The following is a 70,058-nucleotide window of genomic DNA, read 5'->3' as shown; positions in this document are numbered from 1 at the left end:
GATGCATCTCATCCTTGGTTTTCCTGAGTAAGCACTGGTGAGAATGTTGCTTGCAGATTGTCTCCTGTAATGATTGTCATGAGGTGTCACGTTGTTTTTCAGGTCAGGATTTTCTAGCTTGAAATCACATCATTAGGAAACCTCCGCAAGATGTTCTGCTCACAGTTAACCGAAGGTATGATCACCAACAGGTCCTAATTTGGTTTTATTTTCCAGGGTGAAGTCTACCTCTGATGAACGCCTCCTACGCCGCCCAAAAGCCCAGGTCACGTTACCTCTGGCTGTGAAAGAAACGGAGCCACTCCAGAAGCTTTACAATCTCCTGGAAGCCAAGGAGTTTAAGACACGGATGGAAGGAGTGGCACTCCTCCTAGACCTGTGTAAAACCAGCCCCCAGCTCGTCTCCACTAACACTGTCCAAGTATGTAGGGTGTCTTCATTGTTCCTTTCCTTTAGCTCCTTTCCCAAGCCTGTAGCAGGAAAGTTAATTCAGTGTGTCTTGGCACTACATCCTGGCTGTGTGGGACAGGCTGGTGCCTCTTACCCTGAAATATTTAATTCAGCTCCACGCTTCAGGACAAGTTATTTCAGTCCAGATATATTTGTCTGGCAGGTGCCTATTGATGTTGTTCATCAAATGAGGACAGAGTTTTCTGCTGGTGTAACTTCTGCTGTCTCCTACTCCCAGTTGGGTTAAGTGAAGGGAATGCAGCCACTGAAAGCGTGGCAATTATTCTCTAGACAAAAAAATGGGTTTGGATGGGGAAGAGAAGTATCAGGCTGGGCAGGTTTAAACCAATTTTTTTCAAAGGATACTTCTGTAAACTCCGACTTGTCTTGCACAGGCACAACTCTGGCTACTCGTTTCCATCGGCATCCCTATTCCTCTTGGTAAAGACGGTGCTCACCCTTCTTGGGGGGGTCGTTTTTTTCTCTTTGGAAAAGGAGGGAAATAGCTAGGGACAGATCTCTTCCTTCTCCTCCCAGGAGCTGCTTTTTCCCTTTGTCCAGAAAATGGTGCCTGATAATGTGGCTGTCAAGGGACTGAACCTGCTCTAATTAGAGCGGTACAGCACATTAAATTTCAGAAGTCTACCTGCTAGGTAGACAATTGGTCTGGATCCTGGAAGAGTTGATCCGAGCCCTGCACTTCTCCAGACACAGGTTCTGAGACAGACGGAACAAAACCTGGATCTCCTCCAGCCATAGTTTTGGCAAAATCATAACTGCCCTCAGAACTTGAGACAACTGTGTAGAAAAACGGGCATTGTAAATATCTGGTTCCATACTTGGAAAGCAAAGATACTGTTTTGCATCAATAAATGGGATTAATTTAATGATTTAGATGTGGAGAGAAACACCATAGGAACTATTCTGTCCCCGCCCAAACCTCTTCAAAATATATGAAAATCTTTCAACCAGCATGAGGTTGCGCAACCATTCCAGTGAGTGGCCCACAGGAAAATTGTGCAAGCAAGTGCTGACCTGACAGGAAGGATCACTTTCATCTTTTACATTGCTGAGTGCTCATTTCTACATCCCTTCCTCAAACAAGGACATTTTAATCCAGCTTTCATGTTGTTTGTTCTCTTCACAGATTTTTGATTATTTTGTCCCGAGACTTGGTGATACGCACAAGAAAGTGAAGCAGAGGGCGCTGGACGTGCTGGCTGAAATCATAGGCGTCCTGAAAGATGCCTTAAACCCGGTGATCATCTGTTTGGTTGAAGGAATAACAAACAACCTAAACTCAAAGGACCACGGGGTATATGCCGCAGCTGTGAAAGCGCTGGAAGCATCCATGGCTCACTTAGGTAAGGCTGAGCCCTGGCATGGACTCTCCTCAACTGTGTCTCTGCCTCTGCAAGTCAAGAGAACGCTGAGTGCCTTGACAGCTGTTGTTGTCTGTGGAAACCTCCAGCTGACATCCACCGGAAGCTGTGCAGGTGCAGTCCTTACGCACCAGTCCCCCAACAGGCCTGAATGTGCATCGGCATTTCCCAAAAGTCCCAGGAGCCCTTGGCTCTGTGCTGCTTGTCTGAAGAGGAAGTGCTGGACTACAGCTTTGCTGGAATTCAGGGCCAAAGGGATTTTTGGAGTTTGCCTGGTCCCCATTTGACTTCCCAAATGAATACCTTTGCTGTTGGCATGAAGGGACACCGGCGCATCAGAACCTCTGCAGAGCAGCCTCCTGGGAGGCTCCACATTATAGGCATTAGCTTCATTAGGACAGCAGGATCAGTTCTTTACTGCATGCTTGCATGAAGATCATTTGGGACCTCCTTTTTGTATCTCATGCAGGAAAGGAGCTCTTAATAATACCCTGCTACTGAAACCCACACTGGGGTGTAGCTCTGTAGTGGTTCCCAATGAAGCAGATTGCCTGCTTTGTCACTGCCAGCCCTGGTGACCCTGTGAGGGACCACAGTTCATCCCACACACGTTCTGTCTCCAGGAAAAGCTTGCCTTGGCTTATTAGAGTGGTAGGACTGGAGGCTTGCAGGATAATGCAGGCAACAGCGTCTAAACTCAAACAAGACCCCCAAAACCGCAACAGATAGGCACAAGGAAAACTAAAATACATACGACGGTCAAGTATTGGGAAATCAGTTCATTTTCCAGTCTCTCTGCCAAGATCTGATTTCACAGATGTTACCGAAACCCACAGGATACTGAGGCACTGAGCAGTAATAGCTCTTGTATGAGTAACTTGGTGTCTTGTCCCTAGATCCACACAGGTAACCTGCAATTTAAAAACAGCTTATCCTTCAGGTGGGAATGGATGTGTGAATTTTGGAGCCTTCTCACCCTTTTCCATAGGGGAGGGAGAAGATCACTTCTGCAAAGCTCTGGGATGCAAAACCTTTTCACTGCTGACGTGTGATTGAACTCTTGAGGTCCCTGATGTGAAATGTTTTACATAGCTCCTGGTACAGCAGACAACTTTGGATTTATAAATGTGAAAGGAGAGCTTTTCTTTTGGAATTTAAAATCCTCCCAAGTAGGCTGGAAGGAAAGAAGAAAAGGATTCAAAAATCGGCAGGAATTTCCTTTCTTTTACAAAATGTAGTTGCCCCTGCCCTTTCCCTCCCCACTGTCCTTTGTCTTATGACCTCAGAAGAGAGAGCAGAAATGTGTGTTTCCCTTGTAGATAAAGTATCACTGATGAAAGAGTTCAGCCACCGAAGGAGTGAACTGAAGGGCCAAGCTCTGCTGGATGTCACGGAGCATCTCTCAGGTATGGCCTCCCCTTCTAAGCCAAGAGGTCTTCCGAGGCAGAATTTACAGGGAATGCCAGTGAATAGACAGGTCCAAATCAGGAGGTGCTGAGCTTGTCCCTCCTGCCCAATACCCATGGAAGGTGTATTGGGCAGGTTTTCCCTGGCTGCTGCAGAGGTGTGCAGCATCTGAGATGGGGGCGGCGCTCGGCCTCGGGGCTGAGCTCTCACTGGGGCATCTCAGAAGCCGCCTCCAGGAAAGGGAGGGGCTAAAAATTCCCAAGCTGGCTCCTCTCTTGGAAGCTCCGGGACAGCTCTGATCCTTTAGGGAAAATGGTGGCAAATGCTGTTTCAGGGGATCCATTTGTTTTGTCCTCACAGAATTCTTGCTTTGCTCTTGGAAAGTTTTGAGGTGGAAGCCTGCAGTGCCTGGGGGTCACAGCTTAGGTCAAAACTCAGCCCACACGAGCCTAACGAGGCCCGGATTTTGTGCAAGGCAGCCTTTGGGGGCAGAGGGGCAGAAGCAGAGTGCTGAGGCTCCCTGCCTGTGCTGTCAAAGTGCCATTGGACTGAGCATTTCAGGGTGTGCAGTCAGGGTCTTCCTATGTCAGCGCTGCCCAAAATGCTCCAAATGCAGCTGATAATTGATTGCTCAGAGGAGCTTGCTATGTCAGCAATAGCCAAGGGATGGAAAAATGATAATCTCAATATATGCTAGAGAAGACAGTGTATAGCCTTGCTTTATTTATAGCCTTGCTTTAGCTGGGGCTAAATCCACTGCTAATTATGCCAGCATCTTTAAATGCAAGGTTTAATACACTTTGTGTCTTCATTCTGAATCTCAAAAGGGCACCTTCAGCGATTGGAGTGTCAAAGGCCCTTTACAGAGCATTTGAATAAAGTAGATCTCCAGGAATAGGGAATTTAGTTTTGCAGCTATTTTAATCTCTTCTTCAAATAAAGGAATTCAACTGGAATTAGGACTTCTCTAGAAAGAGCAGATGCTCTCTCTGAGATTTAGTGGCAATCTCTCTGAGATTTCTCTGCGCAAGTTGCGTAGTGACCGATGTCTTTAATTGCATGTAAGCTCAAATGAACTCCCATTTTAAAATGGGTACTGTAAGCCTTTTCCTGCTTAGCAGAATTGGTTTTAGGTACTTTCAGGAGCTGTTTAAATGTTGATGACTGCTGGTGGATTAACAGCATAGAGAAAATGAAGTCTCTTCCACCACAGAATAATCAATGGCGACTACATAACATTTTGCCTGGTCAGAAAATAAGAATGGTCCCCAGACCATATCAGGTTTTGATCTCTCAGCCAAATCTGCCATGCAAGGAGCCTGTTGGTAGTAAATTTTTGTCTGTGTTTGATACAGTTCAGAAAATGAGCAGAGAGCAGGCTTTGGAGACAGCGGGAGAGAACACTTGTGTTTTGGTTACATTTCTGTCCCCTGTGTAGCATTCTTCTCTCTCTATTCCCCTATTTCAGCGCACATTGTAAGAAAAAATGCCATTAACATTGTGAGGGGAAATGCCATTAAAATTTGGAGATGCTCCAATGCCATGGCAATGGGGTCTGGCTAATTACCTAAGACAGCCTGAGGTTTGAAACAGCTGTTTGTTAGAAGCCACAAAAGCCTTCTGCCAAAGACACCGGCTAGTCACTGATGTTTCAAATCCAGCTGTCAAACAGCACCCATCTCTGGTGGGCTGGAGTTTCCAAGTGTGTTCTAATACTGCCCTTTGCCGTGTGCCACCAAGCAAAGGGAAGAGCCAGATGAGACTTTTGGCACTTGACATCAAAGGTCACAACAATGGAATCATCCCTTTTATTAGAAATCTCTCAACTGCCTCTCTATGGTGCATTTCAAAATCTTTGGCGTGGGTTTCGACAACTTCTAAATGGAAATAAACGGCAATTTGACATTTCAGTCACTGTTCATGCAGAAATAAATTGTGGAATGATTTAGTAAAGGTGTGAAGTCTGCCACAGGTACAAGGCTCTGTTTGGAGAAATTAGTCCTGAGAGCTTGGTGGTTCTGTTTCGGGGATGTTCAGCTGCTTTGCCCATTTCTGGATCATGAGGCTCTCACTGTTATTTCACTGATCTTAGCCAGAGAGACTCCCAAAATCACAAGTAGAGGTAGATCCTTGTTTGCATTAAGGCTGGTGGTTAAGAAGTTTGTGTCTCTCTTCCGGCAGCGCTTGTGGGATGGGTTTATCCCAGGAGCCCCGAAGTCGTCCAGCGCTACGCCCTGCCCGTGCTCTGGTCCTTCCTGGGGAACAAGGCGCTGCCTGTCCGAAGCGCCAATGTCTGCACTGTGGTCACCAAGCTTGCCTGCGCCCTCTACAAGGTGATGGGCGCCAAGCTGAGGAAGCATGCTGCCAGCCAGCCTCCGCACGTGCAGGAAAACCTCTCCAACATTTTGGGCTGGTGGAGTGTTGATGACCTGTAGAAAGATGACAAAGTGCTGCGTTGGACACCTCCGGATGTGACTTCTTAGCTGTGCCAAAAATGACAGAATGCAAAGGAAGGGTGTGCACCTGCCCCCGCTCTCTCCACCCCCCTTCCTAGTCGTGGCATGGGGTGCCTGAAGCAACTTCCGATTGAGGACAAGGTGAAGGCTGAGCATGGCTCAGCCTCACAAAGAGGTAAGGCGGGAGCTGGGCCGCTCTCTGGCGGGAGGAAGGCTCTTGTGCCAGCCTAGAGAGCCTGGGCACATTGCCAGGGAACAGTTCTGCCCTGCATGTGCCCCCTGCAATGAGCTGTGCAGCTCCCAGTGCCCCGTGTAGCTGTAGGGCTGCTCAGCTGTGGGGCCGGGAGAGGAGCAGGAGGGTGCGTGTGCAGCTGAGCCATTCCTGGAAAGCACAGGGCTCTGGGCTCCCTGCTGTCCCAGGGCAGCCCAGAGGCCAGGCTGTTCCTGTGCTGGCTCTCTGGAAGTGGGTCAGGGTGTCCCCCTGGTCTGCCTCAAGTGGCTGCTGGCAGGAGCGTGTTTCCCTGTGCAGCTCTTTAGAAGTTTCCAGGTGGTCTGTCCCATTAAATACGTAGCTTCAGATGCTTTAGGTTTGCATTGCGGCCTCTCTTATATTTTGTGTCTCCACTTTGCAGGCGTGACTGGCTACAGTCTTATCAAGAAGTTTTCCTTGGACATTTCCTATGTTCCCTAACCGTCAAAGCCCTTGCCTCCTGTCCAGAAGAGCTCTCTTTCCTCGAGCTCAGGAAGAGGGTTCTGCCTGTCTGAAGAATGTTTGAAGATTTGGATTTTTACATTAGGCTTTGTAGTTACAGATGTACATATGTTCTGATATGTAGATGTAGGTTTGAATAAATGTGTTGTAATTTTATCTTTTAAAATTTGAAAATAGATTTTCAACAGTATATCTTTTACTTTGAGGGGTTTTTTTTCGGTTTTAAATAAAATAATTAAAAAAAAAAACAAGCCGAGAATGTGAGACCTGCTGGCCTAGAGGTTGTCAGAGTGCAGCTGACTCAACAAGCCACTGTCTCACGGTATTCTTTCCTCACAGGGCCTCTCCTCTTCCTCTTTTGCCATGTTTTCTTCATGTCATTTGTGCTGCTGTTTGTTAGTTAGCATTCCAATGGGGCCACCTATTACCATGTTTGGGGGACAATGGACCCAGAAGATCCTGTGTAGTCTACATTTTTCTGCCTCAATGTATTCTGTGCTCACAAAAGGCCTGAGCAAAGCAACAAAGAGAATGTGCCCAAATCCCAAAGCTTTGCTCCTTTGCAATCTCAGACAGATCTGGCTCAGAGGTGTCTTCAATCACAATTCCATAGGTAAGAAGAGGACGTGTATTTCACTGGCAAAAGAGGCACTGCTTTGGAAAAGGCATCTGTATGTATATTTACCCAGGACAGCAGTCCAACAGCGTTGTTTGCGACTTGTTTGCAGAAGGATGAGCGAACTGTGAGGTTATTGAACAGGTGACAAGGGTTCCTCAAATCTGTACTGCAGCCTGGGTGCCATTCAGCCCAGAGTTATGGGATAATGGCGTAGTACATCCCACACACATTCTGCCTCCAAGAAAAGCTTGGCTTGGCTTAATCGAATGAAATAAATAGAAGAGCAATGAAATGCACATTTAAACTCGTCACTTTAGAGTGATTCTCCTGCTTTCCAATGTCAGCCCTGTAGCTCATGCTCCCAAGGCTTGTTATGAACGAGTGTCTGAGATTGCTTAAAAATTCACTGTCAAGGTTATCAGTAAAACCAGATTGAATATGTCCTAGGTTACAGTGTAAGATGCAACCAACAGTATGTATTCTATTGTCACCTTCACAAGCTGTTAAAAGAGATGGGGCTGTGTTTGTTATCTCCTACCATGACTCATCCTTGCTAAATCCCTCTGGAGGCTATCTCTGTTTAATGGGCAAGCAATGACCCACTGCATGACTCATAGAATTACATCAGCCCCTTGGGAGATGCTCCACCCAGGGGGAGGAGCCAAGCATTCCCACCTGGATATAATCAGGTAGGATTGAAGCACAAGCAGTTCTTCCCTCCTGGGTTCCCAGAGGATAAGAGTTACTACTGGACCTTCAGCTGAAGACCAGAGCCTTCAACAGGATCACTGCTTCAATAGGACCACTTCATCTGGGCTGCTACCACCACCCTGATTAACAGGGTGTCAGGTTGTATCCTGACTCTGTCAGTGTTCTTGTACTATTGCAATTATTTTCATTTTCCTATTAAATTACAGTTCTGTCTTGTGATTTCTCACTGGTTTGTTTTCAAACTAGTGCAGAATATGAAGTAACAGCTCAACAAAATTTGTTGGCAACATTCACACTATTACTTACTAGTCCTTTAAGGCACAACAAGGGAAAAAAGCAACAAACAAAATGCAGTCAATCAAACCAGACATGAACTGAGAACGCTGTGTGTGTGTGTTTGTGTGTGTGTGTGTGTTTAGACGGGTTTGACAAAGGGAGAGAAAGGACAAGGATGAAAAGGAATGTGGCCTAAAAGCTTAACAGCACTCAAGCTTAACAGTAGTTAAACTGGAGCCGTGAGGAGTGGGGGGATTGGCCCAGGATCCATTGTTGATCGACGATCCTGTGAGTACAGGAAACTTGAGCTCGCTGGCTCTGAGAGGCCCCACTGGAGGTTGCCAGTGGCAGCTGCTGTGGTCCAGGAGAGCTTCGAGGGCTTCCTTTTGGGCCGCTGTTGATGGGCCACAAGACAGTGGGCTTCAGTCATAAAATGCTTCCTCATGGCCGCACTTTGGGTCAGCAGCCTGTCTTTGGAAGTGCGAGAAGAAGGATGTTATGGCATTCAGGCAAGAAAAGTAGTTTCCAAGACTGTTCATAGAAAACCCCAGGATCTGGTTAGACAGCACAAGTTCCTGGGAGCACTCAGTGTTTTGGGCAAGCCCAAGAGGAGCTTAGTCCAGGGGCTGTTCATCAAGGCTGAGGCCTAACAAGCATTTCTGAGATCACAGTGTGGCCTGATAAGGCCAGGGAAGATTCACCACCCCAGCGTGAAGCATGAAGTTTTGATGTAAAAAGCCATGGCCCAGTGGAACCCCGGGGCACTTTCCTCAGGCCTGCGGGAGAATCCTACTGCAGATCCTTGTGCCACTGATTCCATCTCTCCCCACTTTTCTCAGTTCTTGGTGGCAAGGTCACTTAGGTTAGACACACAGCTCACAAGAAGTGCTCCTGTATTTCTCTATACAATGAATTAAAGTGAGATGACACATCTCAAATCTGCATTTTCTTTCTGGCAATCTGACTGATTGGAGGAATTTCTGGAGCAGGAAGCTTGCTTCCTCAAATATTTACTGTGCATGGTAGTGAGCACAAAGAAAAGATTTAATGTTAAAAGCTTTGCCCAGGCAATGCTCCTTTGACAAGTTCCCTCCTTAGCTCTCCTTGGGAAGATCTGAAAGGTTCAATGACCCCAGCAAAAGCTCCTGCAATGGCTGCCCGCCAGCAGAGCAGGGCTGTCAGCTGTGAACCAAGTGTTGCCACAGGCAGCAGCTTAGCCAGGGCAGCAAATCAGGAGCTAGGAAGGAGCTGATCTGAAGGCCAAACCTCCTTAGCTCCTTCCAAGAGCACTGCAACAATTCCTCATTCCAAGGAGGTGCAGTGCTGGACACCAGAGCTCTGTGTGAGGACTGGACACAAGTTTGCTCCCACGGAGTGCCGTGATGGTTTCTGCAGGAGCTGTGGGCTCCTGTGCCTGCCGGACACCATGAGGAGAGAAGGAGCCGAGTACACTGACACACCTTTGCCTTGAGCATAGCCCGGCCTTGACCAAACACACTGAAAGGTTCCCCCTTGGCCCATGTCTCGAAACGCCAGGTCAGCTGTTTGATGACTCCAGGTGGTTTGGTGTAAAAAAATTTCCCTCAGAAATACTAGTGTCTTGGGGTGACTTTATGATGTGTATTCCTTATCGCTGCCCTATGCCCAGAAATTAATTTTTGTGCCTTTTTATGCCTTTAAACTGAGCCTGAGAAGGGGAAGGAAAAACTGAGCAAAACTTTTTCAAAGCAGTTTGCAGCTTGTTCAAGGTCACACAGAGATAGCGACTTTTTTTCCAGCTGTGGCAGGGGAGGGAGGAGGCACCCGGCTCGCGGCTGCCCGGTCAGTTTTTGGCCAGTTGTTCAGTTTCTTTTTCTCCAGAGAGAGACTGAGAGTTGAACATTTTTTCCTTCCCTGGAATTTCAGATTTTCTCTCTTTTCTACTGGACTGCTTCAATATCAGTGCACGTCGAGAGGACTTTCCATCGAGCACAGAGGGCCTGGCCCTGGGCCAAGTCCCAGCTCCGAGGAGACCAAAGGGAGAGCTCTTAACACTTTCCCAGGTTTTTTCTCCACAGCGAGAGATTTTTATTATTTAGCATTATTTTCCTTTTCCCGTGTGTTTGTTAAAGAAATAATTTTTATCTCTTTCCCTTTCCTTTGAGGAAAATTTATTTTTTCCTGAAGCTGGTGGGGGAGGGGTGGTGACCTGCCTTCTCTCAGGGGATATATTTCAAAATTTGGCCAAACCGGTACAACTAGGTTTGTCTTCCTCCGTGCCTTCCTCTCAGCAGCCTTGGGGATGTTCCTATGTGAAGCCATCTGTCTCAGTTTGAGAAAACTTAGGGCAGTCTGGAATAAGTTGTCTCCTCTAAACTGTTCCAACAATCCCTTTCCAGCAATAGGAAATGAATACTAATAGATGAAAGTGGAAAAAACCCAACACTTTATTAACAAACAGAATGCCCACAAGGCAAGGAAAAATAAGTAAGTAACTTGTAGATATCAAACTGCCAGACCTCACCGTCCTCCCACTGGAACAAAGACCCAAAATGCCAGAGGAAAACCCGCCCATGACACGCGTTACAAGATGGCGCCGGCTTCTCTCTCGGGAAAAACAGGAGCTATCACGGAGTAGTTCTAGCAGCAGATGAAAGCTCGGTGGCTCGCCCAGCGTCGACTTCCCCCCCACGGCAGAGCTCCGCAGAACGGTCATGGCAGGTGAAGTGGCTGGGCTGGTGCCCCTCGGTGTCTTTTCTCCCCAGTGTGGCTCAGCTCACAGACTCTTGGGCTGGGAGCGGGACCACTCCACTTCTGCAGGCACGATGTCCCCGGTCTTGGACAAACAGTTTTCTCCTAGGAGAGCCCTGCATAGTGTTCCACACATCTTTCATAAAGGCCCAAACCAACTCCAGACACTGTACCTACAGCAGGTTTCCATAAAGGACTGCAGAAGTCCAGGACAGCTGCAAGTGAGTGTTGGAAGGGTTTTATCCTGGTCCTGACAACAGAAATCTTAATAATCTGAAGGAATTTCATTCAGATGTAGTATAGGATCGGAGTTTTTTCTATGGATATGTTTCACGATGACTAACAAGCCGGTACAAGGCTGCCATGTGAAAGCATGAGCATGTCCTCCAAAGTGACCAGATTAATTGTCCATTTTATTATTCTTCTGGTTTTTTCCCCTCTAATAAGCCAAGGCAAGCTTTTCCTGGAGACAGAACATGTGTGGGATGAACTGTGGTCCCTCGCAGGGTCACAGGGCTGGCAGTGACAAAGCAGGCAATCTGCTTCATTGGGAACCACTACAGAGCTACACCCCAGTGTGGGTTTCAGTAGCAGGGTATTATTAAGAGCTCCTTTCCTGCATGAGATACAAAAAGGAGGTCCCTAATGATCATCTTGCAGCCATGCAGTAAAGAAGTGATCCTGCTGCCCTAATTAAGCTTTGGCTGTGGGAATTACACTCTTCCCACTCACCTTTTCACACAGACACTTCAGGTTTTGCCCCACACTTTTGCAATACTGGCAGTCGCTGTTTCCTATTGACTGTTCTTCCCCAGAGAGTGACGGTATAGCTGCAGCTTGGAAACAAAATGCCCTGAGATCTGGGTATCTTGAAGGAGCATGAAATGCTAATTAAATGTTCATCTTGGTACCCAGATCTGCACTTACCAGTATTCTGAGGCACCAGCAGGAGGATCATGCGTCATTCCCGTTTGTTGGTGTTCCTGTTTCTGATGTGCAAGAGCAATGACTTAGCGGAGAGACAAAAATGCCCCTATTCAAACAGTGGGTGTGCAAGTAGACATGAAGTTTCACTGTCTTTTCTAGGATATTTTAGAAAGATCTAAGAGAATATTGCAGGAGGGAGCAGATGCCTAATTTTGTCTCCAGAGGAATCCCCAAAGGACACATCACTCTGCTGGTGATGGCAGGAAACCCCATAAGCTCACAGACTAGTTTTCCCTGACACATGCCAGCCTTCCCAGGCTTTACTAAGCTGGGATTTAAACCACAGCTAAGCAAACACACGCAGCCAAGTGACACAGAGTTTTTCCTCCAGAAATTGGAAGGAAAACCTGAGGAATTGGCAGCTAGCCCCTCAGAAACATGAGGAGCAAAAGCCAGTCTTCTACCTGAGAGCTGCCTGGGCAGGGGCAATTCTTCCGATTGCATCAGCGTGGCCGTGGCTAGAAAGGGCAGCGAGGAGAGGAATTCAGCGTCTCCTGGCAGCCCCTGAAATCCCAGCTCTCACTTGCGTGCACCGGGGATTCTGCTTCAGACTCTGAACTTGCGCAGCCGCTCCTTGGGCGCTGTTTGCCCCCAGGCACAGCGGTGGGTGCTGCAGCAGCTGTCCCGCACACAGGGCTCTGGAGCCTCCCCAAGGCTGCCAAGGACTGGAGGAGGCCACGTGCCCGGGATCTGGTGCAGCACCGTGGGGTTGTGGGGGATGCTTTGGTCTCTTTGGGGGGGAGGTTGGGGAGCAGGGCAAATGGAATCAAGATGAGACAGGGATCAACCAGCGCCACGCCAGGCAGCGATTTTTCCTACCGGGGCTCCTCTGAGTTTAGCGAGCTAATGAGGCCTGCGGAGCAAACGAGACCCGGGAGCGAGGAGGGAAGGGCTGGCTGGGAAGGAGTCAGATAAAGCCCTTGCAGGCATTTCTCTTTCTCAGGGGCTCCTGGGGAGACAAAGGAGACAAGAAGGATGTCCCATCTCGTGACACTCCCTTTTTTCCTTCAGGAGCTGTACCGCAGTCACTGCCTACGAGAGTTTCCATCGTGATCCCTTTGATGCCAGGGAGCACAAAGAACTTGGAACCTTGCCGGAGTCCAGCCCTGCCTGTCTATCTTGGAGCAGAGGGGAAAGATGAAGAAGTATTTGGGCGGGGCTTGAGCCGAAATGGCATTTTGCCGCTTCTGATTTCCTCCCAGCTTTTGCAGCGGGGCGACCACTGCGTCCCTGCAAACCGCTCCCCTTTCCAAAGCACACGCGGGCCTGGCTGGCAGCTCCGGCTTCTCGAAGGGGCTGCTGCCGTTGGCAACAGGAGCTGTTGTTGAAATTTTCGCGTTGCTTAACCCCCCCTGCCAAAGGCCACCAAGTGGCTGAGGAAGGACACAAAAAGATTGCCCTGGAGGAAGGGGACCAAAAGCTTGGAAAAGGATGAAAGAAAGGCTCCGATGACAACGACAAGAACAAGATTTATTTTTGACAGCAAATTAACACCCGCCGCCCTCCAGCCCTCCCAGATTCGCAGGCCGAGCGGTGCTGCTTCCGTGCCTGAGGTGCTGGCACCCTGGGGAGAGAAACCAGAAAGCCGCGGTCAGCCGGACAGGGCTCCTGTCCCCCCTGTCCCAGCACGGCCTGTGCCCGGGCCAGGCTGCTGGCAGTGCCAATTCTCCGTTTCTAGAGGAGAGCAGCATGGCAGGCCACGTTCCACCGCCTCCACTTAAACACGGCAGAGCAGTCTCCTCAGCAGCTGCAAGAGCGGGATGCTCGTGTGCCCGCTGCCGTCTGCCGGAAGCCCTTCTGCCACCCGTTGCTGTGAAGCCGGGTACCCACCTCTGGAGACCTGCTGCCAGGAGAGGAGCCGATCCCGCACGAGGTCCTCGTCCGTCTTGAAGGCGATGGCCCCGCAGACCGCGGCCCCCCGGGGTAGCGCCGGCACCGGACGCACTCCACACACAGGGGGCCAGCGCTTCCCCATGCGGTCCGGGCACCCGGTGCAATCTTCCTGGAAAAAGCAAAGAACGATTGCATGAAAGTCAATTCAAAACAAGACCTGGAAGCAAGAAAAAGCGTCAAAGGTTATCACCGTATCACGGGCCTGGGGAGGGTCTGAGCACTCCATGCAAGCATTAAGGCTCTCCACGGCTGGGGAAAAACCCCACCTTTCCCACGCGTAAGCCCACCCCTTCCTCAAGGGCCCGCAAAGCAGACCAGCTGGGGCACGCCTTCGGAACCCGCCCCCCTCTGCTGCCCCCCGTCCCTACGGACGGATGCTTTTGCCAGGCTGGCTCCCCCCGCCCCAGCCCGGGCCAGGCTGGGTGGCAGAAGCTGTCAGCAAGGCCGGGCGCTGGCTCCCCCTGCACAGCATCCGTGCCCTGTCCCGCCAAAAAGCAACTTGGCGGCCGGCGGAAAAGTTAATATTCCCCGGCGCCGCCAAGCGGGGAAGCTCCGGCGCCTGGCCCGGCCGAGCCCTGCCTTGCCTGGAACCACGAGCATCCCCCCACCCCTCTGCCGGCTGTGGACTCATCTTGATTCCGTCGGGGCGCAGAGCGTGTCCTCCAGGAAGGGGTCGCAACCAAAGCCAACCGGCTTTGCCCCGCCAGCAGCCAGCTTGAGGACGGTGTTGTCCGGCTCCAGGTCGTGCTCCAGAAGAACACCCCGGCAGTGCCTCGGCTTGCGGGGACATCACGATGCCATTGAGCTGCAGGGGGATGTTTCCCCTTTTCCAGTCCGTGGCAACTTCACCGCACTGCCACGACTTCTCCAATAGGATGGGGAGCACTGAGCCGCTTCCTCCACAAGGCGCCGAGGACCAGCGGAAGCATCTCCTCGGCTGCGCTCTCTCCTCCGTGCCACGGCCGCAGGGAAACGCTCTGCCGTTTTCTTCGAGCGCCCCGAGACGCGTGCAGCTGGTGCTTGCTGGGCTCCTGGATCCTACTGTGCAGAGGGATGGATCTCTGCTGTCTCCTGGGCCAGGTGACGGTCCTGCAGCCAAGAATGCTCAAACAGGTCTTCCAAGGACGGCCTGTGCGCGGGGTCCATGGATAAACACCACCGGATGAGGTGCTGGCACTCTGGGGAGAGAAACGGGAAAACGCTGCTCAGCGGGACAAGGCTCCTGCCCCTGCTCTCCCAGATTCCACGGTGCCCAGGCCACACTAGGAGCGCTCGGAAGCTGCACCCCAACCTTCCCGTCGATCCTCCCTTTCGGACGAGAGCAGCCCAGAGGCACACGTGCCACCTCCTCCAGCTAACCCCAGCAGATCAGCCTCCTCCCTAGCTGCAAGAGCAGGACGCCTGTGTGCCACCTGCCCTCTGCCAACCACGTCCTTCCCCCCCTCCCCCCGTGCCGTGAAGGCGCATCCTCACCTTGAGACACCCGGGGCGGGAAGAAGAGCTGGCCCCGGATGATGTCCTCATCCGTGTTGAAAGGAAGGTGCCCACAGACCAGCTCATAGAGCAGGATGCCCAGGGACCAGATGGTGGCTGGCTGGCCATGGTAGCAGCCAAAGAGGATCCACTCCGGCGGGCTGTACTCCGGCGTGCCTACGGGACACGGGCGAAGCTCATCAGGCCCTGATGAGTGCTGCTCCCTCCCAGCCAGCTCCCGTTCCACAACAGGCAGCCCTCGCCCCGCCGGAAAGCAACTTGGCTGCAGCCGGCTGCAGAAGGATTTCCCCTCGCTCCCTCCCTCTTCCCCCTCTGTCAGCAAAGGGGGGAATCTCTGCTGCCCGGCTGGGCCCCGCCTTTGGGCTCACCTGACATTCGGGTGTAGAAGGTGTCCTGGAGGACCGTGCCACACCCGAAGTCGATGAGCTTTGCCTCGCCGGTGGCCAGGTCGACGAGGACGTTCTCGGCCTTGATGTCGCGGTGCAGGACGCCGCGGCTGGTGCAGTGCCGCACGGCCTCCAGCACCTGGCGGAACAGCCCCCGCGCCACGGGCTCCGTCAGGAACCCCCGCTCCTCCAGGAAGTACCAGAGGTCCTGACAGCGCTCCGGACGCTCCATGACCAGCGCGAAGCCGTCGGGCAGCTCGAACCAGTCCAGGAGCCGCACCACACCGCGGAAGCCAGGGCGCGACACCATCCAGAGCAGCGCCAGCTCCAGGGGCACAAGGGCGCCGTTGTGCTGCGGGGGGGACCGCGATGCCGTCAGCGGGGCCGATGCTGCGCCGAGCCTTCGGCACCCCGGCCCGGCCCCACCGCCGCTCGCCATTGCCCGGCCCGGGACGCTCCGCGGCCCCCGCTCACTGCACGCTCGCTCCCCTCGCAGCGTCCCGGCTCCCACCCTCCCGGGCCTCGCCCTAGCCCCGCCCGCCACGCCCCGCCGGCTTTCACTCACCAGCCGCGCCCACTCCGGGATGCGATCGCGGGACACTCGCTTGATGGCCACCTGCAAGTCAAGGCGAGCGGCGGGCTGAGCTCGTCGCCCGTCGCCCGTCGCCCGCCGCCCGCCGCCCCCCTCCGACCCGGCCCCACTCTTACCGGGGCGCCGTCGGCGAGCCGGGTCCCGGAGTAAACGCTGCCGCAGCCGCCGCTCCCCAGCAGCGGGCCCTGCCGGTAGAGCTGCTCCAGGGGAGGCTTCTCCGCCCGTGCGGGCGGCACCGCGCTCTCGGCATTCTGCCCGGGGCCCCCGGGCGCTGCTGCTTCCCGAGCCGCCCCGGGGCCGGCGGCCGAGCTGACGAGCGGCGGAGTTCGGAGCGGGGAAGCTGCCGGCGATGCTGCGGACGACGCTGCCGGGGACGGGGCGGGAGCCGGGCGGCAGCGGGGCGGCTCCGGGCGGAAGCGCCGGAGGGGCCTCGTTCGGGGCCGGGGCCGGGCCAGGGCCCGCGCCAGGCGGAGCCAAAAGAGCGTGCTGCTCCGCCAGCACCAGAGCGAGCGGCACTTCCAGCGGCGCCGCTGCCAGGACGGAGAGAGCCCGGCGGAGGCGGCACCGCGGCGGGCCGGGCAGGGGCGGGCAGGGGGCGGCCCCGCCGAGGGGCGGCAGCGGGGCGGCTCCGGGCGGAGCCGCGGGAGGGGCCTCGGCCGGGGCCGGGCCAGGGCCCGCGCCAGGCGGAGCCAAAAGAGCGTGCTGCTCCGCCAGCACCAGAGCCGCTGCCAGGACGGAGAGAGCCCGGCGGAGGCGGCACCGCGGCGGGCACGGGGCGGCCCCGCAGAGGGGCGGCCCGCGGGACGCGGCATGAGCCGCGCTGGGAGAGGCGGAGACAGGGACGGGACGGGAGTGAGTGGAGTGTGAGAGGGAGAAGGGGACGGAGAGCGAGCGGAAATCCGAGTGGAAAACCGATCGAGAGAGGCGCTGCTGCCGCTGCTGCTGCCGCTGCTGCTGCCGCTGCTGCTGCCGCTGAGCCGCCGGAGCGCGCGGCCGTTCCGTTCGTCCGTTCCCTGCACGAGCCCACCGGAGGAGCCGGCGCGCGCCCCGCGGAAGGGAAGAAGCAAACAAAGAAATAAATGCCCGTGAAAGAAATAACCTAATAAATCAATACAGAAATAAAGAAAAGTGTGGGCTTGTAGCTTTCTTCTTCCTTGGGTGAGATGAAGCATTTCACCGGGAAGAGTTCCCTGTCCTGATGGTTGTGCGAGAGTGGACAGGAGTGGAGCCTTTAATTTTCAGGTAGAAAAGATAAATCGTGTCAGTAATGTCATCTCTTTTCATCCTCTGTTGAGACAGTTGCAGGCTGCCAAAAGACAGAGTCTGCAATGTGGAACTTGGTCCCAAGCTTCTTTTTCTGCCAGAGGATGAGGAGGGGAAGTATCCCAGAATCACGGAGTCACGGCATGGTTTGGCTTGGACGGGACCTGAAAGATCACGTCGTTGCAAGCCCCCCTGCTGTGGCTAGGGACCCCTGGCACTGGACCAAGGGCTTGTCTAGAGCTCCATCCAGCCTGGCCTTGAACACTGCCAGGGAGGGGGTAGCCACACCTTCTCCGGGCAACCTGTGCCACGAGAGTCATTTTTCTGAATACCTCATCTAAACCTACTCTCTTTCCGTTTGGATCCATTCTCCCTTGTCCTGTCCTTGCCTGCCCTTGTCCAAAGTCCCTCTCCAGCTTTCTTGTAGGTTGCCGTCAGGTCCTGGAAGGCCACGGTTCCGTCGAGCCTAAGCCTAAGTGTCTTTTGCTGGCTGAACAAGCCCAGCTGTCTCAGCCTTTCCTTGCAGGAGAGGTGCTCCAGCGCTCGCTAAATCTCGGTGTCCCCCGTCCGCACGTGCTCCAGCCCGTCCGTGTCCTTGCCGTCCGTGCTGGGGAGCCCGGCAGAGCCGGATGCAGCGCTGCAGGTGCAGTGTCACCGGCGTGGAGGAGACACGGCCCTGCCAGCGGCTCCGGGAGCCAGCAGTTGGCGACTGGCCGCCCGCTTGCCAGAGACCCGGGGCCTTTGTGCCTCCCCTGCTCCCCGCGCCTTTCCCCGCCGCTCCCTCGCTCCCTCGCTCGCTCGGGGGAAATCCACCCTCTGCCGCCCCGCCCCGCTGCCCCGGGGGCTCCCCAGCGCCATCTTGAGGGCCCCAGGCCTCGGCCTCACCAGGCTCACCCGAAGGCCGTGGGGACACAAACACACGCACAGAAAGTGCCCTAGGGTTCCAAGGTCAAGCTTTTGCCTACGGCATCAGTTTGCTTTCAGACTGTGGACGAGATTATAAAATCACCAGGAGGAAAGAGCATGAAAAAGTTCTGCTTGGGCAGTACCTCAAGGCTTTGAGGGAGAGGGTTTGTGGTGCTTCCTCGCTCACAGGGAGCTGCAGGAAGTAAAACTAGAAATAAACTAGTAATAAACTAGTAAAAATAGTCATAACCCCGTATTAATTGGAAGGAAAACCTGAGGAATTGGCAGCTAGCCCCTCAGAAACATGAGGAGCAAAAGCCAGTCTTCTACCTGAGAGCTGCCTGGGCAGGGGCAATTCTTCCAATTGCATCAGCATGGCTGTGGCTAGAAAGGGCAGCGAGGAGAGGAATTCAGCGTCTCCTGGCAGCCCCTGAAATCCCAGCTCTCACTTGCGTGCACCGGGGATTCTGCTTCAGACTCTGAACTTGCGCAGCCGCTCCTTGGGCGCTGTTTGCCCCCAGGCACAGCGGTGGGTGCTGCAGCAGCTGTCCCGCACACAGGGCTCTGGAGCCTCCCCGAGGCCGCCAAGGACTGGAGGAGGCCATGTGCCCGGGATCTGGTGCAGCACCGTGGGGCTGTGGGGGATGCTTTGGTCTCTTTGGGGCGGGGGGTGGGGAGCGCCCACTCCGGGATGCGATCGCGGGACACTCGCTTGATGGCCACCTGCAAGTGGGGAGAGAAACCGGAAACAACGCCCATATTTAATGTGACTCCTCCTGGGAAATCATAGAATCACAGAATGATTTATATTGGAAAGATCCTGAGAGATTTTCTACTTCCAAAGCCCTGGCTGTGGGCAGGGACATCTTCCACTAGACGAGGTTGCTCAGGGCTCAATCCAACCTGGCCTTGAATGCTTCCAGGCTTGGGGCATCCACAGCTTCTCTGGGTAACTTGTTCCCTGTACCTCAGCAGCCTCCCAGTAAAGAATTTCTTCCTAGAAACTTGCAAAAGAGAGTAGAACTATTTCTGTAAATACAACAGCAACAAAAGGAGGGCTGAGGAGAATCTCTGCCTTTTACTGGATGTGGGGGGAAACATAGAACAAAGCATGAAGAAAAGCCTGAAGTACTTAATGCACTCTTCCTTCCCTGGGTGAAGACTGTCAGGATGGGCGGGCCCAGGGAGTGGTGGAATTAAATGGAATTAAATGCAGTTGGTGGCTGGTCCCAAGTGGTGTTCCCCAGGGCTCAGCACTGGGGCCAGTCGTGTTTCATATCTTTATCAATGATCTGGAGGAGAGGATCAAGGGCATCTCAGCCAGTTTGCAGATGACGCCAAGCTGGGTGGGAGCGTTGATCTGCTGGAGGGTAGGAAGTCTCTACAGAGAGATCTGGCCAGGCTGGATCATGGGCTGAGGTCAGTTGTATGAGGTTCAACAAGGTGAAGTGTCCCGTCCTGCACTTGGGCCACAACAACCCCACGGAAGGCTACAGGCCGGGGGCAGAGTGGCTGGAAAGCTGCCCAGCAGAAAAGGAGCTGAGGGTGCTGCTTGGCAGTGGCTGAACGTGAGCCAGCGTGTGCCCAGGTGGCCAAGAAGGCCAATGGCATCCCGTCCTGGGATATGCTTTAGTGGTGGCCTTGGCAGTGTTAGCGGCCTCAGGTTATTGGGGGGACTCTGTGATCTTAAAGGTCTTTCCCAATGGAAACAGTTCTGTGATTCTAAACCTCCATTCCTTGTTTTGAAGGATGCAGTCCCAAACAGACCCACATTTGTGTTCTTAAGGAATTTAGCATCTACCTTTCCGTGCAAGTAAGAGGAATCAGGCTTTAAATGCTCTCGAAACACTTTTATTCCTTGATCTTAAGCTGTGTGTTTGAATTGAGGAGATTTTGTACAGAAAGGTTGGACCAGAAGATAAATGCAGGCAATTTAGCTTCAATGGCACTTGTTTCATCTGCTTTTCTGCTTCCTTTCCCCATGGGGGGCAGATTTGGGAGTATTTGTCTTGTGCTTTTGAGTTCTGGCCCAGACTTGCTCATGGATGTGCTGTAAAACCTTAGCTACCCCTTTCTACTGACAAAATCTTGCAGGCTGGTGGGAATTGCTAGAGACAAGGCTTATAAAGCAGTCCCCAGTATGATTAGCCCAGTGTCCCTGCTTAAATCCAGGCCTGCTTGTATTAAAAAGGAGCAAACTCTTCTAACCACCCCGCCTTTTATTTGTAGCTCTTGGGGCAAGTCCTGTGTGCCATTCCAACTCTTTGTTATCAAATGTGTGAAGTGATGTTGCTGCTGTAGCAGCAGCCTGAGTTCCGTGGGAACAACTCCAAAGCACTGTCCTGGGTCCCACTGCAGTGGGCAAGGTCAGAGACTTGCCTCTGCTGCCATGGGCATCCTGCCATGGGGAGAGCAGCTGCTGGGGCTTCCCCCATTCTGCTGACAGCAGTCTGCCTCCAACATGTGGACTGTATGGCCATGATTTTGACAGAATGTGCAAAATGCATCATTTGAACATTTTTTATGTTGCTCTAACATGACCTGACTCCAGCAGTTTGGTAGGCAGGACGCCTTGTGGGCAGGGCCATGGCAGGGATGGGTGGCTGTCACTTGCACTGGCAGTGTTATTTTTCCATGCAGGCTCCTGATGCTGCGGGGCAACGCACCAGCAGCTGTGTGGGGCCCAGCGACCAGCAGCACACCGAGGAGACCCTCATCTGCACAGAGCCCATCGCCCCTTTGCTCCCCCCATGGCGGCACAAGACAATTCCGCCCCAGGTGAAGGGCTGCAGCAGACTGGAGACTCCTTCAGCCAGGACTCGTTGCAATCTCCTTCCTGCAGCTGTGCCCGGAGGATGTTGGCCTGCAGCGGCGGTGCCGATGCCCAGGAATGCTGCTCGGCTCAGGGAGGCGGAGTGGGTACAAAAGCTGCACTCAAAGCGCTGATCGCGAGACCCCAGAGCCGCTGGCAAGTGCAGCAGCTCTTCTTCATTCCGTGCAAGTGAGAGCCCAGCCTTAGAGCCTGTCCCGGGGGACAGGGAAACGCTCTGTGTATAGTTTTGAATGTTCAGGGACAGCCAAGATGAGAATTGTTTTGAGGCAGGTGATGTTAATGTTGGGTTTGGGTGTGTCTGCAGGAAAGAAAGCAGGAATGAACCCCTGCCACAAGGAAGGAGAACATTTGCATGGCCAATTTACACCCTACAGACACACGGATCATATCGGCCCGCTGAATACTGGGAGCATCTATTGCAGGGGGCAAAGCTTCCTTTAATAGATGGGAAAGATGAGATTTGAACAAATAATTTTGCTGATGCAGAAAAAGGGATGAGACCCACTGATCCCTTGCCTCAGGGTTAGTTCTGCCAAATCCTGGGCACGGCCCCTTTGGAATGACTCCGTAATTGCTGATATGCAGCTGGAATGCTGAATGCATCTGGGGAGAAGTATTGCTGAGTATGTAAGGTGGCATTTTTGCTGGATTAATTCTGGACTAGGAGTGTGTAGGTAATGTAACTGTAATGTTCTACAGGGGGAAAAAAATCCTGATTTCAGAAAGTTATTCTTTTTTTTTACCGCTTGGCTGCCACATGATTTTATCATCGGTGGAGGACTGTAGAGAATGATTAGTTCTCTGAGTTTTAGGAGCTCTGTTGGAGAGCATTTCAGAATGACCTGCCCAGTGGTTTTTCCATTAGGAAGATTTTCAATTGTTAGGATTAGCCAAGATCAGAAATATTTTGAGGCAGGTCATGTTTATGTTGGGTTTGGGTGTCTCTGCAGGAAGGAAAGCAGGGAATAAACCCCTAGAAAAATGAAGTAGAGCAAAAGTGGATTGTTTGGATAGGCCAATTTGTTCCCTACAGATATGGGCTGCTTGAATACTGGGGATATCTAATGGAGAGTGCAAAGCTTCTTCAACTTCTAACATGGGGTACCACTGTTCATGTGCCAGCCCTTCGTTTGATGTGAACAGAAAAAATCAAATCCAAAAAGTGCAAAACCCAGCCCAGATCTGAGTGGGAGTTACAAAAATAAATGCCTTGAGAAGTAGCTTTGGAAAGTGCCTTTCCTCCTAGACAGTGTCAAACCCACAGGCCTAGCCTGCTGGGGCTTAGGGCTGGCTGCCCTTGGGAAGGGAAGGGGATGGTGTTGGGATGGGGGTTTTGCGGCCATGGAAACGAGAGAACCACGGGCGAGCGTGTCACAAAGGGGCAGCCCCGCGCTGAGGTTGTGAAGGTCGCGGGTGTCACAGGCACAGCGGCAGGAGACGCGTCCGGCTCTGCCTCTCTGCGCCGACTGCTGGCGATTGGAGTCCCCCGACCTTGTTCTAAGGCTGGGTACCAAGCTCCCGTCGCTGTCTACGCCGAGAGCGTTCCCAAATTCAAACCCAGATACTTCTGCGAGGCAGAAGCACGGGTTCGAACATGGACTTCACTGGAAAAGGAAAGACCGCTGAAGAAAAAGGTGAGGATAGAATGGAGATGAAAGGCCTCGGCCAAATGGAAAAAAATCCCAGCAGATTTCAGGGAAAACTGGTCGATGGTGGTCAGTGCTGGCTCTGTGTCAGAGTAGGTGGCTGACAGGTACAGATGATCCTGCAAGGATGCCCAAGGCATCACAACATTCTGTCCTTGGTTTACTCTGCTTTCTCCTTTTTCTCAGTAGCCAAATGACTCATACTGCCAGTCAGGACAGGGACTGTGGCCACAGCAGACCACAAAGTGGACATGGTCATAAGATGCAAGGCCTGTTTCTATCTTAGCACTCAATGTCAGGTCTCACTAAAAATAAATTTCCCCTTCTTCGTCTGCTGGCTGATCAGCTCGACCCCTGAGGATGTTATAACAGTGCTGTTAAAACACCAGCAAGGCCTGCCTGCTTGCTGAGAGGTCTTGCTGGTTTGCAGGAACAGCAGTCAGGACTGTGTGGGTCTGTACTTGGTATGCACAGAAGCCCAGTCTCAAGAAGGAATGGGTTTTTTCCCCTCTTATCATTGCAGCCTTCCACCTTGCCCTTCAGGCTTGCCAGGTCCATACTGTTAAGAACAATCACAGCGATGCTAGTTTCATGAAAGATAAAAACAAAGCAAACTTCTCAATACTTAAAAAATCCTTGGATGCCTCACCCATTCAATGAGTAGATATCAAAGGCTGGAGTTCAGCTAACTCACTTCTTCCCTTGTACCTGATCTACAGCTTCTTCTGAAGACAAAGCCTCAAGGAAGAAGTGGATGGAGACCATGCCTAAGGAGGGCCCTGTGTGGCCTCCCCACCCTGGTGCCCTCCCTCCCCTGCCTGGCTGCAAGGATGCTGTGCAGACCCCCAGGCTTGGCAGTGCAGGTCTCCGCTCACAGCCTGCTCAGGGGGCCTTGGCCCAGGAGCCCCGGCAGGGGCAGCTGAGCAGCGCTGCCCCCGGGGTCACTGCCAGGGAGGACACGGTGAAGGCTGAGCATGGCTCAGCCTCACAAAGAGGTAAGGCGGGAGCTGGGCCGCTGTCTGGCGGGAGGAAGGCTCTTGTGCCAGCCTAGAGAGCCTGGGCACATTGCCAGGGAACAGTTCTGCCCTGCATGTGCCCCCTGCAATGAGCTGTGCAGCTCCCAGTGCCCCGTGTAGCTGTAGGGCTGCTCAGCTGTGGGGCCGGGAGAGGAGCAGGAGGGTGCGTGTGCAGCTGAGCCATTCCTGGAAAGCACAGGGCTCTGGGCTCCCTGCTGTCCCAGGGCAGCCCAGAGGCCACGCTGTTCCTGTGCTGGCTCTCTGGAAGTGGGTCAGGGTGTCTCCCTGGTCTGCCTCAAGTGGCTGCTGGCAGGAGCGTGTTTCCCTGTGCAGCTCTTTAGAAGTTACCTGGGAATCTCTCCAATGAAATAGTGTACCTTCAGATACTTTATGTTGGCATTGTGGCCTCTGTTATATTTTGTGTCTCCATTTTGCAGGACTGACTGGCTACACTCTTGCCAAGAAGTTTACCGTGGCATCTCCCTCCATGCTCCTTCCCTCCAAGCCATTGCCTCCCATCCAGAAGAGCTCTCCTTCTTCTAACACCAACAAAATATGTAGCGGAGAGCAGGAGAATGGGAAAACTGTCACCGGCAATGGTGATGACAGAAGAAAACAGCAGGAGCTGAGTTCAGAGGGAACAGGACATACGGTAAGGACCAGCCTAAGTCCTGTCTGGTGGATTTCCAGTTTATGTGCTGTAGGCAGAGCTCTGAGAGCTTTTGCTGTGGTGTGAGCCCAGGGAAGCAGCTGAGCAAAGAGAGAGCTCAGCAGGACACTGCACTTCAGGCTGTCTTTGCAGTGGGTGTGTAGTGCAGGCGTCATGTCCTCAGCGTGTATCAGTAGCAGGGGAGGTCTTTGCATGGTTTTGGGGCTCTGTTGTGGCTCCTGCTCTGTCTTATGGCTGAGAAAACACCAACAGGCAGTCAGAGCAGCTGAAGTTGGCCAATCTTGTGAACCAATCCTTCTACATTTAGTGAACTACGGGTATGTGTGAACCATCTGTGTGTCTTGGTGGTATTTTCTGTCAGCTGTGTCCTGTTTGGACGGAGAAAGGTGTTTGCTGGAACAGGCAGACCTGCAAAGTCACTTCCAGGTTGTGTCGGCTTTTGAGTTGTACAGGCATGCCCTTGTGCCCAGTTGTCTCTGATGCTATTTCTAGACTTCATCATCTTCTGGGCAGCTTTGTGCAATCGTGCATGGCTTTGTCCAGAGGGAAGGGATGGCAGGTGGCCATGGGGAGAGCAGTCCAGAGCCCACCCCCACGATTGCCTTTGCAGCAAGGCCAGGACCTGCAGTTGTTTTGGGTTTGCCGTGGGGTGCAGGAGGAGGCGGATGAACAACAGCTTTGGTAAACAGAATGTCCAACCCAAGGCTTGTGTACTTGATTCCAGCCTTGCTGAGAAAGGGCCCAGCGTATCCCTGACAGGAAGTGATCCTTCCGCTGAAGTTTGAACAGGGCCTGGTTTGGCTCTTTAGCTGTGCCAGGGGCAATGGGATATTAAGGAAGGGTGTGCATCTGCCCCCGCTGCCTCCACCCCCCTTGCTGGACATGGCATGGGGGCCCTGGAGCAATTTGGGCAGGCAGAGGCCTTCCAGAGAGCAGCAGGGCAGGGAGCTCTGTGGAACTTCCTAAATGCCAGTGAGCCTGAGATGATGGATGTGTGGGAGCTGGAGAGCACCGAGCATCCCCAGAGCTCAGCAGCATCGGGGCTCAAAGGCTGCTGGGGAACTGTACGAGGGAAGGGAAGCAGCAGCAGAAAGGAGGGGCTTGAGAAAAGCAGGTTTGGACATCCTGCAGAATGGCTTTGTGGGGGCTTGGCTGGAGATCAGCACTGGCTGTTAGGTGCTTTAGGGACAGGGATCCAAGCCCATTCCCATACGATCCAAAAGGCCAGTGGAAGCAGTGGCACCACAGAACATCTTGGTGCCAAACATGTGGATGCCAGCTGGCAATCCAGCCTTATTTCCAGAGAAGTGAGCACAGGGATAGAAGTGGCAAATGTGGGACATGGTCTCTCACTCACCACTTCCCTTTCCATTCCCTGTCCTAGACCAAGCTGCTCCATAAGTTTGACATTTCTGCCAGGTCCCAGCTAACAGCATGGCTAAATGTCTTCAGGCATGAATGGGGGCAAGGCTGGATGCTTGATCTGAGGAGTACTGTGTTCTACTCTTTGCAGGCTTCCTTGCTGTTTTCCAGTGGTGGGGATATGAAGAAGGGGTCATTGGGACCACCTTTGATCCCCCCAATACGCAAGGCAGTGAGTCCCCCTGTGAGCAGTGCGGCAGCGTCTGTCCCAAGCTCTCTGCAGCTGGATTTCCAGGAGTCCCCGGAGATGAGGTAAGCCAAGGTGTCTGCTGCTCCAGTGTGCTGTTCCTCTCGCTCTTTCAGTCTTGTGAGGTTATTTTCCACAGTCATCTCTCCCATGTATTTAGGCAAACCTCCGTGTATTCCCCATTTTGCCCATCTGTGGTGATCCAGCGCAATGGCAAACCCAACACCATATGCCCTAAGAGCAGAGGTGGTTGTGGGGAAGAGGAGGCAGGGCTTAAGAGCTCCTCAGAACAGGTCCTCTGCTGGACTTGGCTGCTGATTCCCTCTATGATGTTTGTGGTGTCATTTGGGAACTGTATTGCATGGATCTGGATACTGCAGTTCTTTGAATACTGTGATCCTTGACTGTCAACTTCTGCAGCCATGAGAATATGGCAGGGCAAATATTGGCTACTGAGGAGGTGTCTGCAAATTCAGGTGCTGCTTCTGTAAATGTCAGGCGTGACTTCTCTGTGCCTGGGCCTCCACCGTGAAACCAGAGCCCAGATAAAACTTGGGGTACAGATGTATAATCTGATCGATGTCTAGTATTTCGATCTGGGCTTAAGATCAAAGAGGGCAAGGTGCTAGAGAAGAGTTATAGGACTGTACCTGATGCAAAGATATTAGCTTGGATATAGGTGTGAGAAAATGTAGCTGTCAAGCTTATCCTAGTGACAAGGATAAGGAAGGAGTCACAGAAGTTGCAATTGAAAAGCATCCGTAGGGCTTTTAAAGTGCAATCTGAATATCCTTACCTAGCAGCTGAGTTGGAAAAGGCCTTTTTGTCCTTGAAAGAGCAAGCAGGTGTACTGTCATTCTCAGGAGAGAGCAGTGCTATGACCCCATGTAGCCCGAGACTGTCACCAGTGTAAGGCATGAGCAGGCAAAGTCAAGCTTTGTCAGGAGAACAAAAGTAGCTGCCCTCCATACAGACTTGTGTCTCAGCTCAGCAGCTCTTGCTGCTTCACAGAGGCTGTAGGAGCCACTTGGCTCCAAAAGGAGAGAACTGGGCAGGTCTGATGCAAGTTGAAGAATGACTGCTGTGTTTCAGCCGGAGCTTGGCAAGCTCTGTGGGACTCCAGCAACTGAAAGCTTAAGGACAATTCATCAGCTTTGCAATTGGGTTTGCAGTTGGGTTGGTTTGCAGTTTTGCAGTTGGGTTTATGTGTTGCATTTCCTCCTTCATCAGGGGGACCATGCTAAGAAGGTTTGCCTCCTTTGATGCTACACACATTCCATGCCCTTCTCTTTCTACCTGCTCATATGTTCTTTTCTCCTTCATTTTCTCAAGGCCAAGATCCAGCAGCAGAAGCAAAGAGAAGAACTCTGAACATGCAAGTAGGTACAGGGCATGTCTGTCCCTAAAATGACCATTGGAATGCTGATCCAGGGGTGGCATTGGGACATTTGGGTTGAAAACCATCCTGCTTTAAATTTCTTCGAATCCCTTTCAATTCCTTGATGGGCTCAGTGGACTCTCCCAGAGCCTGGTCACTGGGAGTGTGCTCCGGTGGTGCAGCGAAAATTACTCCAGGAGCTGCACTGGTACCTTGGGGCTTGGGAAATGTGCCACAAGAAAAGAAAACATTCCTCTCCATCCTGCACATGCCTTTCGTCTCCCTGCACCCTTTCTAAGGTCATAATTAGTAGAGAAAAAAAGACATTTAGCATGAAAGGAGAAATGTTCCCACTCCTTCCTCCTGCCTTTGAAGGAGGACACCTTCCCTTGGGGCAGTTTCTGTGCTGAAGCCTTTGCGATCTGAAGGAGATTCATGGACATTGCCTGGTTTTGCATGGGGAGAAATAGGGAAACCTCCTTAGACAGAAAGGCCTTGTTAATGTTCCAATTAAGGGGAAGGAGACTTCCAAATGGATGCAGCCTATGCAGGATCAGAGTTTGTCATCCTCTGACAGCACAGGCCTAAAGCCACCTATGGCAGGTTCACGATGGCAAATCTCTTCCCCGACTCTCTCTGCCCGTGTCAGTAGTGCAGGCTGAGGCTGGGGGAGGAGATGGCTTCTGCCCTGTCCCCCCTCCCTGCCTTGCCTGAGCCCTGACAAGAAGAGTTGTGCCAGACAAAATGCGGTGTCTGGTGCATGTGTGTCAGCCCCTGCTTTCAAGTTCAAAGCCTCAATGACAGTGGTGTTGCTCCTTTGCCATCTCTGGGCGTGGAATGATAGGAGAGGTGAGATTTGAAGGAACAATTTTGCTGATGCAGAAAAAGGGATCAGATCCACTGGTCCCTTGCCTCAGGGTTAGTTCTGCCAAATCCTTGGCAAGGCCCCTTTGGAATGACTCCGTAATTGCTGATATGCAGCTGGAATGCTGAATGCATCTGGGGAGAAGTATTGCTGAGTATGTAAGGTGGCATTTTAGCTGGATTAATTCTGCACTAGAAATGAGCTATCTCATTAAAGCTTACCTGTTACGCTTTTATAATTGTGCTGACCATTCTACAGGGGAAAAAAATCCTGATTTAAGACAGTTATTCCTTTTTACTGTCCTGCTGCCACATGATTTTATCATCGGTGGAGGCTTGTACAGAATGATTAGTTCTCTGAGTTTTAAAAGCTCCGTTGGAGAGCATTTCAGATTAACCTGCCCCTGCCATTTCCATTAAGAAAATTTTGAATTGTCAGGATTAGCGAAGATCAGAAATGTTTTGAGGCAGGTCATGTTTATGTTGGGTTTGGGTGTCTCTACAGGGGAGAAAGCAGGGAATAAACCCCTGGAGCAACAAAGCAGAGAAAAGCTGGAACGTTTGCATGAACAATGTGCTCCCTACAGATATGGGCTGCTTGAATACTGGGGACATCTAAATTTGATTGCAAATCTTCTTTTGCTTCTAACACATGGTGCCATTGTTTGTGTCCCAGCACTGCCTTTGTTGTAAAGAGAAATAAAAACCACCAACAAAACCCAGCCGAGAACTGAGGGGGAGTTACAGAAACAAAGGCCTTGAAAACTGGCTTTGGAAAGCAATTACTTCCTAGGTGGAATTGTCAAATTCTAGAGACCCCCCTGTGGGTTGCCAACTGTTTGGAAGGAAAGGGATCCCCAACTAGTGGATGAGCCATGAGCAGCACAGAAGCAAAGTAGTGGAATGTCTCTCTCCTGTCCTGCCAGCTCCATAGAGTTCAGACCAATTATAGTGATGCTAGTCTCATGAAAAATAAAAACAAAGCGATCTTCTCAATATTAAAACACCCCTCGAGTGCCTCACCCATTAGTTGTGGTGATTGTAAAGGTGGGAGTTCAACTAACTCACTTCTTCCCTTGTACCTGATCTACAGCTTCTTCTGAGTCTACAACAAAAGCCCAGAGGAAGAAAAAAAATTCATGGTGTGTGATAGGACCTGGGATGCCTCTGTTCCCAAGGGACCTGGCTGAACTTTTCGGCTTGGTGCCAACTGACGTGCGGAAGCCCGGCCTTGGCAGTGCAGGTCTCCGCTCGCAGCCTGCTCAGGGGGCCTTGGCCCAGGAGCCCCGGCAGGGGCAGCTGAGCAGCGCTGCCCCCGGGGTCACTGCCAGGGAGGACACGGTGAAGGCTGAGCATGGCTCAGCCTCACAAAGAGGTAAGGCGGGAGCTGGGCCGCTCTCTGGCGGGAGGAAGGCTCTTGTGCCAGCCTAGAGAGCCTGGGCACATTGCCAGGGAACAGTTCTGCCCTGCATGTGCCCCCTGCAATGAGCTGTGCAGCTCCCAGTGCCCCGTGTAGCTGTAGGGCTGCTCAGCTGTGGGGCCGGGAGAGGAGCAGGAGGGTGCGTGTGCAGCTGAGCCATTCCTGGAAAGCACAGGGCTCTGGGCTCCCTGCTGTCCCAGGGCAGCCCAGAGGCCAGGCTGTTCCTGTGCTGGCTCTCTGGAAGTGGGTCAGGGTGTCTCCCTGGTCTGCCTCAAGTGGCTGCTGGCAGGAGCGTGTTTCCCTGTGCAGCTCTTTAGAAGTTTCCAGGGACTCTCTTCAGCGAAATAGTGTAGCTTCAGATGCTTTATGTTGGCATTGTGGCCTCTGTTATATTTTGTGTCTCCATTTTGCAGGACTGACTGGCTACACTCTTGCCAAGAAGTTTACCGTGGCATCTCCCTCCATGCTCCTTCCCTCCAAGCCATTGCCTCCCATCCAGAAGAGCTCTCCTTCTTCTAACACCAACAAAATATGTAGCGGAGAGCAGGAGAATGGGAAAACTATCACTGGCAATGGTGATGACAGAAGAAAACAGCAGGAGCTGAGTTCAGAGGGAACAGGACATACGGTAAGGACCAGCCTAAGTCCTGTCTGGTGGATTTCCAGTTTATGTGCTGTAGGCAGAGCTCTGAGAGCTTTTGCTGTGGTGTGAGCCCAGGGAAGCAGCTGAGCAAAGAGAGAGCTCAGCAGGACACTGCACTTCAGGCTGTCTTTGCAGTGGGTGTGTAGTGCAGGCGTCATGTCCTCAGCGTGTATCAGTAGCAGGGGAGGTCTTTGCATGGTTTTGGGGCTCTTTTGTGGCTCCTGCTCTGTCTTATGGCTGAGAAAACACCAACAGGCAGTCAGAGCAGCTGAAGTTGGCCAATCTTGTGAACCAATCCTTCTACATTTAGTGAACTACGGGTATGTGTGAACCATCTCTGTGTCTTGGTGGTATTTTCTGTCAGCTGTGTCCTGTTTGGACGGAGAAAGGTGTTTGCTGGAACAGGCAGTCCTGCAAAGTCAGTTCCAGGTTGTGTCAGCTTTTGAGTTGTACAGCCATGCCCTTGTGCCCAGTTGTCTCTGATGCTATTTCTAGACTTCATCATCTTCTGGGCAGCTTTGTGCAATCGTGCATGGCTTTGTCCAGAGGGAAGGGATGGCAGGTGGCCATGGGGAGAGCAGTCCAGAGCCCACCCCCACGATTGCCTTTGCAGCAGGGCCAGGACCTGCAGTTGTTTTGGGTTTGCCGTGGGGTGCAGGAGGAGGCGGATGAACAACAGCTTTGGTAAACAGAATGTCCAACCCAAGGCTTGTGTACTTGATTCCAGCCTTGCTGAGAAAGGGCCCAGCGTATCCCTGACAGGAAGTGATCCTTCCGCTGAAGTTTGAACAGGGCCTGGTTTGGCTCTTTAGCTGTGCCAGGGGCAATGGGATATTAAGGAAGGGTGTGCATCTGCCCCTGCTGCCTCCACCCCCCTTGCTGGACATGGCATGGGGGCCCTGGAGCAACTTGGGCCGGCAGAGGCCTTCCAGAGAGCAGCAGGGCAGGGAGCTCTGTGGAACTTCCTAAATGCCAGTGAGCCTGAGATGATGGATGTGTGGGAGCTGGAGAGCACCGAGCATCCCCAGAGCTCAGCAGCATCGGGGCTCAAAGGCTGCTGGGGAACTGTACGAGGGAAGGGAAGCAGCAGCAGAAAGGAGGGGCTTGAGAAAAGCAGGTTTGGACATCCTGCAGAATGGCTTTGTGGGGGCTTGGCTGGAGATCAGCACTGGCTGTTAGGTGCTTTAGGGACAGGGATCCAAGCCCATTCCCATACGATCCAAAAGGCCAGTGGAGGCAGTGGCACCACAGGACATCTTGGTGCCAAACATGTGGATGCCAGCTGGCAATCCAGCCATATTTCCAGAGAAGTGAGCACAGGGATAGAAGTGGCAAATGTGGGACATGGTCTCTCACTCACCACTTCCCTTTCCATTCCCTGTCCTAGACCAAGCTGCTCCATCAGTTTGACATTTCTGCCAGGTCCCAGCTAACAGCATGGCTAAATGTCTTCAGGCATGAATGGGGGCAAGGCTGGATGCTTGATCTGAGGAGTACTGTGTTCTACTCTTTGCAGGCTTCCTTGCTGTTTTCCAGTGGTGGGGATATGAAGAAGGGGTCATTGGGACCACCTTTGATCCCCCCAATACGCAAGGCAGTGAGTCCCCCTGTGAGCAGTGCGGCAGCGTCTGTCCCAAGCTCTCTGCAGCTGGATTTCCAGGAGTCCCCGGAGATGAGGTAAGCCAAGGTGTCTGCTGCTCCAGTGTGCTGTTCCTCTCGCTCTTTCAGTCTTGTGAGGTTATTTTCCACAGTCATCTCTCCCATGTATTTAGGCAAACCTCCGTGTATTCCCCATTTTGCCCATCTGTGGTGATCCAGCGCAATGGCAAACCCAACACCATATGCCCTAAGAGCAGAGGTGGTTGTGGGGAAGAGGAGGCAGGGCTTAAGAGCTCCTCAGAACAGGTCCTCTGCTGGACTTGGCTGCTGATTCCCTCTATGATGTTTGTGGTGTCATTTGGGAACTGTATTGCATGGATCTGGATACTGCAGTTCTTTGAATACTGTGATCCTTGACTGTCAACTTCTGCAGCCATGAGAATATGGCAGGGCAAATATTGGCTACTGAGGAGGTGTCTGCAAATTCAGGTGCTGCTTCTGTAAATGTCAGGCGTGACTTCTCTGTGCCTGGGCCTCCACCGTGAAACCAGAGCCCAGATAAAACTTGGGGTACAGATGTATAATCTGATCGATGTCTAGTATTTCGATATGGGCTTAAGATCAAAGAGGGCAAGGTGCTAGAGAAGAGTTACAGGACTGTACCTATTACCGCAGGCCTGGTTCCTACGGTATAGCACCGTGTCCCGCAGCCATAGGGAGGAGGAGGAGGAGAAGATCCAGCAGGCAGGAGTTGTGCAGCAAGATTGATTTATTTAATTATTTTACAAACTCTTTTATAGACTTTTTTCTTCATAGCCTAATTGGACAAAGGGCCAGCCACCCCTTGGGGGTGATTGGCTAAAATCCTAAAACATCCATTGTCAAAATATTTTTCTACTATACCATAAACAAGACTTTTCAAGGTTGCAGGTGTCTGGGTTGTTTACATTCCCTGCTACCTCTTCTGTGAGAGAGAAAAGTCTCTCACGGACTTAGAAAATAACAAGAAAATCCTCGCTAGCAGCATTTTTGTATCTACAATTCCCCCTTTTTGTTTTATAAGATAACAACTCTACTATTAATGCCAAATAGAAATCTACATCAGTTATTAATTCTAAATATGTCCTTAAGGCTTTAACTATCTGACTCCATAACAAGAAATTTAAAGTTCAGTCTCTGCTTGTGGAAGGACCATCTGCCTGATGGTTGACATCCTGGTCATCATCAGAAGAGTCATTAGGCTGATGCTCTACATTCTGGTCGCCATTTGGATGATTGGCGTTCTGGTCATCATTCAGAGGTTGCCTGTTCTGCCTCTGGTGCCGTAGGTCAGGGCGAACGCATTTTGCAGGTAGCCACCGTATCCCAGTATCTGTGGAAACGCAAGCATACCCACGACCCCAAACGATAAGCTCATGTGGGCCTTCCCACTGGTTAGTGAGTAAATTCCGCACCCAGACTTTTGCCCGGGGCAGTTGTCTGTCACCTGCAGACTGCAATGAGAAAAAATGATTCAGAATAACAGGATTATTTGAATTTTGTGGTACTGTAAGGTGATTAATTGTATACAAAGCTTTTGCTAGTCGGCTCTGTGGGGTTTCTCCATGCATTCCCCTTTTCTGTTTGTCCAAAACATGCTTCAAGGTACCATGAGCGCATTCAACAATGGCTTGGCCAGTAGGAGAATGTGGGATACCAAAGGTATGGTCTACACCCCATAGGTGTAAAAACTGCCGTGTCTTCTCGGAGGCGTAGGCAGGACCATTATCGGTTGTCACAGAAGCTGGCACGCCCAGGACTGAGAAAGCCAATTTCCAATGGGCAATGACATCACGGCTCTTCTCTCCAGTGTGAGCAGTAGCCCACATAGCTGAGGAGAAAGTGTCAATAGACACGTGCACATATTTCAGCCGACCAAATTCTGGGACGTGAGTTACATCCGTTTGCCAAATCTGCAAGGCTTTCAGCCCTCTGGGGTTTACCCCTGCTGGCAAAGGCGCAGCGAGTCCGTGACAGTCAGCACAAGCGCTGACAATGTCGCGCGCCTCGGTTGGCGTGAAATGAAACTGCTTCTGCAGGGTATGTGCACTTTGATGGAAGAAACCGTGCGATGCCTTGGCTTGTGCAATTTTGTCAGGCTGAGGCCCTACCCATGCAGGGTTTGCCAGCATGTCAGCCCTGGCATTGCCTTCCGTTAGAAAACCTGGTAAATTGGTGTGGCTTCGAATGTGCAGAATGTAATACGGATGCACTCGAGCCTGAATTGCAGACCACAAGGTTTGCAACAGCGAAAACAGAGCCGCATTATTCACCTCCTTCAGAAGGGAACAATCTAAGCGTTGGGTGATATCTGCTACATAAGCAGAGTCAGTAACCAAATTCAAAGGTTCCTGTGAGAATCGCTGAAAAGCCATGGTAACAGCCCTTAATTCAACTAACTGAGCAGAGTCTGACTCGGATTGGTGTGTTAATGAACCACCACAAAGGCAGTGTAGGATACTGTGCGCCCTTACACACAGTGACCCCTGCTAAAATTTGTCCCAATCCGTACGCCCCAAGCTACCAACACATCCCGTCCCCAAAGGTTACAGGAAGTGGTAGCAACATAAGGCCTAATTGTAGCTGTGTGCCCCTCTGAGTCCTTCACCACCACAGGCCGTTCACTTAAATAGCTCTGTGTGGTTCCTCCTAATCCTGCGATGGCCGATCCCACCGGGGCTAAAGGCCATGAGGGAGGCCACGCAGAGAAGGAGATGATAGTTACATCAGCACCCATATCAATCAAACCTCGAAGCTGAATCCGGGGTGGTTGGGCGCTTGGCAGGACCAGGGTACGTGTCATCTGTGGCCTTTGGTCAGAGATGTCTGCAGTCCAGAGGGCCTGTGGAAGTCCCGTAGATCCACTGCCGTTATCTTCCTGAATTTGTTCTACCCTGGGGACACAAGACTTAAAAGGCACTAATTTAGCAAGGCAGGTCTTTTCAGGAATAGTTACAGGGGGGTTTTGCATGGAGACCATAGCGCAAATCTGACCTTTAAAGTCAGAATCAATAACTCCTGAGTGCACTAAGATTCCTTGATGGGCAACGCCAGGTTTTCTCACCAGCATCGCGCTGGATCCCTGGGCTAAGGGTCCATATGCATCCAAGGGAACCTTATAAATACCGCTAGAGTCTAAGACGACTGCGGCTGCGGTGTGGACGTCAAACCCGTCTGATCTGTGGGTGCCGTCTGATCCCTGGGTGCTGTCTCTAGGGTGGCTGGGTAGGCCTGTGCCTGTACCTGTGCCACTCTCTGGGGGAGCGACTGCATCGGAGAGCAATTCCCCCTCCTTGCATCCCGGTGGAAGTTTCCCGACAAAGGCCGACCATCGGCATGAGTCTGGGATCTACAGTAGCCCGTACAATGGCCTGGCCTGCCACACCTCCTGCACTGGGGGATCGGTGTGTTCTCTTTTTGGCTCGGCTTAGGCCGCTTCCGTTTCTTCACCTGTTTTGGTGGCTTTGGTTCACGACCAGAAGATGCGTGAACAGGCTGCAGGAACGCAGCCAAGGCAGACCTTTTCTGGTTCCCAGATCCCACCTTAGCACAGGCCTCGACCATGTCTGTTACCTCAGGGTCCCCTGGTAAGGCATCTATGATTTTTCTGCACTCCTCGTTTGTGTTATCTCTCACTAACTGCCTTAACAACATCTGTCTTAACCCATCATCCTCAACCTGCTTCTCAAGAGAAGCAGAAACTTTCTCTACAAAAGAGAGGAATGACTCTGATTTGCCTTGAACTATTTCAGTATATCGCTTTCTGGGCGCAGACAACTCTATGGTTTTCAACAGGGCAGCCATGCCGACCTGTTGAGCTTGCTGCAGGATGCTAGAGGGCAAGTTACCCTGTAGACTGGGATCAGAGAAGGGACCAGTCCCCATCAAAGCATCCACTCCTGCTGTCTGTCTAGGATCAGCAGCAGGGAGCTGCATATTTGCTAATGCAGTCTTGCCGGCCAGCTTTCTCCAGGTTTTCTCAAAAACTGTAAATTGTACAGGTTGAAATAGAATTTGACCTAAGTGTCTGATATCAAATGGAGAAAGCAAATCCGTATTTATCACCCTTATTATCTGCATAACCTCAGCAGAACCTAGTCCATATTGTGCCACCTTGGATTGGAGGCCCTGGGCAACTTTCCAGGCAAGTACCTCATGCTTGTCATGCTCCCCTGAATCTGGGAGAGCCTTATACACTGGGAAAGCTTGGATCTCCCCTTTAGGGGAAGCACTACCATCCTGAACTTCTGGCACCGCCTGTGGATGGAGTGTAACAGCTCCCCGGTTACCCCCAGAATCCTCAGATCTATATGGCATTCCAAGGATTTCTAATGACCTCCAGTCACCCTCCTCCAATGCTCGCATCTTAATAGACTCTAAGAAGCGATTATAATGCGTCGGACGCACTGTTACCGTGCAGTCCTGAAAGGTCCAGGGGCGAGACCGGCGCAGCCTTTTCCTTCGCCGCGCGGCTACAGCCGCCTGACGAGCTGGGGCCAGCACCTCATCTGCCTCACTGCCTGACGAGGAATCATCAGGCAAAGGCAACTTTGGGGTGCTGGGAGTGAACAGAAATTTACGTGGAGGGGCACTTTGGCTAAGTTCGCTAGAGGCAGAACAGACAGGACAGACTGCAGCTGGCTGCGCGGCAGTTTTTACACCAGTTTCTATACGGGAGGCCGTCTCGGCCGGCCCCGACCGAACTGGTACTGGAACTGCTGCCGCTGTCTCTGAGGCTACAGCCGCTCTCGGCGCCGCCGCCTCTGGCACAGCAGCTGCGTTCGGCGCGGTCGCCGCTGCCGCTGCTGTTCCGCGCTCCCCAGCCGCGCCCGGCGCTGCCGCCGCCGGCCCGTTCTCGGGGGTCGCTCTGGGCGCTTCCCCCCCTGCCCGCTGCTCCGCAGCCGCCGTCTCTGGCCGCGGCTCCGCAGCCGCTGCCGCTGCCGGGTTTTGCCGCGGCTGCGCCGCTTCCGAGTTCGCCGCCGGCCGCGCCGTTTCTCGGCTCGGAGCCGCATCTCCCGCGGATGGCGGGGGGGGCGCGGGCGGCGCTGGTTCGGGCATTCGCCGCTCTAACAGTGTGAGGAGTTCCTCCATCCTTCGGGATAAGTTTGGCAGCTCCATCAGCAAAGGCAAATGCTGCACTAAGAGGTCGATGGCTGGGTTCTGCGACTGCGCAGAACAGTCCAGCGCCAGGGAGGGCAGCGGACCACACCCAGGGAGTCCCGGGGCAGGCACGCCCGGCGCTATGCCGGCTAAGAAGTTAGATCCAGGTCCGTACGGAACCGAGCTAGGAGCCTCTCTGGGCATCCAAGTGGCTAAGCCGCTGATCTGCGGCCCTGGATAAGCCGTGGCCGCCGCCCAGCCGAATGGCAAGGCAGGCTGTGCGCCCTCCCGCTGCTCTGACCCCCCCGCCTCTGGCGGCGCGGGGTTCCTGGGGGCTGTGGAGTCCTGCGATTGTGCAGGGTGAGCCGGCGCAGGCTCTGCCTGTGGAGCTGGGGGGGGGTTTCTGAATCCATTATCATTTTCCCCGGAAACCCAGTCAACGGGGCCCCCCTCGGACATTCCTCCGTCACTCATCACCGAGATAGGCGAGCCAGCCCTGCTATCACAGTCAAGGTCTGTCAGCAGGAAAAATAATGAACGCCAGGTTTTGTATAATTCTAACGCTGCTGAGTCCCCAGTCGGGAGCTCCTGTCGGACAGCGCATCCGAGTTCCTGCCATAAGGCAAAGTCCAGGGCACTATCTCTGTCCATGGAAATCCCTTTTAAAGTAGCCCAGTCTAATAATTCCCGAACTGAGTTTTCAGGAATGGAGGTGCGCAATATGCTAAACACACCTTTCCAGACCAGCATCGCAGCTTCGGTTTGTGAGCCGCTGTTTGCCATTTCTCAGTTCTGTCGGACCTCCCGGTCCCGGGGGGCAAAGGGGAGCAGCGTACCTCTAGAGGAATTCGGCTTGGCTCGCAGCAGCAGGACACGTCAGGGAGTGCAGATCACGTCGGGCAGCACCAAATATTACCGCAGGCCTGGTTCCTACGGTATAGCACCGTGTCCCGCAGCCATAGGGAGGAGGAGGAGGAGAAGATCCAGCAGGCAGGAGTTGTGCAGCAAGATTGATTTATTTAATTATTTTACAAACTCTTTTATAGACTTTTTTCTTCATAGCCTAATTGGACAAAGGGCCAGCCACCCCTTGGGGGTGATTGGCTAAAATCCTAAAACATCCATTGTCAAAATATTTTTCTACTATACCATAAACAAGACTTTTCAAGGTTGCAGGTGTCTGGGTTGTTTACATTCCCTGCTACCTCTTCTGTGAGAGAGAAAAGTCTCTCACGGACTTAGAAAATAACAAGAAAATCCTCGCTAGCAGCATTTTTGTATCTACACTGTACCTGATGCAAAGATATTAGCTTGGATATAGGTGTGAGAAAATGTAGCTGTCAAGCTTATCCTAGTGACAAGGATAAGGAAGGAGTCACAGAAGATGCAATTGAAAAGCATCCGTAGGGCTTTTAAAGTGCAATCTGAGTATCCTTACCTAGCAGCTGAGTTGGAAAAGGCCTTTTTGTCCTTGAAAGAGCAAGCAGGTGTACTGTCATTCTCAGGAGAGAGCAGTGCTATGACCCCATGTAGCCCGAGACTGTCACCAGTGTAAGGCATGAGCAGGCAAAGTCAAGCTTTGTCAGGAGAACAAAAGTAGCTGCCCTCCATACAGACTTGTGTCTCAGCTCAGCAGCTCTTGCTGCTGCACAGAGGCTGTAGGAGCCACTTGGCTCCAAAAGGAGAGAACTGGGCAGGTCTGATGCAAGTTGAAGAATGACTGCTGTGTTTCAGCCAGAGCTTGGCAAGCTCTGTGGGACTCCAGCAACTGAAAGCTTAAGGACAATTCATCAGCTTTGCAATTGGGTTTGCAGTTGGGTTGGTTTGCAGTTTTGCAGTTGGGTTTATGTGTTGCATTTCCTCCTTCATCAGGGGGACCATGCTAAGAAGGTTTGCCTCCTTTGTTGCTACACACATTCCATGCCCTTCTCTTTCTACCTGCTCATATGTTCTTTTGTCCTCCATTTTCTCAAGGCCAAGATCCAGCAGCAGAAGCAAAGAGAAGAACTCTGAACATGCAAGTAGGTACAGGGCATGTCTGTCCCTAAAATGACCATTGGAATGCTGATCCAGGGGTGGCATTGGGACATTTGGGTTGAAAACCATCCTGCTTTAAATTTCTTCGAATCCCTTTCAATTCCTTGATGGGCTCAGTGGACTCTCCCAGAGCCTGGTCACTGGGAGTGTGCTCCGGTGGTGCAGCGAAAATTACTCCAGGAGCTGCACTGGTACCTTGGGGCTCGGGAAATGTGCCACAAGAAAAGAAAACATTCCTCTCCATCCTGCACATGCCTTTCGTCTCCCTGCACCCTTTCTAAGGTCATAATTAGTAGAGAAAAAAAGACATTTAGCATGAAAGGAGAAATGTTCCCACTCCTTCCTCCTGCCTTTGAAGGAGGACACCTTCCCTTGGGGCAGTTTCTGTGCTGAAGCCTTTGCGATCTGAAGGAGATTCATGGACATTGCCTGGTTTTGCATGGGGAGAAATAGGGAAACCTCCTTAGACAGAAAGGCCTTGTTAATGTTCCAATTAAGGGGAAGGAGACTTCCAAATGGATGCAGCCTATGCAGGATCAGAGTTTGTCATCCTCTGACAGCACAGGCCTAAAGCCACCTATGGCAGGTTCACGATGGCAAATCTCTTCCCCGACTCTCTCTGCCTGTGTCAGTAGTGCAGGCTGAGGCTGGGGGAGGAGATGGCTTCTGCCCTGTCCCCCCTCCCTGCCTTGCCTGAGCCCTGACAAGAAGAGTTGTGCCAGACAAAATGCGGTGTCTGGTGCATGTGTGTCAGCCCCTGCTTTCAAGTTCAAAGCCTCAATGACAGTGGTGTTGTTCCTTTGCCATCTCTGGGCGTGGAATGATAGGAGAGGTGAGATTTGAAGGAACAATTTTGCTGATGCAGAAAAAGGGATCAGATCCACTGGTCCCTTGCCTCAGGGTTAGTTCTGCCAAATCCTTGGCAAGGCCCCTTTGGAATGACTCCGTAATTGCTGATATGCAGCTGGAATGCTGAATGCATCTGGGGAGAAGTATTGCTGAGTATGTAAGGTGGCATTTTAGCTGGATTAATTCTGCACTAGAAATGAGCTATCTCATTAAAGCTTACCTGTTACGCTTTTATAATTGTGCTGACCATTCTACAGGGGAAAAAAATCCTGATTTAAGACAGTTATTCCTTTTTACTGCCCTGCTGCCACATGATTTTATCATCGGTGGAGGCCTGTACAGAATGATTAGTTCTCTGAGTTTTAAAAGCTCCGTTGGAGAGCATTTCAGATTAACCTGCCCCTGCCATTTCCATTAAGAAAATTTTGAATTGTCAGGATTAGCGAAGATCAGAAATGTTTTGAGGCAGGTCATGTTTATGTTGGGTTTGGGTGTCTCCACAGGGGAGAAAGCAGGGAATAAACCCCTGGAGCAACAAAGCAGAGAAAAGCTGGAACGTTTGCATGAACAATGTGCTCCCTACAGATATGGGCTGCTTGAATACTGGGGACATCTAATTTTGATTGCAAATCTTCTGCAGCTTCTAACACGTGGTGCCATTGTTTGTGTCCCAGCACTGCCTTTGTTGTAAAGAGAAATAAAAACCACCAACAAAACCCAGCCGAGAACTGAGGGGGAGTTACAGAAACAAAGGCCTTGAAAACTGGCTTTGGAAAGCAATTACTTCCTAGGTGGAATTGTCAAATTCTAGAGACCCCCCTGTGGGTTGCCAACTGTTTGGAAGGAAAGGGATCCCCAACTAGTGGATGAGCCATGAGCAGCACAGAAGCAAAGTAGTGGAATGTCTCTCTCCTGTCCTGCCAGCTCCATAGAGTTCAGACCAATTATAGTGATGCTAGTCTCATGAAAAATAAAAACAAAGCGATCTTCTCAATATTAAAACACCCCTCGAGTGCCTCACCCATTAGTTGTGGTGATTGTAAAGGTGGGAGTTCAACTAACTCACTTCTTCCCTTGTACCTGATCTACAGCTTCTTCTGAGTCTACAACAAAAGCCCAGAGGAAGAAAAAAAATTCATGGTGTGTGATAGGACCTGGGATGCCTCTGTTCCCAAGGGACCTGGCTGAACTTTTCGGCTTGGTGCCAACTGACGTGCGGAAGCCCGGCCTTGGCAGTGCAGGTCTCCGCTCGCAGCCTGCTCAGGGGGCCTTGGCCCAGGAGCCCCGGCAGGGGCAGCTGAGCAGCGCTGCCCCCGGGGTCACTGCCAGGGAGGACACGGTGAAGGCTGAGCATGGCTCAGCCTCACAAAGAGGTAAGGCGGGAGCTGGGCCGCTCTCTGGCGGGAGGAAGGCTCTTGTGCCAGCCTAGAGAGCCTGGGCACATTGCCAGGGAACAGTTCTGCCCTGCATGTGCCCCCTGCAATGAGCTGTGCAGCTCCCAGTGCCCCGTGTAGCTGTAGGGCTGCTCAGCTGTGGGGCCGGGAGAGGAGCAGGAGGGTGCGTGTGCAGCTGAGCCATTCCTGGAAAGCACAGGGCTCTGGGCTCCCTGCTGTCCCAGGGCAGCCCAGAGGCCAGGCTGTTCCTGTGCTGGCTCTCTGGAAGTGGGTCAGGGTGTCTCCCTGGTCTGCCTCAAGTGGCTGCTGGCAGGAGCGTGTTTCCCTGTGCAGCTCTTTAGAAGTTACCTGGGAATCTCTCCAATGAAATAGTGTAGCTTCAGATACTTTATGTTGGCATTGTGGCCTCTGTTACATTTTGTGTCTCCACTTTGCACTTGGGACTGACTGCACTGCTCCCAAGGAGGTTACCCTGGAGTCAGTAGTTTTTCCCTGTTAACTTCCCAGATGCTCTTACCTTCCGAGGCCTTGCCCCCAATCCAGAATAGCCCTCCTTCCTCAAAGCCCATATCTAACTCTTTTTTATTATTAAGCTGACCATTTTGCAGGGAAAAAAATCCTGATTTAAGACATTGGTTTTTTGCTACTTTGCTGCCACGGGATTTTATCCTCTGTGAAGCCATGTAAAGAGTGACTCATCCTCTGAGTTTTAAGGGCTCTGTTGGGGAGTATTTCAGAACGAGTTACATTGTTCCACTTCCATTAGGAAAATCAGCCTTTAGTCAGACTGGCCTGAAAGTGGCCCAATCTCACACAGTTTAGAATGAAAATCCTCGGGGAAAGCAAATGATCCCGTTTCAAGAACACAATTCACGTTTGGCTAACACTCCTGCAATCCTAAGCTTTTCTTTTCATGTCCTCTAAAATATTGCAACAAAGAGAAGAAAATATTGATCTAAATGCTTACAGGTATTAGAACCCAGGAGTTCTTTTAGGACCCAGGAAGAAGATGTGTACTAAAATCAGCATGAATTAGGGCAGATAAGAATCTCTGTCAGGAGCAAGCTCCGTCTCTGCCCTTCTCTATCAAACACAGCGGCTCTCCAGCACCCAGGGATGAGGCCTTCATCATGCAGGAGGTTTCACTCTGCTGGCCAACAGAGCAATGCCATGTCTGCTGCCAGTGCACTGTGGCAGTAGCCCATCCATTGGGAGAGGTTCTAGGCATATGTACCTTGCTGCTCTCAGACACAATCTCTGGGCCTTATCAGAGCTCCGCAGTCTGGAAGCTGTCTTGCCTGTTGCCCAGCGTGGCGCTGTTGGGGGCTTGAAGTGTGCCAGAGATTTACAGGAACCTTTGCTTCCATTAACAGGCCTCCCACTGAGCCAGGCCAAGGAGACGGATCACCCCACCGGTGCTGGCCTTACGAATGCCGAAGCCCTGAAGGATGGCTTTCAAAAGGTGAGGGATAAGGACAGGGATGAGCAGACTTCCTTTCCAGTGACTGTTTAGTGTTTGGCCCAAAATGTCCCTGAAAATCATAATCTTCCACTCTTGGGGGATGGGGATTCTCTTGGGAATATATTTGACAGCTCCAGAGCAATTGCTTGGCTATTTCCAGTGGTGGCAAGGTCACTGGTTTGGAGATGGTGCTAAGGTCATGCCAGAAGCATTCTTTATGTGCAAAGGCCCTTGTAGAGAAGTTCTGAATGGCAGAGCAAGCTACACATCAGTGAATGTGGGCAAAGTGCATCCTCGGAAGCACAGAAGCAAGGATTCTAATGCTGAGTGTAAGCAAGGCTGCAAAATAAAATGGGAGACTTTGATTTTTCCTGGTTACCTTTCTTGCTGTATCTCACAGCCCTCTCACTCTCAATTTTTCTGCACATTAACATCAATGTTTCTGCAACTTGTTTTCACGTGACTCCTCTTTTTGGCCTCACGGTCTCTGAGAGCAGCTGAGTCCTTCAGAAGCCAGAAGTGAGAAACTGCTGCAATTCCTGGCCATGAGTGTTAAGCAACAGCTAATTACCCCTCCTTGCTGCGTATTGCACATGGTTTTTATTCTTCCTGCCATGTAGGAAGGGAACTGCCTGCCCACCGGTCATGTGGGCTCTTCATCTGTCTTGGAGCACTCCTGTGATTTTCTTGCTTCAAGCAGGGCCTCTTGACATAGGCGGAGAAACAGTACCTTGGAGCAGTGGAAGGTTATGGCAATAAAGCGTTCCACCTCACTGTGTGTAATTGCCAAGGTGAGGACAGGAGACATTCTTCAGGAACCATTGGAATGTACATGGAGCTGCATCAAGGACTGTGGAACTCGATGGACTCTGTGCTCCTGATGAGATGTTGTGTCTGGTTTGTGTGTCTCTGCTTACAGTCTCTGATGCATTCCCATTGCATGTAGATCCGTGCTGCATTGTGCATTTTGGCTCAAAGGAACTTAGAGCGGAATCCAATGGGGCCTTTGGAGACAGAGATCAAGACAAAGAGAGAAAAGGAAACGTCCTTGCAGCTGCTTCCACAGACAGTTGACCCCGGGGATGCAGCTGCAGCAAGTAAGTGGTTGCTACACCTGGGGTCCTTTCTGATCACTCGCTTGCCCTCTGCACAGTGTTGCCCTGAGACCGGGGGGCTGTTACACTCGCATCCAAGTGGGAGTTTGCATAGGATGTATTTCCGGTCCCCAAAGAAAAATGGAGAGGCATGAAGTGTCTTGCCCAGGGCCTCACTGAGTCAGTAACAGAATATCAGCTTCCCACCTTCCCCTCTGAAGTCCTTCAGAGTGTAAAATTCTGTCTTGCAAAGTACACTGGGGCTTCAGACTCTCTCCTGGCTAGCAGCCTCCAGGAAAAGTGGGTCCAAAAGAATGCTTTTCAACCAAGGTGCAACCTGGAAGAAACAAAATTCAACTCCTTCTAATGAAAACCCCAGAGACCCTTCTCCCACCACTCCCTGCTGAGGAGCTGGCGCTGTAGAGCTGTGCTGAAGCCCCGAGCCAGTGCTTCTGTTGTAGCCCCAGGAGCAAGCAGCGTTGCCGACTGAATCCCGGCTGAGGGGCTCTGACTGCAGTGCTGTGTGCGCTGCCCCAGGGCAGCAGCAGGGACCTCAGGAGGCAGCACTCAGCCCGAGGGCATCACGCAAGGTTATCTGCGCTTTCTTTTGGGAACTTCCCCAGCCAGCTTCTGAAACAGGGAAACAAAAGAAAAGCAATACTGGGGTTTCCTTGTTTCTTCAGGGAAGCATCCCTGCAATTTGGTTTGAAACCAGAAGAGGGTAGATTTCGATTAGATATTAGGAAGAACTTTTTTATAATGAAGGGGATGAAACACTGGAAGAGTTTGGCCCGAGAAGCTGTTGTTGATCGATCCTTGAAGGTGTTCAAGGCCGTGTTAGATGGGGCCCTGAGGAACCTGCTCTAGCTGAAGATGTCCCTGCTCATGGGAGCTGGACTAGATGGTGGTAAAAGGTGCCTTCAGACCCAAACTCTTCTAGGAGTCTGTGATTCTGTGATCACTTTCCCATGGTACTGTGCCACTGTTATACTTGAAGTTCGTTGGGATAACAAAGAGACGTTACCCAGCTCCAGCAAGTTTTCTGGGCCTTTCCATTGTCAGCCTCCACTCCCAAGCTCCTCTTTGGTCCCTGCAGGCTTTAGCCTACTGCCTGTCAATGGCACAGCTTCCAGTGTGCAGAGAAAACACCCTGGTAGTGCCTTGAAGGAGAAGGTCTTGAGGAAGCAGGACAATGTGCCCTTACTGCCCAATAAGCCCATCATCCATGGAGACGGCAGCTTCCCACGCAACTCCTCAGGTAAGCCTGCTCCACAGCAGCTTTTTCCTGCACCGGTTTTCCTTGCACAAGGAGCGCAAACCGCCTCCTGCCTCAGCCACCACAGCTGGGATCTTGGGTTCATAGCCTGTGCTGAGAATGGACAGCAAATCTACTCTTGAGTTACTCCAGCTCGGCAGTACTGGAGCACTTGGTTCTTAGAGATCCATTGGAAAGCTGAGCTGCATAAAGTAGTGGTAAAGACCTAAGCTCTGGCTTTTGCCCATCCTGATAGACCAAACTACAGCACTGGTGCCAGGAGGCAGCTGTAACTGCAGGGATGAGCTCGGGGCAGTCTGGCAGGGTGTGCTCACTGTGCACCTCCGAGTACCACCACGATCAACTGTCCGCTCTCCATCTTGGCCCTCTGCCTGTGCTGCTGTCCGGCTCTGCAGCCAGCTTTCCTGCTCTCCCAGCAAGGGTTGTCTCTGCATGGCAGTCAGCCACTTGGTGCAGCCGTGCTGCTGCTCCCAGAAGTGCCCAATGGCTTCTCGCTGCTGCCATCCCACGGCCTGCAATGCCAAGAGGGAACAAGCAGCGCCTCCTGTGTCACCCCACCCAAATACAGCGGCCTGTGTAGCAGGTGACAGCCAGGAGGGGCTGCCTGGTGCTCCCAGGCTGTTTGCTGCCCGCCGTGAATACACAGCACATAGTCCCTAGTGGCTCTTGCCTCTCCTTTGAGGGCAGCCTGCCTGTGCTATGATCCTGAGTAGGGTGAGATAAGAAGAAGGGAGCTAGGAATGATACTTTGAGTGCTCTTTTCTAGTGATGCTACTTCCATGGTCACAATTGACCAGAACTAGCCTGACGTGGCTCCCCATTCATTCTGAATATAGATGTATACATCGACATCCTGCTGCAGTGACACCACTGATGGCAGTGACAGGGCTACATCAGTGACAGCCAGATTAGCTCCCATCTGAATATTCTAGATTCTGTGCAATATTTAAACTCCATCATTTGAGACAGCTCAGATGTTTCCATGTACACATTAGAAAACGACCTGTTGAGTGCATGACATGAAATTTATGATGAACAGTCCTTTTGATGACAAATGGGTTTCATAAGAAATGGATTTATCGTCTGAATTTTCTCATACCTTGTAAACTGACTATCAAGAGAGTTCATCTGCCCACAAATTGCATCTGTCTTTAGGTATTCATATCATCAATTTGCATTTGGAAGGCTTTTTTATCAACCATCTGGGCTAGAGATTCCATTTTTCCATAAGAGAAAGCTTAGGCTTGCACAGTGTGCACACAAGTCCATTTGATGGCAAACAAATTTCACCTCAGCATCTTTGAAATACAGCCAGTGTGTACTTTACCGAAATAGTAAAGATTCCTGATGCTTAGAAAGAACAAACTCCATGAACTACTCCCTTCTCAATAGCAGGCTGAAATGTAAGTGCACTCAGCTGCCCTCTGTCTAGAGCAGCTGAAGTCAATGGGAACAGAGGCGCTGTGAGGTGTGAAGGGTCAGGTATCGCTGTTCCCTGGTAGTTGCTCTGAGGGGATTCAGCCGGGCCCAGCAGGGCTCGGTTGTTCAGGCTCGGCTTGGTGCTGTCACGAGGCAGCTGCAGGTCTTTCCTCAGGGAGTTGCAGAGTGCCTCTGTCCTCAGGGCTCGGGGAAATCAGGGTGCTGAGACAAGAGAGGCAGCTGAGGGGTCCCTCCTGGGGTAGCAAGTCCTGCTGGTGGGCACTGTCTCACAGGGAGTGGGAGCTCTGCGGCCTCAGGAAGGTGCCGCTGGCTGTGGTACCTGTGGCACTCGGGAGCTGGCGCTGTGTGGGCAATTGTCAGGTTTAGCCAAGGAGCTGTGCCCAGCTGGGGGGGGCTGGGAGAAAGCAAGGAGCCAGAGAGCAGGGAATTCTCTGAGCCAGTGCCAGTTTGTACCTCATGGAAGCCTGGCTGGGAGATGGGGCTGCAGGCCGCTCCATGGCGGGGTGCCTTGCCCGGGGCTGCAGCGCTCAGGGCTGACCCTCTCCTTACAGTGACCCCGCAGACGGCCACTGGTGCCGAGCGCCGAGAGGAGCCGCTCCGTGGGAAGGGGCAGAAGGACGGAGCCTCTTTGGAGCCACAGCAGTCCTTGCTCGAGGCACTCTCCTTGCTCAGCAGCGATGACTGGTAAGAAAGGCCCCGTTCCCTCTTTCTCCCTCTTAGCGTTAAGGTAGGTGAGGAGAGTATCTTGCTAGTGCCTCTGAGCCCCAACAGCCCAGAGGGCCGAGGGGCACCAGTGAAACCACTCCAGAGCAGAGAGAGGATAAAGATTTGAGAGCAGCCTTTTCTTGGCCTTGCTCTGCAGCAGTGCTCCAGCTGCAGCAGGTCCGTGCTGTTTCCTCGCTTTGCCTGCTGCTCTGTGGAGCTGCAAAGGAAATCTTGAGGGAAGAGAGAAAGCTGTGGGACAAGATGATTTGCTGGCTGAAGCCAGAAGCAGGATGGCAGCAGTTTGGAGTGTAGAGATTTGGGTGCCTCGGGTTGCAGTGGGACTGAGTAAGATTTGTCTCTGGCCCCACTGCTGGCAGCAGTGGCAGGAGTCGGGGTCTGCCTGTGACCTTCCGCATGTGAGTCCCAGGAGCAGCTACAGGGAGATCTTCTTTCTGAGAAATGCACTGAGTTGTGCCATAGAGTCACAGGGAGGTGACAAGAAACAGCAGCATGGCACGGTCTCACAGCTTCCAGGAAGCACTGACATAGGGACTTCATGTGCCAGAGACTTCAGAAAGGCTGCCTTGTTAAACGGCCACAAACGAAGACTCTGAAACCCCTCTGTTTGCCTCTTGGATTTGTGTATGCTTTTGACAGCCACAGCAACCTGTGGCAGCGAGTGCCACGATTTCATCAAGTACTGCCTGAAAAGCACCTCCCTTTGTTTGACTGAGCCACCAGCCTGGTAATTTCAGAGGGTGCTGCCTAGTTCTTGGGTGGAGAGAAAGTCAATCTTTTTGGTACTTGCCTTTCAGGGAGCTGAAGGAGAAGGGACTCTTCAGCATCAAACACCTGGCTGAGTCCCACTCAGAAGTCCTTCTTTGTAGACTTCGTGAGGTTTGCTTGGCACTTACCAACGAGGTAAGAACATTGTTCTGAATCGTCCTCCGTGCCTCATACACGGTGTGTAGAGTAGATATGTGCCTGTTCATCTCCCTGTGTGCTCAGGGACTGCCTTCATTTCTGTTTCTAGACCTTATATTTCTCATGTCTGTCAGCTCTCTATAGGATCTGTGTGCACGTGTAGCTCTATTTACTGCTAGGTCGGGCACTCTCGGGCACTCTCCTCTTGGAGCGAGCTGCCATTATCATGCAACGTGCAAATGCAGAAACGGAGACACCAATTATGTTATTTGCTGCAGTCCAAATCTCTGCCCAAGCTGTGATTCAACCCTGCCAATTAGTCTGTAGACTTGAGCCTGTGTTTTCTGTTTCCTGGCTGAGGGCTTCAACTGCTGCTGTTGCTTTTTCAAACAGGAGTAAATGACTCCTTTGTCTTTATGGCTTGTGCCTTTATGGTTTGAGAGCAGCCCTTGCTTTAATTTGTTTCTTTGTTTTTTGAATAAAAGGGCCTAAAACCAAAGCAGTGGACATTACAGAAGAGTTAAGTAGAACACTTTAAGTGAAATAATATGTTTCAGGCCTGCAGTAAGCAGGCCTGAGGCCTAGCACAAGTTGGTGCCAGAGTAAGTGCCTTTCTGTGCTTGTGCTCTTCTGCTCTGCCTGTGCTTTTGTGTTCCCCAGGACACAGCTGGAAGTGTTGTCGTTTCCTGGGACTTTTGTCTAAGGCAACTGGTTTTCTTTTCAAGGTGATTCTTATGTTTCCCCTCATGACTTCCCCAGGTGACCAACCTTCGCTCAAAGGTGTCTTACTGTGCAATCGTCACTCTTGGAGAGCTCTTTGTGACCTTGCAGAAGGACATGGACTCGGAGGTGGATGAGGTTGCTCGGGTCCTTCTCCAGATGGTGTGGAACTCCCCAGAGTTTGTTCAGAAAGCAGCCAGTCAGACCCTGGGAGTCATGGTGGAGCATGTGACTCCTGCACGAGCAATGACTGCTCTCATGGACAGTGGAGTCCAGTAGGTTCTTCTTGTCTTAGTGATATTCTTCACCTTCTATTGTGTGGGGGGGAGAAGGGCTGAGAGAGAGAATGGGAATGGTGGGAGGGAAGGGTCCTGTATCCTGCATCTTCTGTGAACTCAGTGACTCTCCGATCAACCTCACTTCTTTCCTCTTGTCACCTATTTCTGCCCTCGTGCAGCCCATTAGTTGACAGAATCACAGAGCTGAATCAGAATATGCTGAGTTGGAAGGGGCCCATCAGGATCATCGAGTCCAGCTCCTGGCCTTGCACAGAACACCCCAAGGGTCCCACCATGTGCCTGAGAGCGTTGTCCAAAGGCTTCCTGAGCTCTCTCAGGCTTGGTGCTGTGACCACTGCCCTGGGGAGCCTGTTCCAGTGCCCAGCCACCCTCTGGGTGAAAAACTTTTTCCTGATATCCAACCTCAACCTCCCCTGACTCAGCTTGCTGCTGCTTCCTGGAGTTCTCCCAGTCTGTCCGAGTTGCCTAGATGTGGTGAATGGCGGGCAAGTGAAAGTGCCTGCAAAGGCTAAGGATAGAGCCCTGTGGTTTTGTGGGAAGAGGGACAATTGCAACTGCAGCTGTGAGCGCTCTTTGATATTTCACAGCCCTAACCACAGAGGCCCTGGGAAAAACCATGCATCCTCATTATGCCATTCCCTTGAGAAGTAAGGAGGGTTCTTGCTGGGGCATGGAGCACATGGGGGACAACGTGCTGGGTGTGGCACAGCCTGCACAGCAGGTGCAGCTCCGGCCAAGAGGAGTCTTGTATGACTGTCCTGGCCTTAGAGCCCCCCTTTCTATTCAAACTGATGTCTCATGTTAGCCTTGAGATGATGAATCACTGTACAGGCACCTTCACAGGCCGACTGCCATGGGACAGCTGAACCAGGTGCTGCCTTAAGTGTTGGTGCTGGGCCTGATAGTCCCCAAGAGACACTCTCTAGAACAGGACAACCTGGCTAAACTGACTGCCACCCTTTCCTCAGCTTTGGAAAAGGGGGAAACGTTCAGATGTATCTCTTGCCAAGCCTCACAGAAGAAACCGGCTGCATTGCTGGATATTCTGCAACTTCATGTCCCACAGCGTGTTTTGCCTGCATTTGTTTTTTTCCCAAGGTCTGCAGATTTGGGGGTAAATGGGTGGAAATATCCTCAATCCTGCTGCAGCTGTCTGTGTAGCGGCTGGCCCCTGATGGGTCAGCCTGGCTTGTCTTTAATTTCCCTCTTTCTCCGAGTGAATTTGGGGAAAGACATTGAGTATCAGATAGTGCAGGGAGACTGAGTTCCTCGCTCTTGCTTGCAGGCAGTCCTTCTGTACAGGGCTAACTTTGTGGTTCTCTGAGGACAGAACCTTCTACAGGTGTCCCAAGTGTCAGGGAGAATCCAGGCCTCCTTCCCCCAGCAATGACAGCATGCTCTGGCCAAGGCCTGCGCTGTGTCCCTCTGCTCCCTGTGCCCCAGTGTTTGCTCTCTTCTTCCCAGGAGCCGCCACGTCCAGGTGCGGAAGTGCGCGGCCCAACTCCTCCTGTCCTTGATGGAGAAAACTGGAGTCACGAAGCTCGCAGGAACGCCCAGGGCTGAGAGGCTGGCGCACGCGGCAGGGACGCTTGCTCAGGACTGTCACGAGGACACAAGGTAATGATCTTCATTTCCCCTCCTAAAACAGGAAAACTGTTGGGTGTCTGGCTGTAAAGGGCAAAACCACAGAAGAGTGGAAGCTAAAGGAAATATTAAGTTACCTCACTGTGTGGATGAGGTTCACAGAGTCACGGAATACGCTGAGTTGGAAGGGACCCATCAGGGTCATCGAGTCCAGCTCCTGCCCGTGCGCAGGGCCCCCCAAGGGTCACTCCATGTGCCCGAGAGCATTGTCCAAACGCTTCTTGAGCTCTGTCAGGCTTGGTGCTGTGACCACTGCCCTGGCTTGTCTGGGGAAATGACTGTGCTGGGGAACCTGAGGTTGTCCCGCAAGAGGGAGCATTGCCAGCTTCCTGGGACTGGAATGAGTCTTTCCTGAGATCAAAAGAGCCATCAGATGAGGCAGTCAAACAGTTTTGCTTGGCCTTAGGTGCACAAGACAAAGCCAAAATGTTGGCTAATGTTCATCACTGAAGGATCCCATACATCTCTTTCTCATTAACTTAAGACTTTCCTAGAAATATTCCAGGGATCTTTAGCCAATGTATTCAGTCTTTCTAAACCTCTTCTGCAGATTTCTATAATGCTGTTATCTGGGACTGAATGACCTCCAAATTGCTTCTTGAAGAAAACTGTGGTTTCCTAGTGGCAAAATCAACCCAAACCACCAAAATCCCCTTACTTTGAGGATTAAATTCCCATTAATAGCTGCCAAGAACGCATGAGCAACTAGCTGCCCCTGTGCATACATATGGTATAGAATAATCAAAAGCAAGCATGAGGCATTTGGTCCTGGCTTCCCTGCCAGTTAAAGAAAGGCAAATGACTGTGCAATGGCAGCAAGGCACTGCTAATAAGCTCTGACTCAAAGCAGAGGTGTTTCGCTTGTTCCCTGGGATCCTTCGATGCCACAGAAGCGCACCCACAGTTTCAGAGTGAGATTGTATTTTCTGTTGCCCCACGTTCGCCTCTTGTCTCTTGTGTTCAGCTGACAGCACTGTGCAGTGACAAGTGGAGGTAAATCTCTCTCTTTGCTGAGTAGGTAATGCCTTCTCATGCAGGTATGGCAGCTGCTGAGTTTAAGGTATCAGCTTATTCTGTTAACACTCCTCCTTTGTTTGTTCACCTTTCTTTCTTTCTTTCTTGTTAGGCATTATGGACAGGAGATGGTGAAAATGATGCTGAGTCACCGAAAATTTAACAGGCTTTTGGAACAATCTTTTTCCACCCGTGACCTGGAAGATATTCTGACAAGAATTAAGAAGAAAGTAAGTGCTTGGTAGGAGACATGTCTCCTTTGTGCAAGTATTGCCACTGCTGATATGAGATCAAACATACCTAATCTTATCTCATTCCTTTTCTGCCGAATCCTTTTGCTCCTGGGAACGAACTGTTGATCCTCAACCTGTTCATCTGCAGAGCACAAAGGAACTGATAGATAGTATTAGGGGAAAAGTGTAGTATTGGATATTTTGAATATCGGCCACAAACAGGGAAGGGAAAGAGGAGAAAATGGGTTTACATTTAAGCATAACCCCCCACCCCACTATCCCTACTCTGCCCCCAGTGACGCAATTAAGTGAGAACAGTGCTTCTGGAGATAACAGAGTCTTTGCAAAAGACACAGGAAGCAGTAGTGCCAAGAAAATTTCCAAATATACAAAAGATGTCCCAGTCAATCCCAATTACTACAATTACTGTCTGTCTTCTGGCAATACTGCCCTGCTGTCATGCCCTGTGGAGCTGGAAGAAGCTTGGTGAATTCAGCAGCATCCAGTGGAAAATCATTTGTTTGCCTGGAGGTTTTTTTATTCTTTTTACCTACATTATAGAAGGGAGTGTGCCTTTGTGCAGCAACAGGGAGAGTGAGTGTGGCACCAAATCAACTTCCAACACAATGGGCCAACCTCCAAAGAGTCCAAATTTTTCTGCAGCTTCCTTTAAGAACATTCGTTCCCTACCAGTTTGCATTATTCCCATTTATGCTCAAGAGTAATGCATTTGGGATTTTAGACTGCTGCTCAGTATGGTAGCAGCCACAACCTGCCTTGGGCTATTGAAAACAAAGAGTTGGCATCACTGAACCTCTGGCCTGTTTCCTTCTGTAAGTTCCGAAATGTTTGCCTAAGCCTTGGTAGCAGCGATCCTGGTTCTAAGTTGTGTTTTAAACAGGTAATTTCCTATTTTACATTCTAAAGATCCATGGGGTTTCTTTATGCCTTTGTAGGGGATAGAAACGCAGAAGGCTGAGCACCCATCTGTCCAGGAGCCTGTGAAGAAGAGGAGCGATGGCTCGAAGAAGCCCCAGGCCACATTGCCTTCTAGTAAACGGTACTGAGCACTTTAGTTAGATGTGACAAAGCACATGACAAGCTTTACATGTCTCTTCCTCAGGAAAATCTTTCCGGTGGAGATGACCTGTGCCAGAGATTGTTTCCTTTCCCTACAAATGCTCTATCAAAAAATATGTCTCCTTCTGCATTACTCTGAACACAACTTCTCTGGAAGGGTTTCCACAAAAAATGGGCGACAAAAAGACACCCATCGGTTGCAGCTCAGAAGATCCAGTGCAGTGGCAAGGACAGTGCTGTGGAGGCTGTGAGAAGGCCATGTCTCCACTGCCTCACTTGGGACAAGTAAATTCAAGCAGGGTTTTTTTTCCTCTGAGAGCAGTCTTTTTCAGATGGGGGTTTTGATGAGAAGTCCCAGTCTTGAAGCAAGATGCCGTTCCCCAAAATAGCACTTCCCATGCATGTGGTTTGGCCTTCCTGAACCATGGTTTTCTTACCCTCAGACAGTACCAAGATGAGTAGTAAGTAGCAAGCCAGTTCCTGAGCAACTTTGGTCAACAGGTGTCTCAATGTGGACGTTTTGTCTTGACATTCCTGTCCTTCATACCGTTTGCTTGATGGGCAGCATGTTTGGTTTATTTCCCCCTGTGCTGCAATCAGCATTTGAGACAGGAATTTGGTCCTTGCTGTCTCTTCCTGCCAGTGGGAGAGCTACTTGTACCTGTTGTCCTCTGATAACAGAGGGGATTTATTTAGCTCTGTCATGCTCAGCGCTGGCAGGAGAGTGACCACATGGCTCAGTAGCATAGTCAGGATCTTCCCATGCTCATGGAAGAGACCGGCTGATCCAAGAGAGTTGTTCCCAGTGGGTTTGTTAGGCTGTGGATCTAGTCTCTAGGGAAGCAATCATGTGAGCGTAGTGCTGGGATGTCTGGCTTCTGTTTTTATCCCTGTTACTGATTTTCTGGATCCTTCAGATATGCCCCTATCCATCTGTTCAGATGCATCTGAGCTACTTTTCCAGATTGTCATGCCTGCTGTAGAGACACTTCTCCAGAGGGATGAGTTTCCTTATTATAAGACACACACCTCCCTCATGATGAGGCATTTAAACTTGGAAGTAGCGTCTCTCTTTCCTCACAAAGCAGTGCGACATGTGTACCTGGGAAGCTGTCTGGAGATAAGTGAGATGCATCTCATCCTTGGTTTTCCTGAGTAAGCACTGGTGAGAATGTTGCTTGCAGATTGTCTCCTGTAATGATTGTCATGAGGTGTCACGTTGTTTTTCAGGTCAGGATTTTCTAGCTTGAAATCACATCATTAGGAAACCTCCGCAAGATGTTCTGCTCACAGTTAACCGAAGGTATGATCACCAACAGGTCCTAATTTGGTTTTATTTTCCAGGGTGAAGTCTACCTCTGATGAACGCCTCCTACGCCGCCCAAAAGCCCAGGTCACGTTACCTCTGGCTGTGAAAGAAACGGAGCCACTCCAGAAGCTTTACAATCTCCTGGAAGCCAAGGAGTTTAAGACACGGATGGAAGGAGTGGCACTCCTCCTAGACCTGTGTAAAACCAGCCCCCAGCTCGTCTCCACTAACACTGTCCAAGTATGTAGGGTGTCTTCATTGTTCCTTTCCTTTAGCTCCTTTCCCAAGCCTGTAGCAGGAAAGTTAATTCAGTGTGTCTTGGCACTACATCCTGGCTGTGTGGGACAGGCTGGTGCCTCTTACCCTGAAATATTTAATTCAGCTCCACGCTTCAGGACAAGTTATTTCAGTCCAGATATATTTGTCTGGCAGGTGCCTATTGATGTTGTTCATCAAATGAGGACAGAGTTTTCTGCTGGTGTAACTTCTGCTGTCTCCTACTCCCACTTGGGTTAAGTGAAGGGAATGCAGCCACTGAAAGCGTGGCAATTATTCTCTAGACAAAAAAATGGGTTTGGATGGGGAAGAGAAGTATCAGGCTGGGCAGGTTTAAACCAATTTTTTTCAAAGGATACTTCTGTAAACTCCGACTTGTCTTGCACAGGCACAACTCTGGCTACTCGTTTCCATCGGCATCCCTATTCCTCTTGGTAAAGACGGTGCTCACCCTTCTTGGGGGGGTCGTTTTTTTCTCTTTGGAAAAGGAGGGAAATAGCTAGGGACAGATCTCTTCCTTCTCCTCCCAGGAGCTGCTTTTTCCCTTTGTCCAGAAAATGGTGCCTGATAATGTGGCTGTCAAGGGACTGAACCTGCTCTAATGAGAGCGGTACAGCACATTAAATTTCAGAAGTCTACCTGCTAGGTAGACAATTGGTCTGGATCCTGGAAGAGTTGATCCGAGCCCTGCACTTCTCCAGACACAGGTTCTGAGACAGACGGAACAAAACCTGGATCTCCTCCAGCCATAGTTTTGGCAAAATCATAACTGCCCTCAGAACTTGAGACAACTGTGTAGAAAAACGGGCATTGTAAATATCTGGTTCCATACTTGGAAAGCAAAGATACTGTTTTGCATCAATAAATGGGATTAATTTAATGATTTAGATGTGGAGAGAAACACCATAGGAACTATTCTGTCCCCGCCCAAACCTCTTCAAAATATATGAAAATCTTTCAACCAGCATGAGGTTGCGCAACCATTCCAGTGAGTGGCCCACAGGAAAATTGTGCAAGCAAGTGCTGACCTGACAGGAAGGATCACTTTCATCTTTTACATTGCTGAGTGCTCATTTCTACATCCCTTCCTCAAACAAGGACATTTTAATCCAGCTTTCATGTTGTTTGTTCTCTTCACAGATTTTTGATTATTTTGTCCCGAGACTTGGTGATACGCACAAGAAAGTGAAGCAGAAGGCGCTGGACGTGCTGGCTGAAATCATAGGCGTCCTGAAAGATGCCTTAAACCCGGTGATCATCTGTTTGGTTGAAGGAATAACAAACAACCTAAACTCAAAGGACCCCGGGGTTTATGCCGCAGCTGTGAAAGCGCTGGAAGCATCCATGGCTCACTTAGGTAAGGCTGAGCCCTGGCATGGACTCTCCTCAACTGTGTCTCTGCCTCTGCAAGTCAAGAGAACGCTGAGTGCCTTGACAGCTGTTGTTGTCTGTGGAAACCTCCAGCTGACATCCACCAGAAGCTGTGCAGGTGCAGTCCTTACGCACCAGTCCCCCAACAGGCCTGAATGTGCATCGGCATTTCCCAAAAGTCCCAGGAGCCCTTGGCTCTGTGCTGCTTGTCTGAAGAGGAAGTGCTGGACTACAGCTTTGCTGGAATTCAGGGCCAAAGGGATGTTTGGAGTTTTCCTGGTCCCCATTTGACTTCCCAAATGAATAGCTTTGCTGTTGGCATGAAGGGACACCGGCGCATCAGAACCTCTGCAGAGCAGCCTCCTGGGAGGCTCCACATTATAGGCATTAGCTTCATTAGGACAGCAGGATCAGTTCTTTACTGCATGCTTGCATGAAGATAATTTGGGACCTCCTTTTTGTATTTCATGCAGGAAAGGAGCTCTTAATAATACCCTGCTACTGAAACCCACACTGGGGTGTAGCTCTGTAGTGGTTCCCAATGAAGCAGATTGCCTGCTTTGTCACTGCCAGCCCTGGTGACCCTGTGAGGGACCACAGTTCATCCCACACATGTTCTGTCTCCAGGAAAAGCTTGCCTTGGCTTATTAGAGTGGTAGGACTGGAGGCTTGCAGGATAATGCAGGCAACAGCGTCTAAACTCAAACAAGACCCCCAAAACCGCAACAGATAGGCACAAGGAAAACTAAAATACATACGACGGTCAAGTATTGGGAAATCAGTTCATTTTCCAGTCTCTCTGCCAAGATCTGATTTCACAGATGTTACAGAAACCCACAGGATACTGAGGCACTGAGCAGTAATAGCTCTTGTATGAGTAACTTGGTGTCTTGTCCCTAGATCCACACAGGTAACCTGCAATTTAAAAACAGCTTATCCTTCAGGTGGGAATGGATGTGTGAATTTTGGAGCCTTCTCACCCTTTTCCATAGGGGAGGGAGAAGATCACTTCTGCAAAGCTCTGGGATGCAAAACCTTTTCACTGCTTACATGTGATTGAACTCTTGAGGTCCCTGATGTGAAATGTTTTACATAGCTCCTGGTACAGCAGACAACTTTGGATTTACAAATGTGAAAGGAGAGCTTTTCTTTTGGAATTTAAAATCCTCCCAAGTAGGCTGGAAGGAAAGAAGAAAAGGATTCAAAAATCGGCAGGAATTTCCTTTCTTTTACAAAATGTAGTTGCCCCTGCCCTTTCCCTCCCCACTGGCCTTTGTCTTATGACCTCAGAAGAGAGAGCAGAAATGTGTGTTTCCCTTGTAGATAAAGTATCACTGATGAAAGAGTTCAGCCACCGAAGGAGTGAACTGAAGGGCCAAGCTCTGCTGGATGTCACGGAGCATCTCTCAGGTATGGCCTCCCCTTCTAAGCCAAGAGGTCTTCCGAGGCAGAATTTACAGGGAATGCCAGTGAATAGACAGGTCCAAATCAGGAGGTGCTGAGCTTGTCCCTCCTGCCCAATACCCATGGAAGGTGTATTGGGCAGGTTTTCCCTGGCTGCTGCAGAGGTGTGCAGCATCTGAGATGGGGGCGGCGCTCGGCCTCGGGGCTGAGCTCTCACTGGGGCATCTCAGAAGCCGCCTCTAGGAAAGGGAGGGGCTAAAAATTCCCAAGCTGGCTCCTCTCTTGGAAGCTCCGGGACAGCTCTGATCCTTTAGGGAAAATGGTGGCAAATGCTGTTTCAGGGGATCCATTTGTTTTGTCCTCACAGAATTCTTGCTTTGCTCTTGGAAAGTTTTGAGGTGGAAGCCTGCAGTGCCTGGGGGTCACAGCTTAGGTCAAAACTCAGCCCACACGAGCCTAACGAGGCCCGGATTTTGTGCAAGGCAGCCTTTGGGGGCAGAGGGGCAGAAGCAGAGTGCTGAGGCTCCCTGCCTGTGCTGTCAAAGTGCCATTGGACTGAGCATTTCAGGGTGTGCAGTCAGGGTCTTCCTATGTCAGCGCTGCCCAAAATGCTCCAAATGCAGCTGATAATTGATTGCTCAGAGGAGCTTGCTATGTCAGCAATAGCCAAGGGATGGAAAAATGATAATCTCAATATATGCTAGAGAAGACAGTGTACAGCCTTGCTTTATTTATAGCCTTGCTTTAGCTGGGGCTAAATCCACTGCTAATTATGCCAGCATCTTTAAATGCAAGGTTTAATACACTTTGTGTCTTCATTCTGAATCTCAAAAGGGCACCTTCAGCGATTGGAGTGTCAAAGGCCCTTTACAGAGCATTTGAATAAAGTAGATCTCCAGGAATAGGGAAGTTAGTTTTGCAGCTATTTTAATCTCTTTTTCAAATAAAGGAATTCAACTGGAATTAGGACTTCTTTAGAAAGAGCAGATGCTCTCTCTGAGATTTAGTGGCAATCTCTCTGAGATTTCTCTGCGCAAGTTGCGTAGTGACCGATGTCTTTAATTGCATGTAAGCTCAAATGAACTCCCATTTTAAAATGGGTACCGTAAGCCTTTTCCTGCTTAGCAGAATTGGTTTTAGGTACTTTCAGGAGCTGTTTAAATGTTGATGACTGCTGGTGGATTAACAGCATAGAGAAAATGAAGTCTCTTCCACCACAGAATAATAAATGGCGACTACATAACATTTTGCCTGGTCAGAAAATAAGAATGGTCCCCAGACCATATCAGGTTTTGATCTCTCAGCCAGATCTGCCATGCAAGGAGCCTGTTGGTAGTAGATTTTTGTCTGTGTTTGATACAGTTCAGAAAATGAGCAGAGAGCAGGCTTTGGAGACAGCGGGAGAGAACACTTGTGTTTTGGTTACATTTCTGTCCCCTGTGTAGCATTCTTCTCTCTCTATTCCCCTATTTCAGCGCACATTGTAAGAAAAAATGCCATTAACATTGTGAGGGGAAATGCCATTAAAATTTGGAGAGGCTCCAATGCCATGGCAATGGGGTCTGGCTAATTACCTAAGACAGCCTGAGGTTTGAAACAGCTGTTTGTTAGAAGCCACAAAAGCCTTCTGCCAAAGACACCGGCTAGTCACTGATGTTTCAAATCCAGCTGTCAAACAGCACCCATCTCTGGTGGGCTGGAGTTTCCAAGTGTGGTCTAATACTGCCCTTTGCCGTGTGCCACCAAGCAAAGGGAAGAGCCAGATGAGACTTTTGGCACTTGACATCAAAGGTCACAACAATGGAATCATCCCTTTTATTAGAAATCTCTCAACTGCCTCTCTATGGTGCATTTCAAAATCTTTGGCGTGGGTTTCGACAACTTCTAAATGGAAATAAACGGCAATTTGACATTTCAGTCACTGTTCATGCAGAAATAAATTGTGGAATGATTTAGTAAAGGTGTGAAGTCTGCCACAGGTACAAGGCTCTGTTTGGAGAAATTAGTCCTGAGAGCTTGGTGGTTCTGTTTCGGGGATGTTCAGCTGCTTTGCCCATTTCTGGATCATGAGGCTCTCACTGTTATTTCACTGATCTTAGCCAGAGAGACTCCCAAAATCACAAGTAGAGGTAGATCCTTGTTTGCATTAAGGCTGGTGGTTAAGAAGTTTGTGTCTCTCTTCCGGCAGCGCTTGTGGGATGGGTTTATCCCAGGAGCCCCGAAGTCGTCCAGCGCTACGCCCTGCCCGTGCTCTGGTCCTTCCTGGGGAACAAGGCGCTGCCTGTCCGAAGCGCCAATGTCTGCACTGTGGTCACCAAGCTTGCCTGCGCCCTCTACAAGGTGATGGGCGCCAAGCTGAGGAAGCATGCTGCCAGCCAGCCTCCGCACGTGCAGGAAAACCTCTCCAACATTTTGGGCTGGTGGAGTGTCGATGACCTGTAGAAAGATGACAAAGTGCTGCGTTGGACACCTCCGGATGTGACTTCTTAGCTGTGCCAAAAATGACAGAATGCAAAGGAAGGGTGTGCATCTGCCCCCGCTCTCTCCACCGCCCTTCCTAGTCGTGGCATGGGGTGCCTGAAGCAACTTCCGATTGAGGACAAGGTGAAGGCTGAGCATGGCTCAGCCTCACAAAGAGGTAAGGCGGGAGCTGGGCCGCTCTCTGGCGGGAGGAAGGCTCTTGTGCCAGCCTAGAGAGCCTGGGCACATTGCCAGGGAACAGTTCTGCCCTGCAAGTGCCCCCTGCAATGAGCTGTGCAGCTCCCAGTGCCCCGTGTAGCTGTAGGGCTGCTCAGCTGTGGGGCCGGGAGAGGAGCAGGAGGGTGCGTGTGCAGCTGAGCCATTCCTGGAAAGCACAGGGCTCTGGGCTCCCTGCTGTCCCAGGGCAGCCCGGAGGCCAGGCTGTTCCTGTGCTGGCTCTCTGGAAGTGGGTCAGGGTGTCTCCCTGGTCTGCCTCAAGTGGCTGCTGGCAGGAGCGTGTTTCCCTGTGCAGCTCTTTAGAAGTTTCCAGGTGGTCTGTCCCATTAAATACGTAGCTTCAGATGCTTTAGGTTTGCATTGCGGCCTCTCTTATATTTTGTGTCTCCACTTTGCAGGCATGACTGGTACAGTCTTATCAAGAAGTTTTCCTTGGACATTTCCTATGTTCCCTAACCGTCAAAGCCCTTGCCTCCTGTCCAGAAGAGCTCTCTTTCCTCAAGCTCAGGAAGAGGGTTCTGCCTGTCTGAAGAATGTTTGAAGATTTGGATTTTTACATTAGGCTTTGTAGTTACAGATGTACATATGTTCTGACATGTAGATGTAGGTTTGAATAAATGTGTTGTAATTTTATATTTTAAAATTTGAAAATAGATTTTCAACTGTATATCTTTTATTTTGAGGGGTTTTTTTTCAGTTTTAAATAAAATAATTTTTAAAAAAAACAAGCCGAGAATGTGAGACCTGCTGGCCTAGAGGTTGTCAGAGTGCAGCTGACTCAACAAGCCATTGTCTCACGGTATTCTTTCCTCACAGGGCCTCTCCTCTTCCTCTTTTGCCATGTTTTCTTCATGTCATTTGTGCTGCTGTTTGTTAGTTAGCATTCCAATGGGGCCACCTATTACCATGTTTGGGGGACAATGGACCCAGAAGATCCTGTGTAGTCTACAGTTTTCTGCCTCAATGTATTCTGTGCTCACAAAAGGCCTGAGCAAAGCAACAAAGAGAATGTGCCCAAATCCCAAAGCTTTGCTCCTTTGCAATCTCAGACAGATCTGGCTCAGAGGTGTCTTCAATCACAATTCCATAGGTAAGAAGAGGACGTGTATTTCACTGGCAAAAGAGGCACTGCTTTGGAAAAGGCATCTGTATGTATATTTACCCAGGACAGCAGTCCAACAGCGTTGTTTGCGACTTGTTTGCAGAAGGATGAGCGAACTGTGAGGTTATTGAACAGGTGACAAGGGTTCCTCAAATCTGTACTGCAGCCTGGGTGCCATTCAGCCCAGAGTTATGGGATAATGGCGTAGTACGTCCCACACACATTCTGCCTCCAAGAAAAGCTTGGCTTGGCTTAATCGAGTGAAATAAATAGAAGAGCAATGAAATGGACATTTAAACTCGGCACTTTAGAGTGATTCTCCTGCTTTCCAATGTCAGCCCTGTAGCTCATGCTCCCAAGGCTTGTTATGAACGAGTGTCTGAGATTGCTTAAAAATTCACTGTCAAGGTTATCAGTAAAACCAGATTGAATATGTCCTAGGTTACAGTGTAAGATGCAACCAACAGTATGTATTCTATTGTCACCTTCACAAGCTGTTAAAAGAGATGGGGCTGTGTTTGTTATCTCCTACCATGACTCATCCTTGCTAAATCCCTCTGGAGGCTATCTCTGTTTAATGGGCAAGCAATGACCCACTGCATGACTCATAGAATTACATCAGCCCCTTGGGAGATGCTCCACCCAGGGGGAGGAGCCAAGCATTCCCACCTGGATATAATCAGGTAGGATTGAAGCACAAGCAGCTCTTCCCTCCTGGGTTCCCAGAGGATAAGAGTTACTACTGGACCTTCAGCCGAAGACCAGAGCCTTCAACAGGATCACTGCTTCAATAGGACCACTTCATCTGGGCTGCTACCACCACCCTGATTAACAGGGTGTCAGGTTGTATCCTGACTCTGTCAGTGTTCTTGTACTATTGCAATTATTTTCATTTTCCTAGTAAATTACAGTTCTGTCTTGTGATTTCTCACTGGTTTGCTTTCAAACTAGTGCAGAATATGAAGTAACAGCTCAACAAAATTTGTTGGCAACATTCACACTATTACTTACTAGTCCTTTAAGGCACAACAAGGGAAAAAAGCAACACACAAAATGCAGTCAATCAAACCAGACATGAACTGAGAACTCTGTGTGTGTGTGTGTTGTGTGTGTGTGTATGTTTAGACGGGTTTTGACAAAGGGAGAGAAAGGACAAGGATGAAAAGGAATGTGGCCTAAAAGCTTAACAGCACTCAAGCTTAACAGTAGTTAAACTGGAGCCGTGAGGAGTGGGGGGATTGGCCCAGGATCCATTGTTGATCGACGATCCTGTGAGTACAGGAAACTTGAGCTCGCTGGCTCTGAGAGGCCCCACTGGAGGTTGCCAGTGGCAGCTGCTGTGGTCCAGGAGAGCTTCGAGGGCTTCCTTTTGGGCCGCTGTTGATGGGCCACAAGACAGTGGGCTTCAGTCATAAAATGCTTCCTCATGGCCGCACTTTGGGTCAGCAGCCTGTCTTTGGAAGTGCGAGAAGAAGGATGTTATGGCATTCAGGCAAGAAAAGTAGTTTCCAAGACTGTTCATAGAAAACCCCAGGATCTGGTTAGACAGCACAAGTTCCTGGGAGCACTCAGTGTTTTGGGCAAGCTCAAGAGGAGCTTAGTCCAGGGGCTGTTCATCAAGGCTGAGGCCTAACAAGCATTTCTGAGATCACAGTGTGGCCTGATAAGGCCAGGGAAGATTCACCACCCCAGTGTGAAGCATGAAGTTTTGATGTAAAAAGCCATGGCCCAGTGGAACCCCGGGGCAGTTTCCTCAGGCCTGCGGGAGAATCCTACTGCAGATCCTTGTGCCACTGATTCCATCTCTCCCCACTTTTCTCAGTTCTTAGTGGCAAGGTCACTTAGGTTAGACACACAGCTCACAAGAAGTGCTCCTGTGTTTCTCTATACAATGAATTAAAGTGAGACTACACATCCCAAATCTGCGTTTTCTTTCTGGCAATCTGACTGATTGCAGGAATTTCTGGAGCAGGAAGCTTGCTTCCTCAAATATTTACTGTGCATGGTAATGAGCACAGAGAAAAGATTTAATGTTAAAAGCTTTGCCCAGGCAATGCTCCTTTGACAAGTTCTCTCCTTAGCTCTCCTTGGGAAGATCTGAAAGGTTCAATGACCCCAGCAAAAGCTCCTGCAATGGTTGTCCGCCAGCAGAGCAGGGCTGTCAGCTGTGAACCAAGTGTTGCCACAGGCAGCAGCTTAGCCAGGGCAGCAAATCAGGAGCTAGGAAGGAGCTGATCTGAAGGCCAAACCTCCTTAGCTCCTTCCAAGAGCACTGCAACAATTCCTCATTCCAAGGAGGTGCAGTGCTGGACACCAGAGCTCTGTGTGAGGACTGGACACAAGTTTGCTCCCACGGAGTGCCGTGATGGTTTCTGCAGGAGCTGTGGGCTCCTGTGCCTGCCGGACACCATGAGGAGAGAAGGAGCCGAGTACACTGACACACCTTTGCCTTGAGCATAGCCCGGCCTTGACCAAACACACTGAAAGGTTTCCCCCTTGGCCCATGTCTCGAAACGCCAGGTCAGCTGTTTGATGACTCCAGTTGGTTTGGTGTAAAAAAATTTCCCTCAGAAATACTAGTGTCTTGGGGTGACTTTATGATGTGTATTCCTTATCGCTGCCCTATGCCCAGAAATTAATTTTGTGCCTTTTTATGCCTTTAAACTGAGCCTGAGAAGGGGAAGGAAAAACTGAGCAAAACTTTTTCAAAGCAGTTTGCAGCTTGTTCAAGGTCACACAGAGATAGCGACTTTTTTTCCAGCTGTGGCAGGGGAGGGAGGAGGCACCCGGCTCGCGGCTGCCCGGTCAGTTTTTGGCCAGTTGTTCAGTTTCTTTTTCTCCAGAGAGAGACTGAGAGTTGAACATTTTTTCCTTCCCTGGCATTTCAGATTTTCTCTCTTTTCTACTGGACTGCTTCAATATCAGTGCACGTCGAGAGGACTTTCCATCGAGCACAGAGGGCCTGGCCCTGGGCCAAGTCCCAGCTCCGAGGAGACCAAAGGGAGAGCTCTTAACACTTTCCCAGGTTTTTTCTCCACAGCGAGAGATTTTTATTATTTAGCATTATTTTCCTTTTCCCGTGTGTTTGTTAAAGAAATAGTTTTTATCTCTTTCCCTTTCCTTTGAGGAAAATTTATTTTTTCCTGAAGCTGGTGGGGGAGGGGTGGTGACCTGCCTTCTCTCAGGGGATATATTTCAAAATTTGGCCAAACCGGTACAACTAGGTTTGTCTTCCTCCGTGCCTTCCTCTCAGCAGCCTTGGGGTTGTTCCTATGTGAAGCCATCTGTCTCAGTTTGAGAAAACTTAGGGCAGTCTGGAATAAGTTGTCTCCTCTAAACTGTTCCAACAATCCCTTTCCAGCAATAGGAAATGAATACTAATAGATGAAAGTGGAAAAAACCCAACACTTTATTAACAAACAGAATGCCCACAAGGCAAGGAAAAATAAGTAAGTAACTTGTAGATATCAAACTGTCAGACCTCACCGTCCTCCCACTGGAACAAAGACCCAAAATGCCAGAGGAAAACCCGCCCATGACACGCGTTACAAGATGGCGCCGGCTTCTCTCTCGGGAAAAACAGGAGCTATCACGGAGTAGTTCTAGCAGCAGATGAAAGCTCGGTGGCTCGCCCAGCGTCGACTTCCCCCCCACGGCAGAGCTCCGCAGAACGGTCATGGCAGGTGAAGTGGCTGGGCTGGTGCCCCTCGGTGTCTTTTCTCCCCAGCGTGGCTCAGCTCACAGACTCTTGGGCTGGGAGCGGGGCCACTCCACTTCTGCAGGCACGATGTCCCCGGTCTTGGACAAACAGTTTTCTCCTAGGAGAGCCCTGCATACTGTTCCACACATCTTTCATAAAGGCCCAAACCAACTCCAGACACTGTACCTACAGCAGGTTTCCATAAAGGACTGCAGAAGTCCAGGACAGCTGCAAGTGAGTGTTGGAAGGGTTTTATCCTGGTCCTGACAACAGAAATCTTAATAATCTGAAGGAATTTCATTCAGATGTAGTATAGGATCGGAGTTTTTTCTATGGATATGTTTCACGATGACTAACAAGCCGGTACAAGGCTGCCATGTGAAAGCATGAGCATGTCCTCCAAAGTGACCAGATTAATTGTCCATTTTATTATTCTTCTGGTTTTTTCCCCTCTAATAAGCCAAGGCAAGCTTTTCCTGGAGACAGAACATGTGTGGGATGAACTGTGGTCCCTCGCAGGGTCACAGGGCTGGCAGTGACAAAGCAGGCAATCTGCTTCATTGGGAACCACTACAGAGCTACATCCCAGTGTGGGTTTCAGTAGCAGGGTATTATTAAGAGCTCCTTTCCTGCATGAGATACAAAAAGAAGGTCCCTGATGATCATCTTGCAGCCATGCAGTAAAGAAGTGATCCTGCTGCCCTAATTAAGCTTTGGCTGTGGCAATTACACTCTTCCCACTCACCTTTTCACACAGACACTTCAGGTTTTGCCCCACACTCCTGCAATACTGGCAGTCGCTGTTTCCTATTGACTGTTCTTCCCCAGAGAGTGACAGTATAGCTGCAGCTTGGAAACAAAATGCCCTGAGATCTGGGTATCTTGAAGGAGCATGAAATGCTAATTAAATGTTAATCTTGGTACCCAGATCTGCACTTACCAGTATTCTGAGGCACCAGCAGGAGGATCATGCGTCATTCCCGTTTGTTGGTGTTCCTGTTTCTGATGTGCAAGAGCAATGACTTAGCGGAGAGACAAAAATGCCCCTATTCAAACAGTGGGTGTGCAAGTAGACATGAAGTTTCACTGTCTTTTCTAGGATATTTTAGAAAGATCTAAGAGAATATTGCAGGAGGGAGCAGGTGCCTAATTTTGTCTCCAGAGGAATCCCCAAAGGACACATCACTCTGCTGGTGATGGCAGGAAACCCCATAAGCTCACAGACTAGTTTTCCCTGACACATACCAGCCTTCCCAGGCTTTACTAGGCTGGGATTTAAACCATAGCAAAGCAAACACACGCAGCCAAGTGACACAGAGTTTTTCCTCCAGAAATTGGAAGGAAAACCTGAGGAATTGGCAGCTAGCCCCTCAGAAACATGAGGAGCAAAAGCCAGTCTTCTACCTGAGAGCTGCCTGGGCAGGGGCAATTCTTCCGATTGCATCAGCGTGGCCGTGGCTAGAAAGGGCAGCGAGGAGAGGAATTCAGCGTCTCCTGGCAGCCCCTGAAATCCCAGCTCTCACTTGCGTGCACCGGGGATTCTGCTTCAGACTCTGAACTTGCGCAGCCGCTCCTTGGGCGCTGTTTGCCCCCAGGCACAGCGGTGGGTGCTGCAGCAGCTGTCCCGCACACAGGGCTCTGGAGCCTCCCCGAGGCCGCCAAGGACTGGAGGAGGCCACGTGCCCGGGATCTGGTGCAGCACCGTGGGGCTGTGGGGGATGCTTTGGTCTCTTTGGGGCGGGGGGTGGGGAGCGCCCACTCCGGGATGCGATCGCGGGACACTCGCTTGATGGCCACCTGCAAGTGGGGAGAGAAACCAGAAACAACGCCCATATTTAATGTGACTCCTCCTGGGAAATCATAGAATCACAGAATGATTTATATTGGAAAGATCCTGAGAGATTTTCTACTTCCAAAGCCCTGGCTGTGGGCAGGGACATCTTCCACTAGACGAGGTTGCTCAGGGCTCAATCCAACCTGGCCTTGAATGCTTCCAGGCTTGGGGCATCCACAGCTTCTCTGGGTAACTTGTTCCCTGTACCTCAGCAGCCTCCCAGTAAAGAATTTCTTCCTAGAAACTTGCAAAAGAGAGTAGAACTATTTCTGTAAATACAACAGCAACAAAAGGAGGGCTGAGGAGAATCTCTGCCTTTTACTGGATGTGGGGGGAAACATAGAACAAAGCATGAAGAAAAGCCTGAAGTACTTAATGTACTCTTCCTTCCCTGGGTGAAGACTGTCAGGATGGGCGAGCCCAGGGAGTGGTGGAATTAAATGGAATTAAATGCAGTTGGTGGCTGGTCCCAAGTGGTGTTCCCCAGGGCTCAGCACTGGGGCCAGTCGTGTTTCATATCTTTATTAATGATCTGGAGGAGAGGATCAAGGGCATCTCAGCCAGTTTGCAGACGACGCCAAGCTGGGTGGGAGCGTTGATCTGCTGGAGGGTAGGAAGTCTCTACAGAGAGATCTGGCCAGGCTGGATCATGGGCTGAGGTCAGTTGTATGAGGTTCAACAAGGTGAAGTGTCCCGTCCTGCACTTGGGCCACAACAACCCCACGGAAGGCTACAGGCCGGGGGCAGAGTGGCTGGAAAGCTGCCCAGCAGAAAAGGAGCTGAGGGTGCTGCTTGGCAGTGGCTGAACGTGAGCCAGCGTGTGCCCAGGTGGCCAAGAAGGCCAATGGCATCCCGTCCTGGGATATGCTTTAGTGGTGGCCTTGGCAGTGTTAGTGGCCTCAGGTTATTGGGGGGACTCTGTGATCTTAAAGGTCTTTCCCAATGGAAACAGTTCTGTGATTCTAAACCTCCTCTGTGATTCTAAACCTGTGATTCTAAATGCTCTCGAAACACTTTTATTCCTTGATCTTAAGCTGTGTGTTTGAATTGAGGAGATTTTGTACAGAAAGGTTGGACCAGAAGATAAATGCAGGCAATTTAGCTTCAATGGCACTTGTTTCATCTGCTTTTCTGCTTCCTTTCCCCATGGGGGGCAGATTTGGGAGTATTTGTCTTGTGCTTTTGAGTTCTGGCCCAGACTTGCTCATGGATGTGCTGTAAAACCTTAGCTACCCCTTTCTACTGACAAAATCTTGCAGGCTGGTGGGAATTGCTAGAGACAAGGCTTATAAAGCAGTCCCCAGTATGATTAGCCCAGTGTCCCTGCTTAAATCCAGGCCTGCTTGTATTAAAAAGGAGCAAACTCTTCTAACCACCCCGCCTTTTATTTGTAGCTCTTGGGGCAAGTCCTGTGTGCCATTCCAACTCTTTGTTATCAAATGTGTGAAGTGATGTTGCTGCTGTAGCAGCAGCCTGAGTTCCGTGGGAACAACTCCAAAGCACTGTCCTGGGTCCCACTGCAGTGGGCAAGGTCAGAGACTTGCCTCTGCTGCCATGGGCATCCTGCCATGGGGAGAGCAGCTGCTGGGGCTTCCCCCATTCTGCTGACAGCAGTCTGCCTCCAACATGTGGACTGTATGGCCATGATTTTGACAGAATGTGCAAAATGCATCATTTGAACATTTTTTATGTTGCTCTAACATGACCTGACTTGAGCAGTTTGGTAGGCAGGACGCCCTGTGGGCAGGGCCATGGCAGGGATGGGTGGCTGTCACTTGCACTGGCAGTGTTATTTTTCCATGCAGGCTCCTGATGCTGCGGGGCAACGCACCAGCAGCTGTATGGGGCCCAGCGACCAGCAGCACACCGAGGAGACCCTCATCTGCACAGAGCCCATCGCCCCTTTGCTCCCCCCATGGCGGCACAAGACAATTCCGCCCCAGGTGAAGGGCTGCAGCAGACTGGAGACTCCTTCAGCCAGGACTCGTTGCAATCTCCTTCCTGCAGCTGTGCCCGGAGGATGTTGGCCTGCAGCGGCGGTGCCGATGGCCAGGAATGCTGCTCGGCTCAGGGAGGCGGAGTGGGTACAAAAGCTGCGCTCAAAGCGCTGATCGCGAGACCCCAGAGCCGCTGGCAAGTGCAGCAGCTCTTCTTCATTCCGTGCAAGTGAGAGCCCAGCCTTAGAGCCTGTCCCGGGGGACAGGGAAACGCTCTGTGTATAGTTTTGAATGTTCAGGGACAGCCAAGATGAGAATTGTTTTGAGGCAGGTGATGTTAATGTTGGGTTTGGGTGTGTCTGCAGGAAAGAAAGCAGGAATGAACCCCTGCCACAAGGAAGGAGAACATTTGCATGGCCAATTTACACCCTACAGATACACGGATCATATCGGCCCGCTGAATACTGGGAGCATCTATTGCAGGGGGCAAAGCTTCCTTTAATAGATGGGAAAGATGAGATTTGAACAAATAATTTTGCTGATGCAGAAAAAGGGATGAGACCCACTGATCCCTTGCCTCAGGGTTAGTTCTGCCAAATCCTGGGCACGGCCCCTTTGGAATGATTCCTTAATTGCTGATATGCAGCTGGAATGCTGAATGCATCTGGGGAGAAGAATTGCTGAGTATGTAAGGTGGCATTTTTGCTGGATTAATTCTGGACTAGGAGTGTGTAGGTACAAAAATACTGTTAGCGAGGATTTTCTTGCTATTTTCTAAGTCTGTGAGAGACTTTTCTCTCTCACAGAAGAGGTAGCAGGGAATGTAAACACCCAAGACACCTGCAACCTTGAAAAGTCTTGTTTATGGTATAGTAGAAAAATATTTTGACAATGGATGTTTTAGGATTTTAGCCAATCACCCCCAAGGGGTGGCTGGTCCTTTGTCCAATTAGACTATGAAGAAAAAAGTCTATAAAAGACTTTGTAAAATAATTCAATGAATCAATCTTGCTGCACAATTCCTGCCTGCTGGATCTTCTCTCCTCCGCCTCCCTATGGCTGTGGGACACAGTGATATACCGTAGGAACCAGGCCTGCGGTAATAGGAGTGAGCTATCTCATTAAAGCTTATCTTTCTCTCTTTTACTATTGACTGTAATGTTCTACAGGGGGAAA

General features: G+C 50.9%; 1 protein-coding gene across 1 annotated transcript; it reads left to right on the top strand.

The window, feature by feature from the left end:
- Positions 1 to 31,889: 31,889 nt before the first annotated feature.
- Positions 31,890 to 60,054, top strand: LOC138107002 (TOG array regulator of axonemal microtubules protein 2-like). The gene is made up of 16 exons (XM_069008333.1): positions 31,890 to 32,020; positions 39,056 to 39,102; positions 41,059 to 41,340; positions 42,735 to 42,823; positions 43,770 to 43,920; positions 45,014 to 45,175; positions 47,185 to 47,317; positions 48,154 to 48,259; positions 49,022 to 49,257; positions 50,746 to 50,898; positions 52,052 to 52,169; positions 53,129 to 53,232; positions 54,597 to 54,801; positions 55,978 to 56,194; positions 57,532 to 57,618; positions 59,801 to 60,054. Exons 1-16 carry the CDS (start codon positions 31,890 to 31,892, stop codon positions 60,052 to 60,054), a joined length of 2,475 nt encoding a protein of 824 aa, XP_068864434.1.
- Positions 60,055 to 70,058: the final 10,004 nt, after the last annotated feature.

This window comes from Aphelocoma coerulescens, chromosome 3, assembly GCF_041296385.1.
Source record: "Aphelocoma coerulescens isolate FSJ_1873_10779 chromosome 3, UR_Acoe_1.0, whole genome shotgun sequence".
In the NCBI taxonomy this organism is placed as follows: Eukaryota; Metazoa; Chordata; class Aves; order Passeriformes; family Corvidae; genus Aphelocoma; species Aphelocoma coerulescens.
This window is presented reverse-complemented; position numbering and strand designations above follow the sequence as displayed.

Excerpts from the sequence above, each read along its gene's own strand:
- LOC138107002 (XM_069008333.1), top strand. The coding sequence starts at position 31,890 with ATGAAGAAGGGGTCATTGGGACCACCTTTGATCCCCCCAATACGCAAG. Across the intron at positions 43,921-45,013 it reads CGGGGATGCAGCTGCAGCAA|GCTTTAGCCTACTGCCTGTC; the intron begins GTAAGTGGTTGC and ends TGGTCCCTGCAG. Across the intron at positions 50,899-52,051 it reads GACTGTCACGAGGACACAAG|GCATTATGGACAGGAGATGG; the intron begins GTAATGATCTTC and ends CTTTCTTGTTAG.